The sequence below is a fragment of the Silene latifolia genome, chromosome X (assembly GCF_048544455.1).
Source record: "Silene latifolia isolate original U9 population chromosome X, ASM4854445v1, whole genome shotgun sequence".
NCBI classification, from domain to species: Eukaryota; Viridiplantae; Streptophyta; class Magnoliopsida; order Caryophyllales; family Caryophyllaceae; genus Silene; species Silene latifolia.
The window spans coordinates 329384169-329453634 of NC_133537.1; the positions used below are offsets into that span (position 1 = coordinate 329384169).

At 38.8% G+C, this 69466-nt stretch overlaps 2 protein-coding genes and 1 non-coding gene across 3 annotated transcripts; 2 read left to right on the forward strand and 1 right to left on the reverse strand.

Annotated features, from left to right (window-relative positions):
• The first annotated feature begins 6163 nt into the window (after nt 1-6163).
• On the forward strand, nt 6164-15668 carry LOC141618507 (putative protein phosphatase 2C member 13, mitochondrial). The gene is made up of 10 exons (XM_074435618.1): nt 6164-6374; nt 6605-6672; nt 8196-8517; nt 9078-9205; nt 9891-9989; nt 10196-10354; nt 11374-11460; nt 13389-13480; nt 13801-13875; nt 15061-15668. Exons 3-10 carry the CDS (start codon nt 8249-8251, stop codon nt 15397-15399), a joined length of 1248 nt encoding a protein of 415 aa, XP_074291719.1. The 5' UTR covers nt 6164-6374; nt 6605-6672; nt 8196-8248; the 3' UTR covers nt 15400-15668.
• Nucleotides 15669-17761: 2093 nt separating this feature from the next.
• On the forward strand, nt 17762-17833 carry TRNAQ-UUG (transfer RNA glutamine (anticodon UUG)). The gene has a single exon. It is a non-coding gene; the product is annotated as a tRNA-Gln (tRNA).
• Nucleotides 17834-43372: 25539 nt separating this feature from the next.
• LOC141620823 (uncharacterized) lies at nt 43373-45892 on the reverse strand. Its single transcript, XM_074437591.1, has one exon. The coding sequence runs from the start codon at nt 45890-45892 to the stop codon at nt 43373-43375; it is 2520 nt and encodes an 839-aa protein (XP_074293692.1).
• Nucleotides 45893-69466: the final 23574 nt, after the last annotated feature.

A 69466-nucleotide genomic window follows, 5' to 3' on the forward strand; every position in this document is an offset into this window, starting at 1 on the left:
TGAGGTAGTAAGTGTTTCTTATTGCATTCATTTTACATCCGTAATGTCTACTAATCATATTTCACCAGAGATGTGTCCTCCCATATACAAATACAAATCGTATATACATGCACTCTTGACGTCAATAATGAGTAATATGGGTTGGATATCTGTCAAGATATAAGTAGTAAGTAACATGTGTACTAGTTTGGGGGTGAACTTCGGGGACGAAGTTCCTTTTAGAGGGGAAGAGTAATGTCGCAAAATAAAAAGGCCGATATTGCAAGTATTTTGTTGTTTGTTTATAAGGTTTTCTATTACTTTGGTTACATTTCTTGCATGAAGTTATAATTGTTTGCACTTGTTCGTTGGGTAATTTGTGTGCTGAAGTAAAAGTTGATAGTGTGCTTTAAAAGACGGTCACAAAGAGATAGTTATGATGTCATGTGTTGGAATAGAATCGCGTTGTTGAGTAACATGGTGGTATAGTCATGCTGCGTGTTGATATGAGACATGTTTCGTGTTGATGGTTGTTGCTAGTGAAAGGGTAATCTCGTAATGTGATGGGTGATCGTTGGTTGTGCCGGTTCGTGTTGTGAGGTTGGTATTTCAAGTAGTAGCTTGTAGAGGTCGATCTATTTAGAGCGTTAGACAGTTGATGATGATGACATGGGGGATGGTATTTCCGGGGAGTAGTGACCTATGTCGAAAGAGTAGTGATGTCGTTTTGTTCCAGTGTCTTATGCTTTGAGATGGGTGAGTTGAACTTCGGGAACGAAGTTCTTTTTAAGGGGGGAAGACTGTAATACCCGCCCTTTTAGAGACCCGTTGACCAGCGTTGACTGACCTTGGGAGCGGTAATAGTCCTTAGAAGTGCGTACCAAAGTTATCATGTGTTTTGAGTTAGGGGTGGTACTCGATAGAGTAGAGGCTACTCGATCGAGTAGCTTAGATACTCGATCGAGTAGGGGTCACTCGATCGAGTAGGTGGGCTACTCGATCGAGTAACGGGTTTTCAGCGAGGGTTTATAATCGTGTTTTGTCAAATCCGCAAATCATTTCCGCCTCATTTCTTCAGATCCTTAAGTCGCCTCCTTCCCTTCCCTTCACCATATAACCTCCATGGAAGCCTTTGAAGGTTCTTGTGCCTTAGTAGAGCATAACTTGGGTCGGGTAGCGGTCTTTTTCCAGGTTTCCTCTCGTAGGTATGTCGTCATCATCATCTGTATCCTTGTCTTTGCAGTTAGGGTTTGCTTGGTAGTGATAGATGGTTGTGTTATATATATAGGTGTTGCTTGGTTGCTGGATTTTGCGTGTGTGGACATGGAATGGTTGCAGTTGTTTAAAGGTAGATTCGCCTACTCAGTTTCTGTGGATGGTCTAGTGTGTCAATTGTTGTGCCGTGGTTGTTGTATGGTAGTTGTGTTTGTGTGGCAGCGTATATGCGGTAGTCGGTTGGTGTATACAGTTTGTTGGTTGTTGTTGTATTGCAGCTGTCTGGGATTGTTTGTCTCTGGTTCTCAAGGTGCGTCCTCGGCTGAGTGGAGTCACTTGCGGAAGTGGCTTCACGCCCTAGTTTCGCCCTCCGTGGAACCCGCCACGGGAGGGAATGTGCACATTAATGGGACAGGGTTATTGCTCGGTATGATGAGCGGAGATTTGGTGGGTACGGCTGCGGTCCCCCACTGGCAGGGTTGGTCCAGTGGACAGTCGGTGACGGAGATTAATTGGAGTGGGTGTGATTGTGTGTGACTGGTTGTGTTTGTAATGTGTTGATAATTGTTGTTGGTTCATGTTGAGTCTTGCCTCGGTTACTGACCTTGTGTGGTTGTCTTGTTTGTTTATGTGTCTGCCGTGATCCCTTATGGTGAGCAGTCAGTCTTAGCAGGTGTTGATGTCGTTGATAGCTGGAGTCCTGGCAGGGATGAGAGTCCTCACGAGTTTTGATAGAGATAGTGTGTAGCTGACGAGTTGTATCTTTATTTTTTTGAGTTGGTTGTAATGCTTGTAATATAACTATAATTGTTCTTTTATCGACTTTTGATGATTACTTACCTCGGGCAACCGAGATGGTAACACCCTTATATGCTAAGGAAGGCCTAGTTAAGGCTCCTCAGAATATGGGGGTGTTACATTAGATCCCATGAAAAAAAGTTTAGGAGAGTTGTAGAGAGAATGAAGAGGATTTGGAGGCTTGGACAGAACGTGGGGGGGGGGGGGGGATGAAATTAAGGTTGACGGATTCTAATCATGAGCATAGTTTATAACGCATCTGACACAGTGCCCTCGGTTGAGTGCCAAACCACTCGGCTGAGTGCCACTCACTCGGTCGAGTGCCACCTACTCAGTCCACCGCACCCTCCACTTCCTCTAGCATACTCACGCTTGGTCTAATATAGGTCGTACTTGGTCATTACTTCGCTCACGAATAGTCCCTTGTCAAGCTTAAGGTCATCTCACTCATCCCAAGATTCCTTTAGAAGTCTCAAAAGATCTGGATATTACATAAAGTCATCTCCATTCTTCAGTCATGGATCATATTTCAATTGCAAACTATGTTTTTTTTTTTTTGAGAAAAGATCATTATCATTAATAAAAAGTCATACGACATCTACAACATATGCCAAGCTCAATCGGATACAAATCGATTACAGCCATAGGAAATAAATTCTTGTTCAAAGAATGAAACACTGCAACAGAGTCTCTATCATCGATTCGCCGCAAAAGGCTTTCATCCATAAGAGGGTCTCCGAATCTTTCTTGACGAGTATCCATTTCTTCTGACGTGATTGATTGTAGCCATGAATCGGGCAAAATATGTAAAACCATATAACAATCTATAACAATGCTGATCTTCTGCTGACTTATTAGAAAACTGCAAACGAACAAGAAAACGAAAGCTCTCAAACTGAAAGAAGGACAGCACCGATAGACGGGGACAGAGCCCTCAGAAAGAGAGACGAAACAAAAACGAAAGCGGAAATTAAACAAAAACATAAAGGAAACAAAGCGGAACACAGGAGAAAAAAACGAAAGCCACCGCCTCCCTACCAACCCACAACACCGCCAGATCCAAGCACCACCCTGCCACACCACCTCAACAAACTCGTCCGATAAGACTCGAACATCCCACATACACCACGCAAACCGAGAGGAACGGACAGACCCGTACGAACTAGAACCAAGTGTGGGTAAAAAAGGGGAGGAGGGTTAATCGGAAGAGAGGAGACGGGTCGCCGGAGAAAGGTCTTGAGAGACCCCATCCCCGGCGACATGGTAGGGGGTTGATGGGTGGTGGACTGGTGGTGGGAGGAAGGAGGAGAACGGCGGCAGCAAAGGGGGAGATTTAGGGTTTTGTTTTTTTAGAGAGAAGGGGGAGAGAAAACTAGAGAGAGAAGGCTTTTGTAATTGCAAACTATGTTTTTGATTCTCTAATTGTAAGTTATAAATTATTGATTAAGTTATTGATTTTCTAAAATTATTATTTAGCATATTGTTAAAATTAAAATGATTATTATGAATGTCAATTAAGTGGATATTAAGGGCTATAACATCAAACTCGTCCTAATTATAGTAGATATAAATATATGTGTAAATGAGGTATAAGCGGTGGGCAAGTATAAATTTCAAACATTGTACTCACTAGTCATTATGGGACGAAGTTAACCTTTGTATTGTATCACTACATACACGCTAATTATTAAAATAACTAATTTTCTTATATTAACTTCTTGCCGATATTCAATCACAATCTTAAACTATAAAGTATAAACCCGACATCAATGCTTATTGAAAATTTTCGACGACTAAACACACCTACTTATGTTAAAAATTCACATACTCTCCCTCATCCACACCAAAGGTAACACTTATTTTATCACATTTGTCAATGCACGTTTTGCAACGTGAATATCTTTAGTTACACATTATTAAAAATGGTTTTGATATATACAACCCATTGAGTTATATTTAAGCATTTAAGATCTTCCATATTTGGTATTAAGTGAGGAATTTAAGACTAAATTATACACAACCCAATGCAATTAATGCATATATTAAAAACTTATTTCCATATTTAGTTCTTTAAATACAACTCATTGGGTTGTATATATCAAAACCCAATTAAAAATTATAAAAAATTGATATTCTTAGAGCATCCACTGTAACACCCCTTCATACCAAGGTACCTTACCAATGACTACCTTAGCATGAAAGACTGTTACCATCTCGGTTGCCCGAGATTAGTATATCAAAAGCAACAATCCAAAACACATTTATTAAAGTATAAAAGAGTAATGTTTACATCGTCTCAAAGAAATCCCAAAGCAAAGTACTGTTATAAAATCAACAAATATAAAAGACAACTAAAACTCTTGACAGCGGAAGCTAAGCTTGTGTGGTGACTCCCCATGACTGCCCCAAGCTAAACAACTGCATCACCTGTCACAATCTGCTCACCATCCCCGAATGGATCACCACAGATTTTATAAAACAACAACGGGGTCAGTTACTGAATAATTAAAGTAAGACAAGTACAATAAGGTAATCAACTGATCAACATCCACCTCCGTCTCCCAATCACACACAATCACTGACTACACACCGAGGTGTGTAGCCCTGCCAGATTACCCATCGCAACAGGTAATCCTCGCCGCCAGTGGGGGACCGCAGCCAATCCCCACCTAAACCCCGCTCATCAACGAGCGATAACTCTGTCCATTAATGTGCACATTCCCTTCTGTGGCGGGTCCACAGAGGGCGAAACTAGGGCGTGAAGCCACTCCCGCAAGTGACTCCACTCAGCCGAGGACGCACCTCGCGAACCGTTATCATCAACAACCATCACAACTCCAACACCCAACTCCAACTCCGAGATCAACAGATAATCACAATAACAATTACCACAATCGCAACACAACTTAAATCAATTAAACAGGAACTGAGTAGGGAAACCCTACTTTTTCGCAATCCAAGCATACACAAGCAATCAATAGCAATTCCCATGACACCGTCACCTACACACAATAACCACATAATTCCAATTACCACATGCCAAACCCCTTTCCCCCAAATCACAAATTAGGGCAAAACCCTAAAAGACAAATTAATGAAACTTATGAAATCAGAGGCTTACCGACACAATCGACGCAAGGAAAGATGAACTAGACTCATGAACGATCCACGCAATTGTGAGAGAGATTTGGAGAGGATTAGAGTTACGTTCTCTGGTTTAGGTTTTGTAAAATGACTAGAAACTGTAAAACACATCTTAATATAACTTTAATCCTTTCTAAATCAAACCGCGGAAAATAACACCCGTCAAACCGGATACTCGGTCGAGTATAGAGTATACTCGACCGATTACCCTCTACGCGGTCGAGTATTCCACATACTCGGCCGAGTATTCCTGGGCAGTAGCCATTCCAGGATACACGACACCCCTTACTCGACCGAGTACCAGCTTAGAAAAACCGTAGTATTACATCCACAATAGATGAATCTCTAAAGAGATTTGTCACATGACACATCAGCAAATTAACAACTCTCTCAAATAAGAAACCCATACATAACAATAGACAAACCTTTTCAAGGTTCATGTTATATGACCCACTTCAAATTATCCATTTTTTTTCCTCTCATATGTTGAGTATATTTTAGGGACCACCACTTGCCATGTTATCCCGCAAACTTGTATACAAATATGTAACTATTCTAATTTATGAACCCCAAACCTCGTTCCCAACAATAGAGAGGTTTGTCAACAAACCTCCATAAAATACATAAAACTTTGTTGACAAATCTCTATTGTGGATGCCCTTAGTATTTACGACAATAAATCAAACAAGATCTCAGATGACTATATTTTGATTTCTGTCTTATACTCTTATAGATTAAGAATAATATTAAAGATTATCTACGATCATGACAAAAATTAAGTGTTACCATTGATGTGGATGAGAGAGGGTATAACCTTACGTATATAGGTAGTTCATACGTAAATTTAACAGGTAAAATTTTAGATATTTCCTTGTTTGAACAACAACCGAATTCGTCTCATATGGGTCAGGTACGAGTTTCTCTTAACGGGTTACCCACTCCTTAATCCGGACCCAATGACATTGCTAATATTAATTATCATAAATTAATTTAGCTTATTAATGCGTGTCATACGTAAGAAAAAATCAGAATTCATTTTATAAGTTCTAAATAGATAATCGAGATGAAACGGTCTCTTAATAAGTTATCACGAATCTTGTCCAACTAGAATTTGGATTGATGCATATTCACTTACCCAAATCTGCATAACAAAATCGTCAGACACTCTGATCATCACATTTTCGTTCCCCTCTTTCTCTTTCTAGGGCTCCAGATCCTATCTTTCAATCTACTTTCAGGTAGGAATTTCATCAAGATACTATCAATATTCATATATACTTATAAAAAGATTACCTTTTTATCAATTTCTTATTTTCTTATTGATTCCAAATTTCTGAATTCTGATCATCTTTGCTATTTTCAATAAAGATTCAATTTTTATTTCTGGGATTGTTTGTTAAATTATTGGGTTGTTTTTATTTTTCCAATTATTATTTCGTATGTGTAAATTTCATGGTTTTTTTTTCAGTTGGTGGATCTGGGATTATTATCTATTGGATTAATTGAAGATGTGTTTCTGCTCACAATTGTGATAATGTAAGTTGAATCTTGTTTTTTCCTTCTTTATGTTAGTTTGATTGGATTTTTAGGTTTAATTTAAGATGTTTGATTCATGTGTTTAGTATTTGATTGATTTGTATGAAACCCAGAATTAGATTTTGATTGTTATGTTTTTAAAATACATTCAGTGGTGGGTAAGTGAGGATTATTGTTGATTTTTTTTTTTGTGGTGTCTAATGAGGCCAGTACAATGTATGGGGGAGGGGCATCCGAACCCGTCGTGACATATTGTCACAATACCTCCGTCTTAACCATTAGGCTAAGACCTGTTCGGTAGGATTGCTGTTGATTATGTGTGTGTTATTGTGGTAATTTTAATCTGGTTCTAGCTATAAAGCCAATTCAGGAATAATATTTTTATAAATTGAATGACTGAATGTTGTAAAGTTTAAGGGAGGAATGCTTGTTGTGTAAGTTTAGAAGTGTTGTGGTGAATTTAGGATCATGTGTATCTTCTTGAGTTCTATCTTGTGTTGAAAGTTGGAACTTAAATTTTTATGCTTCATCATCAAATTTGTTATATAGTTGAAAGATATGTTACTTTGGCCTATACTCCGACCTTCTGATACGACTTTCAGATACTTGATTTTAGTCTAAAACACGAACTTTTTCCACAAGATAGCTGTTGTGCGGATGCAACACGATGGAAGGGCAAACAGATTTTACTGTTCGTGAGAATAATGTAGATTACTCTAGTTCCAGAGTGCATGAGCTAGATTCTAGAATAAAGATTTTAGTGGATACCAAGTTACAAGAGGAATGGAGGTATATATGAGTCAATAAGTCTTGCTGAAGACGGATCAATTCCCTCTTTTCAAAAAGACGGGCCAAATGTCGCCATTTTAACTACAAATGTAACCAGTACCATTCTCTAAGCTATAACAGGTTGTTTATCACATGCTCACATTTGTCGTTAAAATGGCGACATTTGGCCCATCTTTTTTAAGAGACGGAATTGGTCCGTCTTCAATGAGAATTTGCGTATATGAGGAGTGTGCTTGATGCCCAAGGCTCTTTACTTGGAGCACAAGACTACTTGATGCCAAGCCACATAACTTGAAGCCTAAGGCTAGTTGATACCCAAAGATTATTATTATTAAGTCACCCTATCCAACAAATTTGATGACCTATCGTTTCGGAAAAGACACTTAGAGGCTTGCAGCCAACTTGGACTGTTTGAGTAACATTGAATGAATAGATTGAATGTGGTGGAACAGTAGCGTAAACAGAAATTATTGGTATCGCTATTTGTATTTTGACAAAGCGTCCCCTGACCCCTGTGTAGTTGAAAAAATTGAATTGTGGGTCCTTTTGTGCAATCTTGTTGAAATTTGTTTTATGAGATTTTCCCCATCATTGAAAAAGTAGCTGCTTATTTACCTAGAAGCTAATGTGCTATACTGCTATTGTGCCAAAAAAATCCATGTAAACTTTTTTACTTGGTATCTACCATTCTACCGAATGCTAATCTTCGATCTGGTGTTGATGCTATGATGCAGATTTGTTTCGGTTACCTGGTGAAGCAAGGCTGCAGCTCTATTTAGAGCTTTAGATGTTATGTGGCACTTTCCTAAGGATAATCATAACTCAAGTTGAGAGTTTCGGAATTCTTGCCAGAGGAAATTCATGGGTTGGAAGTGCTAATCGAGTTTTACCTGAATATCGGGGCTCTTCTTATCCCTGGAATTGTGAAGTTAGAAGGTTCAGGGCTACTGTGAAAATGATGGTTGATACAGGTACTACTGAGAATCGGGGTGGCATAATCAATACCTTGCCAGAGAAAGAAGACGATGGTGGCTATATTAGCGGAGGATGCAAAAGGTGAAGATGTCTCTTCATGCACTTGATTATCTAGAGTACAACAATGATTGCAGACTTTAATTCTGCATCACTTAATTGATTGAAGCATTTAGCATGGCAATTTATGTCTTTAATATGTTTGGCATGCTTGTTAATGCCATTACTTATTGCTGCCACATTCCCATATTTATGTATTCACTTTTGACAAATGACAATTGTTATGCATTGGTTTTGGTTTGGTTATATTTGAGAGTTAAAAATGTTTCCATTCATGAAATTGCTAAATAAATATTCTCATTCTTTCAGCATGCTATGCATGTATCTGTGGTATAAGCACATCTAACAGCTAAGTAGGTTCGTTATCTTTGTCTACGTGAGTGGTGATATGCAGTAATGTCTATTGAGGTGGTGCTAGAGGTTTTAACAGTATTAAATATAGTATTTGTACAACGAAATAATCTTGAGTTACTAATTTTGTGTTGCTCACTTTTTGTATTGCACACTTTTTGTGTTTCGTTTGTTGTATATTGTTTTTTCATATTGAATATTGAATGCACAATGTTTTGTTTCTGTTATGACAGTGAAGATGGAAAGTTAAGCTGTGGGTATTCAAGTTTCCGGGGAAAGAGAGCTAGCATGGAAGATTTTTATGATGTTAAAATGTCCTATGTCGATGGGAAGACTGTCTGCCTTTTTGGAATATTTGATGGTTAGACTTTCTTTTCACGGCTTACATAGTTACACTTGTCCACATATATATATTTTTTTAAATCGGGGCAGTCTGTATCCTGAGATGTATCTTAGTTTTGGATTGTGTCCCTGCGAGGGGCGATTGAGGCCAAGCTAGTTGTTGCAGTGTGAATGGCTTTTACTTTTTTTGTTGTTGATGCCTTGATGGTTAATCATTGAAGCAGATGTGTTGACATGTTGCTCATTTAACAGTCTGCTGTTTATATCTATTGATTTCTTTTCTCAGAACTAGTAGATAAAGTAGAACTCTTGTAGATGTGTGCTCCATTAACAGGAGGGTCAGCAGAGTAATATATTGGTTGACAATGACATGGATCAGATGCAGATATAGAGCCTATATTTCTGACTTCTGCACTGGGAAACAGAATAGAGAACAAGCTCTAAGTTTGATATCCTCCAATATGATATGAGGGTGATATCGTCTAGAATAAAGATTGATCAAGGAATTTGTTCTAATTTGGTAGGCTGAGTCCATGGTTTAACTCTAGATCTATGCTAAGTTATTGCAACCCCCAAGTTACTGCAGATGCTGAAAGAGCCGTGAGGAATTTGTTTTAATCGTTTGTTAACTCTGGCATGTTTCTGTGTAGAGTTTTCAGTTTTCACCTGGGAGGATTATTCATAGCTATATTTCTGTCTGGCAGGTCATGGTGGTTCTCGTGCAGCTGAGTATTTGAAGCAGCACCTTTTTGAAAATCTCATGAAGCACCCCCAATTTTTGACGGATACAAAGTTCGCTATAAGTACGTTCATCCTAATATTATGTTCGTATATCATATAAATTCTTTTTAGCATCAGAGTGAAGGCGTGAAGATGTTTTTGCATTCTAAATAAGCAGTTTCAAATTTCTTTTTGGGCCTATGGTGCCTGGTTAGCTGTAGATTTCCCACACCTTATGCGTTTCGCCATAAACTATTCGTTGTTTCTTATCTGATATTTGGTTTTCCAGGCGAAACATACAAAAAAACAGACACAGATTTCCTGGATGCTGAAAAGGATACTTTCAGGGATGATGGATCCACAGCTTCAACAGCTATACTTGTTCAGAACCAACTTTATGTCGCCAATGTTGGAGATTCACGAGCAGTAATATCCAAGGCTGGAAAAGGTTAATGCCATAACCTATAAGTGCTTTTTCCCCTGAAATTTGGGTACTTTCTGAGAGAGTAGGTCTGATGTATGCGTGTGTGATATTTTGCTTAGTAACATGATTGGTGTTTTTTTGTTTATAATAGATAACTCAACTGTTTTGCTGTGGTGCATAAACAAATGTCATTTTTATTGTGTTTTGAACATCATCTATTCTTGGTTTAGTTAGTTCGAATCCTATAGTTGAGCTTCCTTTTTCAAAATATCTGTAATCAAGGCTGAAGTCATTTAGAAATTATGATGGTGTATCTAGGTGCTGGAGATGACAATCAGGTATTTTGGACTGTACCATTTGAATCTTTTTAACAATTGACAGCTGCTCAAAGTGGAGTTAGTTGATAATTGACAAAAAGGGAAATTGACTAGGACTCGTACGTCATGAGAAGTTATAAAATTTGACCACAGCACTCTGATTTGTGTGAAGGAAAAATAGTGCCATGGAAGGGGGGTGGGTAGGGAAAGGAAGAGAGGAGGAACGTGGCAATGCTATTTTCCTTGGAAATCTTTCCTCTGTTGGAAAGATTTTAATTTGTCTTGTTGAACTGAAATAGAGGGATCCATTTGCCCTCTCCATTTCCCTCCAGCTCGATTTTGCTAGCCAAACAAGAGAATTTGTTCCCTTTGCATTCTGTTTCTTCCAATTCCCTCAAATCCCTTCATCCAAACAAAGGGTTAGTCTTCCATTTGCATTTTTGGGCTATAATGAATCAAGGAGCGAATGAGCAATCATGCCCATGATAATATTTTTGTTACCCATTCAAGTCAAGTTTGTGTGCTTGGAAATTTGTCCTTTACGATTGTGTATCATGCATCTACAACTTGATCGGATCAATATTTTCTCTCAAGCATTGTTTGTCCTCGTTTTGGTACTTGAACATTCTTATATTTATTAACGGGCTAGGTTGAAATGTTGTTTAAGCATTTCAATTTTATTTTTCCGAGGTTCTGAAAGATATATGGTTTTTGTTTTCTGAACAGCAATAGCCCTCTCTGAAGATCAGAAGCCAAACCGATCAGATGAACGAAAAAGAATTGAAAGTGCAGGAGGCGTTGTGATGTGGGCAGGTAAAAACATTTTTTTTCTCAAAAACATCTGATTGCATGTTGGTTCTATACACTTTCTTCTTTAAGTTTTGGGTTGTTTCTTTTATTTATACAAAATATCTTTAGACAAATACTTGAGTGTAAGGTGTAAGCTATGTTACTTTGACTTGGGCACGACTGTAGGAGTGTTGGACACGGGTATATATCAAAGTTTCGGGTTCGGCATGACTAAAATTTTGAGACACGGAAACCCTATCCTAAAATGAAGATACGGGTGCGGGGACATGTCGTTAAAGCAAAAGTACACTTCTTGGTTTGAAAAATATTCCAATCTTGTGGAGTATAATGGAAAGCAGGTTGACAAATAAGACTTGGAATCTTTAAATATAATACTACATGCCTTGCAAACCTCTCTTCCCTTACTTTTGTGGTGAGCCTCACTAGTTCAGCTCTGCTTGGAGTAGTGTCCAACTAATAAGTGTCGCGTTTGAAATCCTTTTCCATATCCATGCCAGTGTCGTGTCGACACGGGTAAGGCTCAAAAAGTGAAGAGTCGAAGTAACACAGGGTGTAAGCACATGGGCATCTCCATAGTTCTGTAGATACCATTTGTTTGTAAACCTTAGCTCGCTATACCATGTCTATCACTTCTTTATTTATTTTAATTATCCTCAGGTATTTCTGAGGCCTTTTTTGGGTTTGGCCTGTCTGAAGTATTCAATTGAGAGCGTAGTCTCTTTGGGAAATGGGATGGGAAGTGATAAACCAACCAACTTCATGCATATTCAAACTCGAAGTTGAAGTTATGGTATCCTTTGGCACTTTATTACGCCTTTGAGACTTGACAACTATGCGAATGTACGCATATCTGGTGTTAACAGGGCGGTGAAGGACTACAGTATTTTTAATTCAGTTGTTGGCAATGTTCAATTCGTATCATTTTTTTTTAAAGAACCTCCTTAAATTGTTGTCACCCAGGCTGCCAAATGTTGTTTTTTAATAGGGTGTTTGAATCTACGTTGGGGAAAAAAACCAATACCTTAAAGCATAGGGTCATTGACGCGCTTCTCACAAATTTATCCAGAGATTTTTTTTTTCTGTTGCCTGTGTTATTACTAGATAGAAGATGTGTATCTACTGTATGTTATCCTTGGGAAGATTTTATTGTATAGGGGGAAGGGTTTCTCTGTTTAATGTGACTACGGGGACAGAAGTATAGAGTTCTTTCAATCTAAGATGTGTGTCGCTGCTGAATAGTAGGTTCAACTGATCATTCCCTATGGAAAAACCAAGCAAGATCATGATATTCTAGGTTTACCCTGTGTTTCATGAAATATGCCTTCTGAGTTCTGACGACTTCTTTATGCATTGCCAGTTTTCTGTTTCATTAGGAGCTTTCTCTTTTTTAGTGCTAACCAAAATCTATGTGCTGGTGGAGATCATATATTGAGAGTATTAGAGGAGCGACATGATTTGTTCTGTGTTCCACTACCCCTGGTGTTTCCGGTTGTAATTATTTATGGATGACCCTGCGCTGAAGCAATTTTTTTTAAACCTGTTGACATGTTTCAATGAGTCGTCCTTATTCTGACTGTTGGTTAGGTGAGACTTCCAACTCTTTGTCAACTTAGTTGAGTATTCTTGTAGTTGTAAATAGCAGCAAGACTCAAACTAGATGTTTCTAGTTATTGTTCAGAAGAAAAGATGAAATATTTTGTTTTTAAAATGTTCGAGGGCCTTGACACGTGAAATTTGGGAATTATACCTCCTCGTTCTTGATTATTAATGCTTAGATAGTTCCATCATTCTTGATAATTTTTGGATCTCTGAGATTGATTGAACTTACTACGAGTAAATGTAAGTAGGTCATGTTTGGTCCAATTTGTATTGATTCACCCTCTAATGATCGTCATAGTTTCGTTATGAAGATGCAATTTTGCCCTTTTCAGGTACTTGGAGGGTTGGAGGTGTATTGGCTATGTCCAGAGCTTTTGGTAATCGTATGTTGAAGCAATTTGTTGTAGCAGAACCTGAAATTCAGGTGTTGTAACCCAACCTACTCTCTTTCTTTTATTATAATAGATCTTATCCACAAGCCGATCATGACTAAGTCGATTGACTCATTAACTTTGCGATGTGAGCTGTGTGGTGAGCGGTGATGAAGTGAGTTCATGATTAAAATTATTTCAATGAATATAAAAACTAGTTTTTGACATCAACGTTCTTTTTATCAGTGACTCACTACGTCTCTAAATTTTAGGAAGCCATTTTTGCCATTTCTTTAAATTGTAAACATAATATACAAACTAGTACAGCTTCTTCACTTTTGTACTTAATTTAACGTTACCTTATTCATTTCAGCAACAAGAAGTCAATGAGGAACTTGAAGTAATTGTTCTTGCAAGCGATGGGCTCTGGGACGTCGTTCCGAATGAGGTACAATACTATACTCGGTGTATTTGCTACTTTTGTGTCTGAAGTAGGATCTCCAATTCAACTCATATAGGCTTGCTTGGATTGAGGGTAAAAAGGGGGGAATGAATAGGTGTGTTTCCATGTTTGGTATGAGAGTAATTATTCACCTCCCGAATCTATTACCCTCGTGAAGGGGTAATACATTACCCACCCTCCCCCCTGGGTAATTATTAAGGGAGTAAAACATCTCCTCAGGAATTATTACTCCTATACAACAAACCTATCTTCAAGGAACTCATTACCCAAGTAATTAACTTCTCCATTAATTATCACCCAATTAAAATTTACCCCTTAACTATTCCATGCATTCCAGGCAAGAGAAAGAGAGAGTAGAGAGAGTCCGGGGGTTGTGAAGGAGTGGTTATTCGCACCTTAGTTCATAGTTCATTATCCGAAAAACGTAAAGCTCGGTTTGGTTGTTATATTTGGTCTTTTGACTTTATCCAGTTTTATTATCCTTCATGGTATGAATTTCTACGTTAGATGGGTCTGCCGTAGTTCCATTTTTGCAACTAAAGGCTGGATTAACTTCTGAACTAGTTCGGGGTTGGTGGTGCTGCTATATCTGAGATATGGATTGACTGCTTTGAAGAAAAGCTATTAGGTCCATCCAACAGACCACGTCATTGTAGTGAATTGCACATCAGATTCAAGGAGAAAATTTGAATTATATAAGTGAGGCATACTACCCCATACATAAAGAAGCGGAATCTAGGAGAGCGGAAAATGAATCTACCTTTGGTTAGAGACTACTTAGAGTCACTGGACCCATGTGGTTAGCTTCGTTGGTGATCCCACGGTGGAACCTCTGAGGGTCCACACCGGGTCACTGCAAAGCTAATGTTTTTTGTGCAATTTTCCCATCATTTGTGCTAAAAAATTAAAATATACAATATTTACAAATATTATTGTAAATCCAAAACTTTGTAAGTTGCATTTTGATAAACTTCAAAAAATTTAAAAAGCGGCCGTCTTTAGAAATTTTTATGGAACTGCCACTGGATAGGTCACGTAACACTTAGTGGCTAGCCTTCCAGGTGAAAACATGCACTTTCTAGTTTCTTGGTACGTTGTTTTTGAGGTAGACTCTGTTGAACGTACAAGTTTGGTCATTTTCGCTGATAAGCTTTACTACGCAATTACTAGGACGCTGTCTCAATCGCCCGAGCAGAGGAAGAACCTGAGGTTGCCGCTAGAAAATTAACCGAGACGGCGTTCAATCGGGGTAGTGCTGATAATATCACCTGTATAGTGGTGAAGTTCAATCATAACATGGCAAAATTAGCCATCCCTCAGTCAGAACATGACAAAGACACTGAACTCCAGCAAGACGAGAGTGAAGAGGCCAAACATCAGCATGAAGTTACTCTCGAACAAGGCCAGGTCGAATTTGATGTTTTACATGACCAAGAGATGGGAACAGAACTACAAAGTGAACCAAAGGGTTCACCTTCTCATCCTGCAGGTGAGAAATCATCGGATTAAATTTTGTCATTGACAAATTATTATCTCAATTATGTCGTATAAGAATCGGAGGTGCACATTTCGCAATTTGCCTCCAGTTACTAGTTGTTTTCTTGCCATGTTTTCTCCCCTTTACTTCGTGCATATTGCGTTTTTATTTATTTTTCATATTATGGACGTTGCTTATGTAACTGAGTATCTAGCCCATGTCCATAGAGTTGTATGCCTTGGAATTTTTTTCTTTTTACCTTCGAAATTAATAAAGAAATCTGTTATTTTTTTTTCATCAAGTTTGGTGTCAGTAGACTACTGATAAATTTGACCTGGTATGGACAAATATATATCACATGTAATTTGTATACTCTGATTATTGTCAATATTCTCCGTCATTCACTCATTGGATGTTAAATACCGTTATACTCCGTGTATCTCTACTAGGGTGTATTATGTTACAGAGTAAAATATACACGACACGTCTACATGATTTGATGGAATGATGGATGTAGCCCTGATTCAGGTTTGATCTTGTTAGTATACTCTTGGCAGTCCAGATGGGTACTAGAGTAACTGAGTAAGTACCCTATACCGGAAGACAAGATTGGCCTCGGGGTATATCTGACGACTTTTCATTATTCGGTCGAGTAATGTTGCGTAAGGTTTTAGTAAAATTATTCCGTAACATTTTAATGGAGTGTTCGGGCGAAAACCTGCTGACCCTTGGGGGTGGTAGATATTAAATCGACCTAATGGCTAATCTTACCACTGCGTCCAAACCCAGTTTTTGGCCGACGTGGTGGGTGGTGTTTGTGTGGCAGATGTGGTGCTTCATGCTTGTTGCTTGTACCATTAAAACATGTTTTTTTTTTGTTTGGTGCGGTTGGTGGTGGTGGCCTTGGTTGGGTTGGACTTGGGTGGCTGCTGAGTTGGCGGTGGGTGGGGCACTTTAAAAATAATGAAACCCTAATTAAAAAATAAATCCCCAAATTGAATAAAATTAACTAAGTAATTAAATTGGTGTAATTATTGTGTAAATAAAGTCATTTTACCTTGCTAAAAGAACAATTTTCATCCATGGTCGATTTAACTTTTTTTTAGGTAAAATATTAGAGAAACAGAAATACTATCTACCTTCTCTTTCCAAACTTCTTTTCTACCTTTTCCTCTCACAACCGATTAAAATATCGTTTATTTTACTTGATCTACATGTCTTATGACTCCACCCAATATATATTAATTTAGTCGGTTGTGAGAGGGTGAAGAGAGAAGGTTGAAGAGAATGTTGAAAAGAGGTCGGAAAGTTGGAAAAGTCCAAGTGTATGGTTTAGAAATCCTTGTGTATACAAAAGCAAGCATCTACATAGAAAAATTAAGCAATTAAATAGCAATTAGTCTTGCTGAAGACGGGTCGGAGCAAGTGACGGATAATGTCACTCACAAAACGGATTGGGGGACAAGGTGGGGGCACCCCATGTGCTTCTCTCTCTCTCCTCTATTTGGGTCATTTGTGAGGGAAAATGATCTCCGTCACTCCAAAGTGACGGATACGTGCCGTCACAAATGAGATTTTGTGATTAAATAGTATACTCGTAAAAGTATAAAACTAGCACAAGTGACAGAGCAGTAAGTAGATTATACATTCGATGTATTACCATCAATTGCTTAGTTTTTGAGCGTTAAAATAAAGTTTTCGAGTTTTGTTTTAAAGTATCTGAGTTTTAATATAAAGTTTCCGAGTTCATTCAATTAGACATTAAGCTCAAAAAATTACAATATAACTCAAAAATATTACATATAAGCTCAGTTAAATTTGAGTTTTGACGGTAAAAAATTAAAATGTAACTTATAAACTTTAAAAAGCTCAGAAAAAATACACATAAGCTCAAAAAATAATAAGGTCTGAGTGCATTTCCTCCTTGACTTTTTGTTTTTGTTTTTGAAATAGCATTTCCTCCTTGACGTTATGATTCCACAAATTAATATTATTTCCGACATTTTCCCTGTTAAGGTTGACCACTTCAACACGGTGAAATGTATACAGCAAGACGGAGTAACTTGACAGTTAGACCATTTCAACAAGCACAAATTCTCATTATAGACGGACACTATTCGTCTATATGTATAGACGGATACCATTTTCCCTCACAAAATATCCATTTACCATAAAGTGGGAAGCACATGGGGTGCCCCACCTTGTCCCCCTACCCATTTTATTAGAGGTCTTTATCCGTCTGTTCGCCCCACCCGTCTATACCAAGACCTATTATTCAACAAGACATCAATGATGTATTTTATCATCTACTACATATATATAAAAAAAAAAAAAAAAATAATTAAGCCAATCATTCAAACTAACAAAATCAAATGGATGAGGATCATCAACAACGGTTCTATGGTGTAGTGGTTAGCACTCTGGACTTTGAATCCAGCGACCTGGGTTCGACTCCCGGTAGGACCTCTTTAAATCATAGTCATTGTTTTCTTACCTTTTGAAAAAAAAAAGGATGAGGATCATCGGAATTACATTTTTGAAAAACATTTCACTGATGAAATATTCCTGAGATTACCTGTAAAGTCCCTGTTAAGATGCAAATATGTCCGCAAATTATGGAATTCAATTATTTCAAGTCCTCAGTTTTGGAACTTCTACATAAAGAATTCCCCTTTCTGTAACGAAGAACGCGTCTTGATCAACACCAAAAACAGCTTCATGGTTCTAGATTATGAAAACTATGAAGATATTTACAGTTACGTAGAGTGGCATTTCGAGTTTCCTGCTGATTTTGCTGGCGATACAAATACGTTGACAGTCGTTCCTAATAATGACTTCTTTTCAGTTCATTCTGATCACCCTGATGTACTTGTGGTGGCATCGTGCAACGGGTTGGTCTGTTTGGTCACCGGGGATGGGACAGTCAGCATGTCGAAATTCCATGTCCCCCATCTCTTGCTATAGGGCAGGCGACATGGGGATTTGGTTGTGTCTCATCAACTCAAGAGTACAAGTTACTTAGAATATCCGACTTACCCTTGAAGAAGATACAAGTGTTTTCCTTGATCGGTTTTACTTGGAAGACGATTAACTTAGATTCCGAAGATTTAGCTTACGACATAAAATTATTCATGGGTCCTGGTGTATGGTTTAATAATATGATTTGTTGGTCTAATACTGGCTATATGATCATGATGCTCTTGAAGCTTCAGGGTGGGACATCATCGGATTTGATTTAGAAAACGAGGAATTCAAGTCTGTCTACGACTGTGGCGAGACAAATTTCCCTTACGGGTTTTCAAATTGTCCGCTATTGATGTCTTCTAAGGATGAATGCTTGCATTTCTGTCTTCAGAGCGATGAAGGCAATTTTTAGCATATGGCCGTATAAGAAAGACGAGGAAAAGGGATGTAAATTCACAGAGCTGTGTGATTTTCGACATGTCTCGTTTTCCATGTATGATAGATTCATGATTGCACAACAGATGCTAGGGGTAACAAAGACAGGAAGATATCTTTTTCACCTTGATCACGGAACCATAGTGCTGCTGCATCCTGATCAGAAGCCTACTGATCAGGAAGACATGTCTCGTTTTCCATCTCTTTCACTGCTGACAGAAAACAATTCATGGCGATCCAACCTTAGCCTTAGTCTAGAGGACTACTTGATTCCAGACAACAATCATTTAAAGTGCGAGCCCTGTTTTAAATAAAATAGGGTACTCACTTCAGCAGTTCAACATTTTTAAGCTACAATGTACTCAATTGTCAAAATTTTAAATAAACTTTACTTCAATCGTCATCTGCTCAGAAGTCGCATATAATCGTGTACAAAAGAATAGAATCCGATCTACACAGGACAAGAGAATAAAGCTAACAAGGCAGAACTACACTACATCACTCATAGGAAAAAAGCCACTCGATCATCTCCTACATATGAGCAAGTCCTAATGTATTGCACAAATATGTAACTCTGTCCTTGTAGCTATCAGCCACAGGGAGTGAGCTTTGAGTTACCAGCACCACGAGGGTTCTCGTCTTTCCAGTCGTCAAATGCTCTGGCTCTGTCCACTGCCGCATCATCGTCTTCATCCTCAGAGCCAGGGCCTAGTTTTGGACCGTCATTATGCCACGAAGAAGTTGCTTCCTCAATGTACTGCTTGGTACTCTCCTGCCACTCGTTCATCATTTTCATCTCCATCTCCCCAGCTTCCTCTATGCTCATGGTTGGCATCCTAAAAAGGAAAGAAAACATAAGAAACTTTCTCAAATAGTCATCCTAAAGGGAATCAATAGTCATGGCTGCATGCGCTATCTTCTTCCTCAAATGTTACAAAAGGGAAGCACGGCAACAGAGTAGGAGAAGTACTTCCTCTGCTTCAATAGGTTGTATACATTTTTTGAATTATGGGAGGAAAACTTTGAAAAACCGTATACTCCGTACAACCTATTGGAAGTTTTGGAACAGAGTAGAAGATACAAACGACACTCGGAATTGATTAGCAAAATGCTTATTGTAAGCCCTATACCATTCAACCACCCTCGATGGGATTAACATTGGACACATGAAAACAACAGTAGAGATCCTACATGCTAGAGCTTCATAACATATTCAACCACTTACTATTCATGTCTAAAACATAATTGCCTATAGTAATAGTTCACTACACTACCCAAGATTCCAAGTCCACATATTGTCTTGCTCACCTCTCCTTGGTTGGTGAGTTAATGCCTAAGAGGTGGAGCATGTCGCCTACTCAGTATTGTTGGTTGTCTAGAGTGTCTTGTGATGTGGTTTCGTTGCTGTTATATCAGTATGGCTGTCGGATTGTGATAGTTGGTTGGTGATGTGCTATTGTGTCTGTCGTTGTCGTAATACATTGATTGATGATTGGTTTGTATCTGTCTGTGATCTTCGGGGCGCGTCCCTGGCTGAGTGGAGTCACTTGCGGGAGTGGCTTCACGCCCTTGGTTCGCCCTCTGTGGAACCCGCCACAGGAGGGGATGCGCACATTAAGGAAACTTGGGTTTATCGCTCTGTGTGATGAGCGGGGATTTGATGGGTACGATTGCGGTTCCCCACTAGCAGGGCTGGTCCAGTGGACAGTCGGTGACGGTGATTGGTTGGAGTAGTTGTGGCTTGTGTGCGTGCTTGGTTGTGTCTGTAGTGTGTAGGCTGTTGTTGTTGTGTCTTTCCTCAGTTAGTGACCTTATGTGGTTTGTCTTTTTTTTTTTTGTTTCCGTTGTGTCTGTCATGATCCCTTATGGTGAGCAGTCAGTCCTAGCAGGTGATGTTTTGGATGGTAGCTGGAGTCTTGGCGGGATGAGTCCTTCACGAGTTACGACAAGAGTAGTTCACATAGTGGTGTTGAGTTGTATCTTTTATATCAGTAGTTTGATTTAGGCTTGTAATAAACTATAATTGTTCTTTTATCGGCTTTTGATGATTACTATCCTCGGGTAACCGAGATGGTAGCGCCCTTATATGCTACGGAAGGTCTTGTTAAAGCTCCTTGGTATATGGGGGTGTTACACCGCGGCACCCTTCAACCGGCTAATTTACATTTCGAAAGTCGGAACGGCTAATTTACATTTCTATCCTCATCAAGTCAAAATGTTTGAGTTAAAACCCGTACACACTTACGGCTTTTTATTTTTGTTCGAAGGTAGCGGGCTACACCCACGTCAGTCACGAGTCTCACGCTTTTGTCGCATTTCAAAATGCAAATCGAGTCTACCCTATCCTTTCCCCTTTGAAAATCGGGATTTCAAAAACTTTTTTCAAAGATCGATGATCATTTCCATTTCCAAAATGCTTATCCGGGTCGATGGCCCGTTTTCAAGTCCATTTTCAAAATGTTTATCCAGGTCGATGACCCATTTTCATTTCCATTTTCAAAATTTCCATTTTCATTTCTATTTTCAAATGTCTATCCGGGTCAATGACCCATTTTCAAATCCAATTTCAAAATGCGTATCCGGGTCGATGGCCCATTTTCAAATCCCTTTTCAAGGATCGATGATCCAAATAGCAATACATCCCCAATATGAAAATATTTTTCAAAATCCAGGCCTAAGGCCCATTTCAACAATGGTTGTTTCAAATCCAAGCTTCGGGTCAATGACTCAGTTTATCAAAATGATTCAACTTTCAAAGATCGATGATCTAAATGTGTGCTTAGACGATAATATGTTTATTGTTGTATTTGTTTTCCATGTTTCGAATGTAACAGAAACAGGAAATGCTTCAACTGGGGGCTCTAAAGGCTTCGCCTTTAGACTTATTCCAACTGGGGGCTCTGAAGCCGTTGGCTTCAGAGACCATTATCAAAATCAACGGATGACATCCACAATCCACATCAAATCAAATTCAAATCGATCCAATTCAATACAAAGTGGAGGAACTCCACAGCCGAAAGCAAAGTTTTGAAGGACCTCATTTGGAAAACCCCATTCCATTCTGGGCATAGATTAGCAGAATGCATGCCAGCAGTGTTGAACTACGATAAGGGTTTGATTCCGTCACAACGGATACGTAGGCGCCTAAGGATAAGGCTCAACTCACCACCTTTTCAATGGGTCGATGACCACCGATGATTAATCCCCAGCGAAGCTTCAGGTATGATCTCTTCTTATGGCTGGCGAACTTATATACGCAAGTCTAATGGACTATAAACGACCCGCAGAATCCTCAGGTCGAGAGGGACCTGGGGTATACTTTGACTTTCGCCCTGTCCAAGCCTCAGTCAAAGTGGGGGCTCTGTAGATACCCGTATCCGTCGATATTGGAATTTACAGAAAACCCGACAAACACCCGATGATGATAGGACGACATGTATTCACTAGATGGCATTGTCATTAGTTGGAGTTCGTTTTACGATGTAGAATGGGCGTCGTCGATGAAGCGTTTTATTAATGATATTTAATTTAAACGTTTTAATTCGTATTAAATTTAAATGATGTTTAAATTAAGAGTTTTAATCATTTTATTTATTTAATTTGAATTTATTTTCTCAAGTTTGTTTTATTGAAAATAAAATAAATATTTGGTTTGAAAAATCATTTTATGAGTGTATTTGATTTGAAAAATCATTTATTTTAATGTGTTTATTTGATTTGAAAAACTCGATTTTGAAAGTTGAAAACTCGTTTTAATCACACGATTTGTGAGCTCGTTTTATGCTTGATTTGGGCTCGATTTTCGACGCATTTTCGACCCAACTTCCTCTCCCATAACCCGTGTTCGATTCTTAGCCAAAGCCTACCCCAAAACCCTTGTTTAACCCACCCAAATCTCGTCTCAAACACACACAAAACAGCCCAACTCCCTCCCTTACTCATGTTTGCATAGCCCATAGAAGCCCTTCTAAACCGACTCAAACTTGGTCCAAACCCGCAACCCATCACCACCAACTCGTGCTCCACATTACCCACAACAACTCAGAACCTATCCCACCACGAAACCCTTCCATAAGGCCTCCAAACCGAAGCCCCAAGACAGCCCCTTCCAATCCCGTATGCCCTGCTTGGGAAGCCCAAAACCCGTATCAAATCACCACTAAAACCATACCCTACTATCCATACCATGTTCCCATGCCTTACACACCAAGAAATACCCCTTATAAACCCTACACAAGCTCACGAAAGCTGCTGGACAGCAGCAGCAAAACAGAGCCGCCCGTCTGCCTTTGCCCTACTTCTACCCTTCGAAACTCCCTATAAATACCTCCTCTCCACCATACATTTATACGCCTAAGTTCTCCACATATATTAATACCATTAACAAGCCTAAACCTCTATAAACGAACCCTACTTGCCTCTCAAAACCCTCGACAAATCCGACATACAAAACTGAGAATCAGTTTGTGTGTCCTCCTTTGAACCCTTTGTTCAACGTTCAAACCTCCATTAAAACTCGAGTTTCTTGCTCCTAATTAACCATATAATATCAATCTACATCTTAGACAAATATTCACGAGCCAAATTGACCTTGAGAGCACACGAATCCCCTCGAAAAATAGAGTGTCATACAGTCTGTTTTCGCGACTTTTCCTGTCTGTCCAGTTCTGTTTGTGCTCATTTTTTGTGATAAATACCTCAGAACAAGCTTGTTTTGTTTTAATATATCTGTTCTAATCTCTTTATAGTTTTCAAAACATCTTTCAAATATAATTTTCATCGAGAAACGAGTGAGAAATTGTAGTTTGAAAGTTGTTGTCCAGGTTCACCAAAAAACGTGTTGTTGATTTGTTGCTTCGTCGACGACGGCCCCTCGAGATAAAATCTACGATCGATTACGACCGAAGACGGTGTCAACGATACATGTAGGTTGAGGGTGCATAAAAATCTTTCCGTTCTCCCTTTTAATTCCATCTTTTAGTTATGTTTATTACATCGTATTATTATCGTATAAATTGTTAATTATGAAATAATTAGTATAGATACGAGTATGAGTTAAAGTGCTAATTTGAATACCCGCGTTGACTTGAGTTGGGGAAAGAAAGCCGCTAGATTGGTCGGTCGTTTCCCCTTCTCATTTACATATCCTCGTATTCAGATTCGGACAGAACTAAACCAACTAATTTGTTTTAATAAATGATGTTTATTGTATCTTGTTGTTGTTGTTGAATGAAGGAGAACGGGATTAGTAGTATGGATGTGCCGATAGATGGCCTTTGTATGTTGGATTTGTCTTCTGTTAGGATAAGAATTATTCTATGTTTATCGCATGACGAATTTAACATGTTTGATTGATTTAATTGATTTTATCTTGTTTAAATTAGTTTGATTTAAGCATGATGATTGAATTTATGAACTACACTTGTCTTAATTTGTTAAAGTTTATGTCTTTGATTATTAAAGCATGTTAATTTGATTATCTTATCATGTTTTATATATCTTATGCTAAAGAGTAAAAATATCTTTTTCCTTCCTCTCTTTGTTTGTTTCTTGCTAGATTAGCTAAATGAACTTCATATGCTAAAATAACTTGACAAGTTAAATGCATTAAATCGACATAGAATGAAATTCACATGTTAGGGTTTAAAACAATGACTGCATACTCGCATGAGATACATATCCAAAATAGCCATCGTTTTATTTAGTAGAGATTGTTATAGTTACGGGCGGGGTTGGGCGTTAATTAATGAAATTAAAATAAACTTTCCAACACGTAATCTCACAAGAACTTAAAATCTCTACAATTTGGTTTCTAAATACCATTTAAAAATTTTGTGGCGACTCTTTCAAAATCAAAAGTGTTTAATATGAAATAATAAACACAAAGTGGATGTAAATTCCCTTGTCCACATACCCCTAGTCTAGTGTTTGAATTCGACTTAAGAGAAACTAGGATACCTTAGAGAAGTGAACATTTCTAGGGTAGTCGGGTTTCTACCTTAGGATTTCGACCTCCGAGACCGAAAGGGATGGGGGTTGGGAGGACTAGTGTCCTAATGCGAACCCGAGAGGAGGTATTAGGCGAATTAGAGGCATCTTCTCCATTGTATCACCCCCAATGGCTAGTCTAATGGAATCATGATAGTAAACCCGAATTGTTAGTTGGAAGATCGGGTCCTAGGCCTTTCTCATCCTTGAATTACAACTTTTTAAGTTCTCTTGTTCTTTTCCCTTTATTAGTTCAAATGCATTTTATTCTTATTTAGTTTAGTTGATTAGCTCAATAACCCATCTCAATTATCGCCGACTTAGCTAAACCGTTGAATTAAACCATTAGTACTCTACTTTCTCCTCGTGGATTCGACCCCCAAGTGCTATAACATGTCGTGCACTTGCGGTTCTTTGAAACTTAATCAACTAGAAACCATGACCAGTAATTAAGAGATGAATGTAATCACTTCAAGATGATCCAGTCCTGCTAGGTAAGGCTACAAAGTAACCAGGGAAACTGTCAGCTACAAAACAGTAATCACTTCAAGATTAGCTCTCGTCTTCACTAAAACTAATCTTAATATACCGTCTCACCATGTCAATCCTAACTTGATCAGATATAAAAATGACAAACTAGGTGTGCCACATTGGTCATCACTCATTGTGTATTAATTAGCTAGGTTAGAACCCGTGTCACACTGCCACAACACGACATTTTATAGTGTGGTCTTATATAAAGGGTATCAAAATTAACAAATTTACATAAATTATCTATGGTTTTATTTTAATGTTATAATTTACTAAATTTCATAATGTATAATAATAGTATTAAGAGGTAAAAACAGGATGCTTACTACCATTAGTTGATACTTGAATTATCTTTGTGTTAACCTCTGTTATTTTTAGTAAAATTAAATGTATAAGTTTGGCATTGATTGAGAATTACAACAATTATTTAGTCGTAACATATATATGTAATTATAACAATGCTTTTAGAGTATATTTTTTACAGGTTATAATCTTAGAGGACAAAAAACGTAAAGAAGCAATATTTAATTATAACAATTATTTAGTCCTAACATATATATGTAATTATGGCAATGATTTTAGAGTATATTGAGAGGTTATAATATTAAGAGGCAAAAAACAGAGAGAAATAATATTTAATTATAGTAACTATTTAGTCCTAACATATCTGATATTTTCCCCTTTATTGTTTATTGTGAAATTTGCTAATGTCAGATCTTACTCGAGTCTATTTAGATATGTGTGATGTACTGATGTTACAGCAGATGGAAACTTCTTATCTTGGCCATTTGAATTCTTAATTAATTGTCATCTGATATTTTCCCTCTATTATTTATTGTGAAATTTGCTAATGTCAGATCTTACTCGGCTCTATTTAGTGATGTGTGAATGTGTGATGTACTAATGTTTAGAGTTCATGGAAGGGAGTTTGTTGGTAGATAATATGTTGGTATCCAGATTTCAGATAATCATTTACCTGAATTAGAATTGTTGTTGGTTTTTAGTTGCATATGATTGTTAATTGTCTAATAATGTCTTAAACTCTTAATATCAGAACATGGCTAGTTCTTCTTCTTCAAAAAAAAGAAGACTTGTCTCTGATTTAGAAGAGGCTAAAACTGAGACAACACAAACATCTGAATCGCTCACAAATAACGATGGAATGGAAGAGGGTATGATTCTCAATAAGAAACAAGCAGTGAAGCCCCCTTATTGCCTCCTCTTCCCAAAGTCCTAGGACGTGAGTATATCACTGTCAAAAGTAGGCAAGTTGATTATTGGGTGCATTTCCATGAGTATACAAAGCAAGGTAGCGTAGAGCTGAATATCTATATTATGAAAATAAAAACTTTGCATCAGATGGCAATAAGAATGGTTCTAAAAACATAAAAAACCATTGGCTTGTATGTCCTGCAAATCCTGGTGCTCCTGTAAATGGAGCTAAAGGAAGGCAAACTGAGTTAGTCTTTGATAGAGGTTCAAATGAGGGAGAAGGAAAATTGAAGGGATGGACCTTGAATCTTGAAGAGGTTAAGGAAGCAGTAGTTTATATGATAATAATTGATGAGTTGCCCTTTCGTTTTGTGGAAAAACCTGGTTTTCAATGACTTATGTCTGTTACTTGAGCTAGGTTTAAAATCCCTTCTCGTTTCACCATTATACGTGATTGTTATAAGCTCTACAGTAATGAAAAAGAAAAATTGAAAGAGTTGCTTAGAGTTTCAAGTCAAAGGGTATCATTTACTACCGATACATGGACAAGCATTCAAAAAGTGAACTATATGTGTTTGACTGCCCATTACATTGATAATGATTGGACGTTTCAAAAGAAGATTCTCTGTTTTTGTCCTATTTATAGTCACAAGGGTAAGGATATAGCAAACCTTCTTGATAACTGCTTCAAATCTTGGAGTTTAGATGATAAGGTTTTTACTTTAACTGTTGATAATGATAGTTCTAACGACACCGCTTGTGTCGAATTAAAGAGACTTCTTTTGAAGAAGCCTAACACTATTGGTAAAGGGATTTATTTTCAAATGAGATGTGTTGCTCACATTATTAACCTTATTGTGCGTATAGGATGGCTTGAAAAAGAACAAAAAATCTATTAACAAGGTTAGATATGCCGTGAAGTTTGTTAAGAGTTCTCCTGCAAGGTTGAAATTCTTTAAAGATGTTGCAAATAAGTATACAAAATGTGAGTTGTCATTATCTATGAATGTCCCCACTAGATAGAACTCTCCATACACCATGTTAGAGACTGCTTTAAACTATAAGGATGTGTTTCATGTAGTAATTGTTCCGATAAATCCTATAGGTCATGAACTTGGTACAAATTTAGATGATGTGGATGAATTTGGAAATCCTATGGATTATGAAGTAGAACATTCTGGTGCTCCTAGTGACTTTGATTGGACTGTTGTTCAAGCATTGGTAACATTTCTAAAAGTGTTAAAATATTTGACCGATCAAGTTTCGAGTTCATTGTATGTGACTAGTAACACTAGTTTCTTTATCATTGCTGTGCACTTCGTCAACTAAAAACTTGGATTAACAGTAATGATGAAGATTTTAAAGATATGTCTGTTGGAGTTAGTGTCCTCCACAATAGTGCGTTTACATAATAAATCTCATTAAGGGAATATCATCAGATATTTAATTATTTGATCCTCGTCAGTTGATTAACGTAAATCGATAACCGTTGGCTAACTAGAGTTTGACGTTATTGTCGTGAGACGGCGGTGATCAATTGACCCCTTTCGGTCACACCTATGGGAACGAACCCTAACTGATAACAAATTAATTGTATGAGATACAATTTATTTAGTCCCTTGATTTATAGACAAAAAGGTTAGTCGATTATTTTTAAAGATATTTCGAGTTGCGAACTCGAGGAGCGGCAGTTACTATTTAATTATGCGATAATTAAATAATAAATTTTATGAGACAGGTTTTAGTCAATTAATTGTTAATTCACTAAAATTGTACTAATCGATTAATGTGATTAATATTAGTACGTAAATAATACGTGTAGCGGTATACGTATATTCACGGAGTGTTTTGAACGAAATTAAATAATATTTACACGTATTTGTGCGGCAAATATAAGAACCAAAATGGACCCGTAAATGGGACATTAGACCGTGTAAATGGAGTATAGTGGATGATTGTAATCATAATCATTTTACTTTACTTGATTTATTTCCATAAGTTGTCATAACATCTTTATGCATGTCATAAAGATTGGACAAAAATCGAGCAAAGTCACTCACTCACTCCACCCTCTTCCACCCGTCCTACTCCCTCCTTTTATGCTAACTTTTGCTCAATTTTTCCTACACACTTGAGTTCATTTTGCATGTGAGGTAATTGAATTGGTTCATCTCTCTAAAATAAATATCATCACTTACTAAGATGTTAGTATACAAAATAAATATTTACTAAGCTTGTTAGTAATATTATAAATATTATCAAGGGTTAATTTTACAAGTATCTAGTTAATACTTATAAGATTATTTTGGGTGTTGTTCTTGGGTGCAACTTGAAAGAGACTTTTTTTTTAAAGGTTTTTCTAGGAGGATCATCCATCCTTATTAAGCTCAAGAATAAACTAGATAGGTGATCTAGTTTTTGCCCATTTTACCATAAAATTCAATGTAAGGAAATTGTTTTTCCTTAATCTTTGTTTTTATACTTTTATATTTGTATGCATGTTACATAGATCACTAAAACAACATATTACGAGATAATTTGTTTTTAATTAGAGAGTCTAACTGGGATCTATGATCTTTCAATGTCTACTGCCATAAAAAAGAATTTTGATAAGTATTGGGGAGATGTTGATAAGATGAATGTGTTGCTTTATATGAGATCTATTTTAGATCCAAATGTTAAGTTAGTTAGATTAAAGATCGTTTTCAATACTATTTATGATTCACCTAAAGATGAAGAGTTGACCCAAAAAGTGTACAATAAAGCGACTGCTTTATTTGATGAGTACATGCTCTTGTATACTACTCAAACTGATGAGAGCACACCTGATGTGGGTAGTAGTGTTGGGCATGATGACTCATTAGATTTCAAGAAAACCATCGAACGTCAAGTTCGTATGACAAGGTCAGATGGTGGGTATGCAAAGTCCGAGTTTGATCGGTATTTAAATGAGGTACTAGGAAATCATGAGCAAATACGTAATGTGTTAACATGGTGAAAATTAAATGGTCATAGGTATCCGATTTTGTCACGATTAGCTCGTGATGTATTAGCAGTACCCATTTCTGCAGTAGCTTCTGAGTTAGCTTTTAGTGCTGGTCGTCGTCATCTTAGTCCATTTAGAAGCTCTATGACGCCTAAGGTAATATATCTTCTATACTTTTTTTGGTTTCTATTGCTAATTTCTTAACTCTTACGATATATTAGGTATTTAATTCTCAACAATACTATTTTTATTGGATTTGTAGATTGTAGAATCGCTTTTATGCACACAAGATTGGATTCGCCTACGAAATGAGTCAGATGACGGTGGGCTTGATATTCAGGACAAGTTAGAAGATTTTGAACGACTCGAAAATGGTTATGAATTTGAATTATACGCTTGTTTTTTATATCATATTTTGTTCACTTCTTTGTTCTTACTTGTACTAATTTTTCTACTTCTAATTTTTTTTGTTGGATAGATTTGGTGAATAATATAGTCACAGTTGATGAAGATGATGCTAGTCTTTGAAGTATGACGATTTAAGTGAAGACTACCAAGAATTACAAGATCTAATTAATAAAGGGTCTTTCTAAAATGTGCCCAATGGGCACGTAATAAATGACACTTTTTAGTTTATTAAAAACATTTTAGAATCAGACTATTTTGTGTATTAATTTACAAGATTTGTAGATTAAACAAGGTTTAACACGTTTTTAAAAAAAAAAAAAAAAAATAAAGCAACCACGACCCATTAAACAATGTTTAACACGTTTTTTTTTTTTAAAAAAAAAAAAATCTAAATGGAGGATCTAGAACTTTCTCCAAATCAACACAACATAATACCAACGACTACCCGGCCATTTACAATTTAACACGTGCTCTTTAAAAAAAAAAAGAACTAAATGCACAGGATCTAGAACTTTCTTCCAAAAGATGTGGCATCAACAGCCATTAGCAACCCTAGCAGACGTTACAAGCTTCTCTCTCCTCAATCTCTGTCTATTTTACAATGACCTCCTTCATCCGTATCCGTTGTATATTGAATAGAACATGTAGTTTAATGGAGAAAATATCAAATTGTGGGAAAGATATTTACCGTGTTGCTGGAAATAAAGCTACTGATTTTGGGGACAAGTTTGATGTTTTCTGTAACAATAATTTAAGGAGAATAGTATTGTTGCTTCTGTTTTAATGACCTTGCACTTTGCTAAACGGGCCAATGAGGATAGTAAGAGTATGGTCAAAAGTCAGACCTTTTTCGGTTTGAGTGGAGATTTGTACTTGAATGATGACTTTTTGGACTTTTTCAAGTAGGTTGAGATTATATTTTCAGGCGACTTTGTATCGATCGTAGAAAAAAGTTAATATTTTGGTTTTGATTACTAATTATTTATTATGTTGATACTGATTATGAAAAATGGTCTTTATATTGGTAATATTTATCAATTAACCCTTGAATTTTTTTTATTGATAATTTTTCCGATATGTTTTTTTTCTTAATTGATTTATGGGAGTCATTTTTTTTCTTTCATTTCCCAGTGCACTTATTTTATTTAATCAATTTTGTAATCTAATTATCGTTTTTTTTCACTCCTAAAAAAAAATTCCCAAACTTTTTTTCCTACCAAGTTAAATTTTATATCAAATTCAAATTTTTCTATAAATATCTTACAAATAAAGTTGTAAATCAAATTTTGAATGAACCAATTTGACAATATGTTAATTTTAGATTTATCAAATATAGATGATAAATAACTTATTTATTTAATTTTATATGTTATGTCTTTAAATGTGATACGATCATTTAAGATTGGTATTCAAGATTATAGTGTTTTAATTAAAAAATTAAAAGAAATTCACGACTCTAATAAACGAAATTATATATTAAAACAAATTTCTTAAATTAGAAATGTTTTAAAAGACCTGCAAAACGTAATTGTGATTTCTAAAAGAATAAAAAAATTTAGACGATAAACTTTTCTTTGCTTGCATATAAGTTTTTTAAAATTTTAAAATTTCTTATTAAAGTAAATAAAACAATAAAAAACATTAATTAAATTAATCAAAGTGTTTGCAAAATTTTATATTTAAATGCATTTTCATATTATTTATAGTTGATTAAATTTCTTTTAGATTTTAAGTTTGCCTTAACATGAAAATATCTTAATTTAAGTCGGAAAAGATACTCGCCACGGGAGTTTGTTAGTTCGTGGCTAAAAATATTTTTGCCACGGAACAATTCGTGGCTAATTAAAATTTCGTCACGGGTGTGACATAGCTTGTGGCTAAAATGATTATTTGCCACGGGTGTAGCCTATTTCGTGGCGCATGTGACTTTTTACCATGGGAAAAGTTATCCCGTGGCATAAATGTTTTTTCCAAAATAATGAATAAATTTTTCCCGTGGCTAAGCAGAATTTAGCCACGAATTATAAATTCCCGTGGCATAATTCATGGCGCAAGTGACAATTTTTTGTAGTGCCATTTACAATTTAACACGTGCTCTTTAAAAAAAAAAAAAAAAACTAAATGCACAGGATCTAGAACTTTCTTCCAAAAGATGTGGCATCAACAACCATTAGCAACCCTAGCAGACGTTACAATCTTCTCTCTCCTCAATCTCTCTCCTTAATCTCTGTCTATTTCACAATGACCTCCTCCATCCGTATCCGTTATATATTGAATAGAACATGTAGTTTAATGGAGAAAATATCAAATCGTGGGAAAGATATTTACCGTGTTGCTGGAAAAAAAGCTACTGATTTTGGGGACAAGTTTGATGTTTTCTGTAACAATAATTTAAGGAGAATTAGTATTGTTGCTTCTGTTTTAATGACCTTGCACTTTGCTAAACGGGCCGATGAGAATAGTAAGAGTATGGTCAAAAGTCAGGCCTTTTTCGGTTTGATACTCTACCGGGGTTTGAAGAAAAGAGGTGAGTGTTGATAAAGCCAGTAAATTCGTTTTGACGTACGGTTGGAAAGATCTGCAGGAGGTTCTGAAGTTGACTCCTCCCCCGGAGAACCGACCCATCTTCATCTACCGCCGCAACTATTCTCCAGTCGTCGCCACCCGGACGGTTGCTCTGGTTACCAAGAGATATCTCGAAAAGCGCTGGGAGGAGTTAAGTCAGTCAGCTACTACCAATACCAATACCAAGAAGGAGGATTAAAACAAGGTAGTGATTCATTTTTTAATTGATTTATTTTTAAGTCTTCTTATTTTATTACGTTGTTTGTGTGGAATGTATTTAAAATATCGCCTTTTTGAATGTCTGTGTAGATTTGGAGCAACGAATCTAGGTCGATGATGCTGCTAACTTTGTGTGCATTGGAGGAATCATGGAGGATCAATGTGGGTTTGTAAAGCTTGTAGTTTTTGTTAATTGACCTGGTTTTTGTTTGCCGACATTGATGACAATTTGTAGAAAGGGTTGTAAGTACTCCGTCTTCGCTGAGCCATAAATTGATACTTAAGTCTTCTAATCTCTGCTCTTTTTATTCTTCTTCTTTTTCTATATCTCCTGATGTCTGTTGTTATTTTGATAATAGGGTAGACGATATATCTTTGTTAGTTAGTGATTTGTGTTTTGAGTATGCTGATATTTTGGCATATCTTTGTTGGTTTGTTGTCTCTTCGAGACAAAAGCACTCATAGGAATGTCACCTAATACCCATCTCCTTCTAGTCTCGTTTGGTTTAGAGAGCTTCCCACTACTCGTCCCTTACTCGTCCTTTGACAACCGTTATCTTAGATTTTTTCTGTATGTTAGGGAAAGTCCCTCTCCTTACTTGTTCTAATTATAATGCGAGTAGCTTCGCCCCTCACCTTGTCTTTGGGAAATAATAATAACTGGGTGTAACACCCCGTAAATTTGAAAACCTTTATTATATTTTAAGAGTAATATTTTAATCTATTTTAATTTAATATTAATTTATTTGAAATAAAATTTATTTGATAAAATATAACCTTATTTTATTTTGAAGAAATGTAATCATTTTTGATAGTTTAGAAATGTTTAAAAGTGATTTAAACTATATTTAAACATTTTCCATTGATAAAATAGATTTCGGATAAAAGTCGTAAAATTGGAATTTTCCCATTTCTTACGGTCGTTGGGTAAACGAGTTTGGATATTGGGCATATGAGTACTTAATCTTTTAGTAAAATCGTGTTTAAGAACTTTAATTTTCTCGAAAATCGCGTTCGATTTAATATTTCTAATTTCCGTCGAAACGAACCAAAACGTAAACAAATGACCCATCTCCCCATGCCTTTGGCTGGCCACCTACCCTCCATTTGTCCCCTCTTCCAATTTTCATTTCCTCCATAACTCAATCTGTAACACCCCGTAATTTCGGACCGTTAATATATTTCGAAAGTAATTTATTAATCAAGTTGAATTTAATATTAATGTATCTGAAGTAAAAATAATTTAAAGAAATATAATTTTATTATATTTTGAAGTAAAGTATTTATTTAAATAGTTTCGAAACGTTTAAAAATAGTTTAAACCGTGTAAAAATCTTTTAATTCGAAATAAGGGCATATCGGGGAAAATGACAATTCTTTTGAACATTGGGTAAACGAATTTGGAAATGGGTCATATGAGTATTCAATTTTCTTGTAATCTCGTGTTTAAAAACTTTGGTCTTGTCGGAATTTGCATTTGACCTACGGTTTTAATTATTATCGAAACGAGCCAAAACCGACTCGTAAAATCCCGACTCAAACCCGACTCCCTCCTTTCCTTTCTCCCTTTCCCGCGGACCACACCCCCCCCCTTTTTTTTTTTTTTTTTTTTTTTTTTTTTTTTTTCTGATTTCCTTTGTTCATCTACATCTTCAACCTTCTAAACATTCAAAACACCATTTTCATATACATTTCAAGCTAAAATTGTCACATCTCCCTCATTTCTACTCGGATTTTCACGAAATTTACATTTCCGGAATCCCCTCGTCGAGATCTACAACCTAGTATGTTTTAATTTCTGTTTTCTTGAAGTTGTTTTAAGACGAATTTTCGGTATTTTCGGTATTTATGTACTTATTATGGTGTTTTTATTGTTTAATTAGGTGAAGAATTGGAGGACGAGTTTGGGGACTCGTATATTGTCGAGGATAGCGGCTAGTGCTTGTTAGGGTTTGGGTTTAAGGTGCTAATTGCTCTTTTTCTAGCTTAAGGTAACATATTTCGAGTTACTCGACGAAAGATCGTCACATGCTTTGTTGTTTTTGGATGTTTTGTGATTTTTGGTTTGAGTAGAAATTTTCACATGTTAAAATTTGATGCATGCATGCTTAATTTATACCTTTTGTTAGTTTAAGTTAACAAAGTTGAATTGGGAACGATTAATTAGTGTTCAGACGATGTTATAATGAACAAAAATGGAAAAAAGAGAGGTGTAGGGGGGGCGGCAGCAGGCCCGGCAGGGCCCACGGCTGGCTCGGGTCGGCCCGTTGCTTGTTTCGCGGTTTTCCATGCATTGTTCGTCATTTTAGGTTCATTAATGAGATAATTAGAATAAGTAATGTATGGGTAAACTTTTGAATTAAATCAAATTAGTAGTAAAAATTATGTTAAAGGTAAAAATTATATTTATTTTGGTAGTTGCACATGTTAGTATAGGTTAGAAAATGAAATTGTAAAGATTAGGCTCAGAATGAATTATATAGCGATAATTGTAATGTTTTGTTGATTGTGCCGTAAAATCGAGCCTTAGTCCCTTGATCGATGCGATGTCGATTAATTGAGTGATTGGTCACCGCAATTTAACCCGCACTGCCGCAGGTTGGGGTTGCGGGTAAAAATTCGGTTGAATGAATTAGATAATCGGCCTTTTTCTTGCTTTAGGCCATTTATTATATCTCTATTTCACATGTGTAGTTAGTTTAGTTTAAGTAATTTCTTATATTGTAAAAACGGCCCTAGATTCCCCGAAGCCTTTAATATGGTTAATATTGTTAGAATTGGAAATTGGTATTGAGGATTCTGTTGGTTTATCTGCTGAATAGACATTTATATAGCCTTTCACATGATAGAATGTTAGCATTTAGGTTGGTAAGTTGGACTTTTTGTCCTCTTATGGTTAAGTGAGTGTCTTACTTGTCTTGTGTGGTGTGGGCTAAAGCATTCAAGCTGGGACTAGCTGGGACTAGGTCCTAGGTGCGTATTTCGGCCTTCATCATAGATAGGTCTTTATAGTCTTTGACGAGTATATGTTCACTGCTTGATAGCCTTTGTGTTCCTGACTAGTGGATTTATATCCAAGTTGGGGCATGACCTCGTTACTTATTTTGATAGTAAGTGGCCAGCTTAAGTACTAGCCAACCCTTTGGTGGACTCCTTAGGGTACTCACTTTGTTTTTAGAAAAATTGTGGGTCTTGGGTGCGGTGGTGTGTATCCGCATGTCTAGGTCTGCGCAGATTTTAGGCTAGGGTTGTGTTGTGTCTTGGCCATGTTTTATTAATATTAACCGCTGAGCCAAGATACCGGTTCGATTACCTTCCCTACCTCGTGGTATAGACTCGAGTTACAAAGTGACTATTGACCGTACTAAGAACTTATGCCTGTCTTTGATATATTGCCCTTTCTTGTATGGTGACTTTATGAATTGTAATAGGTGAGATGTAAGCCGGTTACAATTGATAAAGTTTGGATTACAATTTGTTATATGTTTCACATGATAGCTTAATTGGGTCAATTTAGTATTCATATGTTATAATACTTGGAAATTAGATTAATTATCATCTTGTTTACATGTTTTACTACATGTTACATTAATTTTGACGATTCGTGGTGGGAGGACTCAAGTTACTCCCCACCTGAATTGTGGCTTTCGTGTTTGTATAAAATGCGATTGTGGGTTGTTGATGCTTTGTTGGGGTCACAGACGAGCTAGTGAGCATAAGGAACCTTGGACCTAGTTTGGCTATTCCTATAGTAAACCTTTTAACTTTTGGTTTTGTATATAATTTGAAGGGACATATGTCTCCCTTTTCTATTTTGGGTTGTATCATTATGTATTTTCTTACCTTTAGCGGTGTTAAGTAAATTAGATTGTTAGCAATTGCAGGTTTTGGCACCCGCCTATTGGGAATGTTGGAGATGTTGTGATTGGTTTAGAAAATTTTTTGAAATTACAGGTTTTTTATATAGTTGGACCAATTACAAACATATCCTACCAGTTTTTCCGTAGAATTTACGCGTTTAATTATCGGGTTATTTAAGGGTGTCACAGTTGGTATCAGAGCTTGTTGCTCCCGACGCACGTTTGTGCACCCCACTTAAAAGCACTTGACCTTTAAATAATAAACTTGAGAGATGGGTAGGATGGGTAGATTTAGGATTTTATGTGGTAGTCTGTTTGTGATTGCTAATTGTTAGGTACTAATTAATTTTTGTCTTTCAAATTCCTCTTCTCTCGCCTTGGTAACTACTCTTCAATTCTTCCCCCCGATTCATCCTTAGTTCGTTTCCTTCTTATAATAAAAGTCCATGTGGACACCTTCCTTTTATTCCGCAGGATAGTCCCCTTGTTCAAGAGAACCCGGTTTTGAGAGAATGTAACATTGGAGGGCGTGAATGAGTTGAGAAATTGATTGTTTAAGGTTTGAGTTGTATAGGAGAATATAACTTGGAATCCTTTGGTTAGTCTTGTTAGTTGTGCTTGATATGGGAGCCTAGTGAGTTGAGAAACACCTTGGGATTTATGACTATTGAGAGCTTGTTTGTTATAGATGATTGAGCATGGGTACTACTACCTTAGTACATAAGATGGAATGAACTTGAGCTACTTCATTTGAGAGTCTCAATGTTTCTTGTGGAAAATTTAAGGAATGATAGTTAGCCCTAATCCTTGTAGGCCTTGAAAGGAATACAATAGGACATTGACGTTGCTTAATGGATTGGTATCGTACTTTGGAATTAGTTAGTTTGTTAAACCTTTTGAGTTGACCAAATCTAGTATAGAGTAGCCCTTGTTGACCTTTTTAATCATATCTGAATTTGGGAATTTTGGTGGAATGTTGTTCGATGTAGTTCGTAAGTTCAAAGATGTGATGCTAATTTATGGTATCGGAGACTAGAAGTATTAAGTGGTGAGATAAAGGGTAGACAAGCTATGGTACTTGGAGATGACATAGTAAGTGAAGTTCAATGACGAGAATTGTAAAGGAGATACTTTGTGACATGGGTGGTAACAAATGAATTGGTGTGGTAAATTGATTTTGGCTCTTAGAACCAATTGAGTTGAGGAATACCTACCTTTGTGGAGTCCTTGTTAGTCTTATAATTTGGTAGACTTTTGGGGCTTAGTTGAGCACCTTAGTGATGTAACCTTATCATAGCGATCATAAGCTTTGATGAGTGTTTGGTAAGCGGTAACCCTTTCATTGTGCCGCTTCTATTCTCCTTTCCTTCTCTTTAACGTTCGTTGAACCTTGTTTTTATGCCAAATTTTACGTATCTTCTTCTTGCCCGAGATATCTTCTTAACTTGAATACCTCTTATTTATGTCAATCGTTATCTTTACGGTCCGACTCCTTATTTCCTAACATGTCATTTGTTCCTTGCTTATCCTTCCTTAACGCCTTTTTATAATACTAATTCTTTTGAGAAATGTTGGCCTTGGTTGGACATCATGACCTTTGAAGGGATTGTTGTGTCTGACCCTTTCCTGGTTTTGAGAGGATTTGATATTGGAAAGACTTAGGTAGTGTGATGAGACATACTTGATGGTTCTTATACCTATAGATCCTTGATAAAGTGAGTACGTTGGATTGGTGGATGTTGTGTGTCAAATGTGAGTTGCATTGGTTACTAAGGTTATGGAACATGGCATTGTTGATTATGTTTGGGTACTAGTGCCTAGTACTTGACTTAAAATGGATGAAACTGAATGGTGGATTTGAGGATATAGGATTGACTAAGTAGACGAGTTTTTGATTGGCTTCCATAATAACTTTGGATATGAGGGTTTGATAATGTATATGTTACCGTGAGAGAAATGTTAAATGTGGGATTATTAGTTGATTTTAGAGAGTGAGAGTAAGCTACATTATTGGGAAGTCTTAGCACTTGTTTTGGTAACTAGAAAGGGTAATGGTATGGTTGACACCAATTGTTAGGTTAAAGAACATAGTTTCAATTTATGGTTTTAGGAACTCTGAGGCGATAAGGTGTTGTTACAATTAAGACCTTGTTTCTTGGGAATTTGGTGGTAAGTACATTTTAGGATGTCAAATTTGAAAAAAAAAAAAAAAAACTCCTTGGGATGTTGATGACCATAATGAATTGGTGGTGTGATTTAGTATTAGTTGACTCTTGAGAGTTCTTGAGTTGAGAGAGACTTAGTGTTGAGAAGAATTTGTTAACCCTATAGATTTATAGACCTTGAGGTCGCATTGAGTACTTGTGATGATGGGATGATGTTGTAGCTGAGTGTAGTTCCGCTTTTGGGAATCCTTAATGAGTAAAAGGATAGAGAAACTTGAGATCCTATTGATTTTTCAGATTTTGGGGTTGGTATGTTACTACCTTGTTTTGAAATAAGAACCTTGTGGAATATTTGAGGAACTTTCTCTTGGAGTTTATAGCTTGGTATTGGGATTCTTGATTGAAGGTTTACTTTTTGAGGAAAACATAGTTGACACTAGTTGGATACGAATATAGCTTTGTTGGAAGCCTTGACCTTAGGCTTGTGGAAGTTGTTTCTGGATGTTTGAGGATTTGGAACGATGAGATCCCACTTATAGTGGAATACCTTGTTTCCGAGAATAGATTAGGATGAGGTAACATAAGCAATTGAGGAAACCCTTGGGAGTGATGTGGTTATGAGTTTTGTTGTTAGGAAGTTTTTGGAACCGTTTTGGGCGTTGTTGTAGTTTGTGATAAAAGTGTCTGGCATTTCCTTGTTGTCTGATTTCCCTTCTTCCTTGATCATGAGCGTTACCGCTCATACCTCTTTTCCTTACTTCATCATACTCCTCTCATAAGTTTGATGTTGGTAACCTATGAAACTCCATCTTTGACACCCATTTAGGTTCGACTTCAATTCTTATCTCATGAAATTCATACAGCTCTTTTGATTATTGTTCTTATTATAGAACTTTAAACTAAAATTTTGAAAATGCTTTTATGATTTTTAATGGTTTTAACATTAATGAGTGTTAAATCTCGTTGTTGGAGACGTCCCAATAATGAGTTTTCTCATTTATTGGTGTAGAAATATTTTTATGTCTTGATATGAATGTGGATGTTCTTGTCTGATCAACGAGAGTATCACCGTTTCATTGGAAAGATACCTATATTTTCTTATAACTATATTATTAAGATGTTGTTTACTATAATTTCTCCTTCTAAGTTTCGAGGGCGAAACTTTTTAAAAGGAGGGGTGATTGTAACACCCCGTAATTTCGGACCGTTAATATATTTCGAAAGTAATTTATTAATCAAGTTGAATTTAATATTAATGTATCTGAAGTAAAAATAATTTAAAGAAATATAATTTTATTATATTTTGAAGTAAAGTATTTATTTAAATAGTTTCGAAACGTTTAAAAATAGTTTAAACCGTGTAAAAATCTTTTAATTCGAAATAAGGGCATATCGGGGAAAATGACAATTCTTTTGAACATTGGGTAAACGAATTTGGAAATGGGTCGTATGAGTATTCAATTTTCTTGTAATCTCGTGTTTAAAAACTTTGGTCTTGTCGGAATTTGCATTTGACCTACGGTTTTAATTATTATCGAAACGAGCCAAAACCGACTCGTAAAATCCCGACTCAAACCCGACTCCCTCCTTTCCTTTCTCCCTTTCCCGCGGACCACACCCCCTTCCTTTTTTTTTTTTTTTTTTTTTTTTTTTTTTTTTTTTTTCTGATTTCCTTTGTTCATCTACATCTTCAACCTTCTAAACATTCAAAACACCATTTTCATATACATTTCAAGCTAAAATTGTCACATCTCCCTCATTTCTACTCGGATTTTCACGAAATTTACATTTCCGGAATCCCCTCGTCGAGATCTACAACCTAGTATGTTTTAATTTCTGTTTTCTTGAAGTTGTTTTAAGACGAATTTTCGGTATTTTCGGTATTTATGTACTTATTATGGTGTTTTTATTGTTTAATTAGGTGAAGAATTGGAGGACGAGTTTGGGGACTCGTATATTGTCGAGGATAGCGGCTAGTGCTTGTTAGGGTTTGGGTTTAAGGTGCTAATTGCTCTTTTTCTAGCTTAAGGTAACATATTTCGAGTTACTCGACGAAAGATCGTCACATGCTTTGTTGTTTTTGGATGTTTTGTGATTTTTGGTTTGAGTAGAAATTTTCACATGTTAAAATTTGATGCATGCATGCTTAATTTATACCTTTTGTTAGTTTAAGTTAACAAAGTTGAATTGGGAACGATTAATTAGTGTTCAGACGATGTTATAATGAACAAAAATGGAAAAAAGAGAGGTGTAGGGGGGCGGCAGCAGGCCCGGCAGGCCCACGGCTGGCTCGGGTCGGCCCGTTGCTTGTTTCGCGGTTTTCCATGCATTGTTCGTCATTTTAGGTTCATTAATGAGATAATTAGAATAAGTAATGTATGGGTAAACTTTTGAATTAAATCAAATTAGTAGTAAAAATTATGTTAAAGGTAAAAATTATATTTATTTTGGTAGTTGCACATGTTAGTATAGGTTAGAAAATGAAATTGTAAAGATTAGGCTCAGAATGAATTATATAGCGATAATTGTAATGTTTTGTTGATTGTGCCGAAAACTGAGCCTTAGTCCCTTTGACTGATGCGATGTCAGTTAATTGAGTGATTGGTCAGCCGCAATTTAACCCGTACCTGTCGCAGGGTTGGGGTTGCGGGTAAAAATTCGGTTGAATGAATTAGATAATCGGCCTTTTTCTTGCTTTAGGCCATTTATTATATCTCTATTTCACATGTGTAGTTAGTTTAGTTTAAGTAATTTCTTATATTGTAAAAACGGCCCTAGATTCCCCGAAGCCTTTAATATGGTTAATATTGTTAGAATTGGAAATTGGTATTGAGGATTCTGTTGGTTTATCTGCTGAATAGACATTTATATAGCCTTTCACATGATAGAATGTTAGCATTTAGGTTGGTAAGTTGGACTTTTTGTCCTCTTATGGTTAAGTGAGTGTCTTACTTGTCTTGTGTGGTGTGGGCTAAAGCATTCAAGCTGGGACTAGCTGGGACTAGGTCCTAGGTGAGTATTTCGGCCTTCATCATAGATAGGTCTTTATAGTCTTTGACGAGTATATGTTCACTGCTTGATAGCCTTTGTGTTCCTGACTAGTGGATTTATATCCAAGTTGGGGCATGACCTCGTTACTTATTTTGATAGTAAGTGGCCAGCTTAAGTACTAGCCAACCCTTTGGTGGACTCCTTAGGGTACTCACTTTGTTTTTAGAAAAATTGTGGGTCTTGGGTGCGGTGGTGTGTATCCGCATGTCTAGGTCTCTTGGCAGATTTTAGGCTAGGGTTGTGTTGTGTCTTGGCCATGTTTTATTAATATTAACCGCTGAGCCAAGATACCGGTTCGATTACCTTTCCTACCTTGTGGTATAGACTCGAGTTACAAAGTGACTATTGACCGTACTAAGAACTTATGCCTGTCTTTGATATATTGCCCTTTCTTGTATGGTGACTTTATGAATTGTAATAGGTGAGATGTAAGCCGGTTACAATTGATAAAGTTTGGATTACAATTTGTTATATGTTTCACATGATAGCTTAATTGGGTCAATTTAGTATTCATATGTTATAATACTTGGAAATTAGATTAATTATCATCTTGTTTACATGTTTTACTACATGTTACATTAATTTTGACGATTCGTGGCTGGGAGGACTCGAAGTTACTCCCCACTGAATTGTGGCTTTCGTGTTTGTATAAAATGCGATTGACAGGTTGTTGATGCTTTGTTGGGGTCACAGACGAGCTAGTGAGCATAAGGAACCTTGGACCTAGTTTGGCTATTCCTATAGTAAACCTTTTAACTTTTGGTTTTGTATATAATTTGAAGGGACATATGTCTCCCTTTTCTATTTTGGGTTGTATCATTATGTATTTTCTTACCTTTAGCGGTGTTAAGTAAATTAGATTGTTAGCAATTGCAGGTTTTGGCACCCGCCTATTGGGAATGTTGGAGATGTTGTGTTTGGTTTAGAAATTTTTTTGAAATTACAGGTTTTTTATATAGTTGGACCAATTACAAACATATCCTACCAGTTTTTCCGTAGAATTTACGCGTTTAATTATCGGGTTATTTAAGGGTGTCACACAATCTATCTCCTCCTTCTCTCAAACACCAAAAACCCACTAAAAATCCTCCTTACAATCCCTAAATCCACCATAAATCCTTCATTTCTCCACCAAATCTCATAAAAATTATATATTTGGAATCCTCTCTTCAATCCTCATCTACTAGTAAGCTTTATTTTCATTTCCCCCAATTTTTGTTTAAGACACTTTTTTTTAGGGTTTCGAATTTAAGCTTAATAATTGTGTTTTTGTTGTTCTTATAGGTGAAGAATTTGAAGATGAGTTAGGTGACTCATATGTTGTTGAAGATGAAGAGTAATTTTGGGTTTTAAAAGCTTTCTCAAGTTATTACTTGTCTCTTTGCTAGCTTAAGGTAACTATTCCGAGTTACTCGACGAATTAATGTCACATAAGTAGTTGTTAGTAGCTTTAGTTGTTTGTTAGTTGTTGTTTGTTGTTATTGTGGTTTATCATGTTTATGGTTGATGTTAATGTTTGGTATTCATGTTGATTTTCACAGTAAGAAAAAAAAATTGCGGACAACATTTATACATTAAAATTCAAATATCGTCAATACATAGTAAATTACAAAGGAAAAATCTAAGAAAAATGTAAAGCCATCCGACGAGGATTCAAATCTTGAAAACGCCTAATAACATCATCATCACTCACTTGTGAAAAAAAATCTCTCTCAATATAAGTCACTAAACAATTATCTAATAGTTCATCGCTCATACTATTTCGCAAATAATTCTTCACATACTTCATGGAGGAGAAAACTCTTTCCACACTTGCCGTTGCCACCGGAAGTATCAATACAAGCTTCAATAACAAATAAACACGTGAATATGAAATATGTTTCTTTGTCTCAACAAGCATAATTGAAAGCTCACCAAGGCTCTTGATAAGATGAAATCTTGAATCCCTTAGCATATCACTTTCAAAAATATCAAGTTCAAACTCAAGTAGTGTTATCTCGGTATCATTAAACTCATTAGGATAGAACTTTGCAAGTCTAACCAATTTGTCTTTATCGAAAGAAGCAAAAACATCGGCGGGGCTAAAACAAGCCATACACATTAGCATCTCCATGCTTCTCACATCAAATCGGCTATCTAGTTCATGGACTTGTTTATCCAAAACACTTATAAACATGTCAATTCGAAATCGTTGTAGGTTAAGCTCGTTGACAAGACGACGTCTTGATCTTCCCGGAGGAGCATAAAAATCATCCATATTTGGGACTTCAATATTATGTTTTGCACAAAAGTTAGAAACCGTTTGAAGAAATTGATCCCATCCATCATTCCTAAACTTTGTCAAATGCTCCTTAATTAAATCAAGAATAGTCATGGCATTAACAATGTCTTGATCTTTTCTTTGTAATGCTTCACACAAAGAATTAGTGTATCCATACACCACTTTCATCAAATGTAACATGAAAACAAACTCAAAAGATTCAAGGTGATCTATCCCAATTTCGGCTTTAGCACGATCATCAACGGATTTAGCCCCTTTACTAATTATCTCAAAAACTCTAATAAGTGTGCCATATAAAGACATGACTCTCACAATTGATTTAAAATGAGACCCCCACCGAGTCTCTCCCGGTCTACTTAAACCAAGTTCTTGATTCAATCCCTTACCACTTTCAATTTCACCCGATGCTAAGGCCTCCAAAACCTTATCCGCTTGAATATCCCTAACCATCTCCAAACGTTTACAAGAATATCCAATATTATTAAGCACAATTCCAAGATTTTGGAAAAATTTGGCACAATCTTTGTTTTCTTTAGCCACCGCTACTAATGTCAATTGAAGTTGGTGCGCAAAACAATGAACATAATATGCACATGGATTGTCCCTCATTATCAAACTTTGCAAACCATTAAGCTCACCTCTCATGTTACTAGCTCCATCATAGCCTTGACCACGGATGTTTGACATACTTAATGAGTGGCCATCAAGTAGTTTCTTTATTTTCTCAAAAAGTGTCAAACTAGTTGTATTTTTCACATGCACAATCCCAAGAAATCTTTCACAAAGTTTACCATCTTTATTAACATAACGCAAACAAATAGCTAATTCTTCCTTATGAGACACGTCACTAGACTCATCGGCTAATAGACCAAAGTAATCACCATTTAGATCCTCAATGATAAGCTTAGTAGTCTCATGGGCACAACATTTAATTAATTCTTTTTGAATGGTTGGGCAAGTAACTTGGTGATTTCCCGGAGACTTAGCAAGAACAACTTTAGCAACACTTTCACTATTTTGAACAAGCCAATCCAAAAGTTCAAGAAAATTACCCTTATTACTTGACTTTGCTTTTTCATTATGTCCCCTAAATGCTAGTCCTTGCCTCAAAAGAAATCTTAAACAAGAAAGAGAGCGTAACAAACGGCATTTATAGAGACTCTTAGCTTCATCACTTACTTTTTCAATTATCTCTATTATTGATACTTTTTTATTAATAAAAGACTCATACTTTTGTTTAGCTACTTTGTGAGAACTACTAGTACCTTTCCCAACATGTTTTTTAAATCTATCCAACGCATTTTTCCAATTCTTAAACCCTCCAATCTCAAACACATTTGCTTTCGGGATACTTGAAGGCTCTTTGAACAAGTAACAACAAAAGCAAAATGCCGCATTATTTTCCTCACTATATTCTAGCCAATCATACTTATCATACCAAAGAACTTTGAAGCGACGCATTTTATTACCTTGGAAAGTTTGAGGAAATTCACCATTTGGTCTAGGTCTACAAGGACCTTTTCCGAAATATATCCTTCTCAAGGCATCTCGATCATTAACCCGGTAAGATGATATTGGCTTACGGTTTCCCGGATCATGTGGAGGATCAAGAGGAAGAACATTGTACTCTTCACTTTGATTACCCTCTTGAGTTGGTGAATTACCCTCATGCTCACTTTGATTGCCCTCTTGAATTGATGGATTATCGGATTCCCCTTCACTAATTTGCTCATCATTACTTTGCTCATCATTAATTTGCTCTTCTTGATTAGGGAGATTTTGAGCTTCTAATGACAACGGAGAAGAGGACGATGTGGTTTTTTGTGACTTCCGACTCCACATGTATTGTAAGCTATTCATTTTCGTTGATTCAATCTACAAACAAATAACAAATTCAAAGGCTGGTTGTAATTAAATCGTGCACTACTACTGCACTGTGCACATTCACTAACAAAGGCAAATTCATTTTAATTGTTCAATCATCAATCGTGCACTACTACTCATTTTTCCAAGCTATTCATTTTAGTAGATAAGGCAAATTCATTAACAAAGGTCAAAAGACAAGATTTTTAATTGTTCAATCATCAATCGTGCACTACTAGTCTACTACTGCACTGTGCACATTCACTGATTCACTGGTAAATTAAAGTAGCATCAAAATTTGTGATGAATAATAGTGTAAATGTCTACTTAACTACTTTCATGTTACAAACATTCAAAGGCTGGTTGTAAATTTTCAAAGTAATTTGGGATTTAGGTTTTGGGAACAAATTAATCAAACTAATAAGTAATAAGAACAAATTAATTGAATTTGGGGAACAAATTAATCAAAACTAATAACTAATAAGAACAAATTAATCGAATTAATCAACAATCAACAACAAATTAATCGAATTGAGAAGTAAGAACTGAGAACGAACACATACCTGTACCGCGACTGCCGACTGGTGGATGGTCAGAACTCGGACGCCAGGCAGACGGTGACCGGTGACGGCCGGAGGAAATACAGGCCGACGGCAGGACGGCAGGTGTGAGGTGTGGACAGTGGTTTGGGTTTATCGTCAGGCAACTTGTTCCTTCTATTTTGTGGTTGTGTTGATGTTTCTGTTTGTGGTTTGTGTTTAACGTCTTTTTTTTTTTTTTGTCACGTGAAGGCACGTGCCCTCACTTCCCCCCCCAAATCCGCCTCTGTGTTTAAGGCTTGAGATGGATTAAGTATTGTTGAATGATGCTTGATAAGTGTTGTAGCATTGTTAGAATGGGTTTTGGGAAAAAAAAAACGTGACAGTGCATCTTGTTCATAGGCCCGAAGCTTGACCGTGATGTGCCCACGGCAGGCCTGGGGTTGGTCCATGACTTTGGGGTTGGGTTTTGGGGTTTAATGCTTAATGTTTTGAGTTCTTTGGAGTATGTATTTAAGCATGGTAGTACTTTGAGCATGAGATTAGTTTTATTATGCTAAAATTATGTTGAATTAGCCATTTTGTAAATTAAAATAAAGTCTTTAGTTTGATAGCGTTCACATGTTAGGAATTGGAATTTAGCATGAGAATGATATTATGATAATTGGTTGAGTTAGACCAAAATGGGCAATTTCATTATGATAGAATATTGTTGAGATAATCATTTTATAAGTTGGATGTTTATAATTATGTCAATAGTAGTCACATGACAAGAATTGGGATTTAGCATGAGAATGATATTATGATGAATTGTATGAATTGGGCCAAAATGGGCCAAGACTCTGAGCTGGGCCAGTTTGACCAAATGAGTTTGGTCAAACTAGGTTTAAACCGGTCAGCCTCGATTTGACCAATGACCCGTCGCGGGACTTGGGTCGAGGGTTTGTCTTTGAGGTGATATTGGTTGTCATTGGATGTTTTATGTTGATTCCTTGATATTTGTAATTATCATTTCACATGTTGGTTGTTGGATGCTTTGGATACCTTATGCTTGAGTCTTGTTGCCTCTTTGCCATTTTAGCTTATTTTCATGGATTATGGTACTAGTGGTTAGCTGGAATTTGGATTATTATTGATATTGGAGATATTGTTGGATTGTCAGCTAAATATGCTCTTGCGAAGCCTTTCATATGCTAGGGTGTGTATGATCATTTGTGTGTGCAAGTTTGGACTCTTTGCCCCTTTTTTTTGGTTAATTGGGTGTCTTACTTGTCTTGTGTGGTGTGGGCTAAAGTATTCAAGCTGAGACTAGGTCCTAGGTGAGTATTTCGGCCTTCAACATAGATAGGCCATTATAGTCTTTGACGAGTGTATGTTTGCGGCTTAATAGCCTTTGTGTCTTAGCTTGGTGGGTTTATATCCAAGTTAGGGCATGACCTCCTGACGTACTCGTAGAAGTATGTGGTCAGCTGAAGTACTAGCCAACCCTTTGGTGGACTCCTTAGGAGTACTCATGTGTGTGATCATGGGTCTTGGATGCGGTATTTTCCGCATGTCGCTAGGTCTGCGCAGGTTTAGGACTAGGGTGTTTACCTTACCTCGTGGTATAGACTCGAGTTACAGAGTGACTATTGACTGTACTAGGAACTTATGCCTGTCTCTAGATATATTGTCCTTTCTTGTTTGATGATTCTATGAATCATAGAAGGTGAGATGCAAGCCGGCTATGGTTGATAGAGTTTGGATTCCTGGATGTTATGTGATTCACATGATAGTGTAGTATGAGTCGGTCTAGTATTCACATGCTAGGATTATGTGTTGTTATATTGTTGTTCACATGATAAGCATGATTGTCTAGCATCTATATGCTAAGGCTATGTGTTATTCATATTCATATTCTTATGTTTACATGTTATATTAATCATGACATTTCGTGGCTGGGAGAACTCGGAGTTACTCCCCACTGACTGTGGCTTTCGTATTTGTATAAAATGCGATTGACCGGTAGGTGATGCATATATGGGGTACATGGACGAGCTAGCGAGCAAAGTAACCTTGGGACCTAGATTGGCTTTATTTTATTGTGACCCTGATAGTAGGGATTTGCCGTCACTTCCCAATCAAAAACAATTTATAAAACCAAATAAAAGTAGTATTTATTCGGGTGTCGAACACGAAGATGGCGGGGGTTAGATACTTGGTTTGTTTAAGTCTTTAGTTTAGTCAAACAAAATAAGATGTTGATTTATCTAAAACTAAGATGCAAACAAGTTAAATTAAACTAAATGAGATTGTATTCAATTGATGGAAGGCTAAGGTCTTTGGGTTCACAAAGGGCAATTAGGGGGAGAAACAAGGTCTAACAAGAAAAGGGTAATAATGGTGGTCAAGGGTTTAAGACTAATTTCTTAGTCACCTTAAGCTCCTCAATAAGTTATCACTTGATCGAGATGAACTAGCTACAAATAAAGCATTAAGACTACCCAATAGCATGAGCACCAAGACGGATCGAATGCATCAAAGAGATGTTCTAACTTTCATTAAAACTCATCGATAAGCACTTCTAAAACTATCTAATAGCACAATGCACCAAGGTAAGCCAAACATGTTAATGAAATGTCCAATTTTCATTGAGGCATTTCCACAAACACTTCAAATGCATTAAGAGTAGAAACCACATAATCACCCAATTCAAAAGGTTAACAACCCAAATACATCCCCTTAATTACCCAAATTCCCCCTATGACCTTAGATAAGACTACTCACTCATGTTCATGGGCGAGAAATTACCAACAATTTCCAACAATAAACAAGTAAACATTGTAAACATGATAAAGACTAATACTTTTGATGAATAACAATTAAACAACATAAGAAATGTAAACAAATGAAAATAATGTAAACAAAAGATGAGAATTGTACCAACAAAGAGGAAAGTAACAATCTTGGATAATAATGGAAGAATGAATTTCTTCTAATCTTCAAATACAACCCAAAATACTAATTGTATACTAAATGAGGGGTGAAGAACTTGCATAAACAAAGGAAGAATTAAACTAATAATTAAAGAAAGATTGCAAATTTTATTGAATGAAAATGAGAGAGTAAATATTAGGGTTCTACAATATTGAGAGAAGGATGGACTAATCTAATTTTCTAGTCTAATTTTCTAATGTAAGGTAAACTAATGTAGTCTAATGTAATGTATGTGTGTGGTTTTATACTAGTCTACTAATAATTCAACTAATACAACTAATAATAATATTAATAATCTAATAATAATAATAATAATAATAATAATAATAATAATAATAATAATCTTAATAATACCTAAAGCTATCGACACAATACAAGTCTTCAAACAAAAACAAAGACATCGACACAAACAAAAAGGGGAAAACGCAATATCGCAGCAAGGGTGTGCCTGCCGGTCAACCGGCGGTCCGGCTGCCGGTGGCTATGACCGGTAGCGAGAACTTCACAAAAGGAGAGGAATTGATGTTGGTTCCTGCCGGTGTAGGTAGTCGACTGCCGGGGCACCGGCAGAAAGTACATGTGCTTCAAATCAGCTCGGTTTCGAGCTCGAGTAGATGAACGAATTGATGGTGACTGATTGTTGTTGATGATTGCTCCTGCGGTTGTCGCGGGTTGCTGCTTGTCATGGTGAAGGACGAGGTGTGTGGTGTTGAATTGATGAGTGGTGTCGTGGTGATGTCGGGCTGCAATGGTGATGAATGCAGGGGACGTAAACGGTGGTTGTCTTGATGGCTGCGTTGGTTGTTGTCGGTGTATATGAGGGTTGTTAATGGAGATGGTGATGATTGCAGGTCGTGGTGATAGGAGGAGCAGAGGAGTCGCGGTGTCGATGTCGATGTTGGGTTTAATCCCAGATGGTGCACAACGGAGCAGAGCTTGACGGAGACGGATTATGGAGATGAGCTGCACGAGTTGGTTTGTCGTGGTCAGAGAAGGAGTGATGGTTGTGGAGCAAGGTAGGTGATGGCGAAGGAGGTACGTGAATGGGGTTGATGATGGGGATGACTGAATGAAGGTGAAAGTTGATGATGGTGAAAGGGAAACAGGGGAAAGCTTGACTTTTGTAAAGTCAAAGGTTGGCTTGGGGTAATAGGTGACTTGTTCACTTTTTATTATAAAATAAAATCCGTCTCAACCCGCTTTGCTCTTCAATTTCCGTCTCATTATTCCGTCTCATTTTACTCTCGCTTGAATCTCCACTTTATTCTAATGTCTCGCCTACAAATTATAAACAACAAAATAATATTAATACTAATATATTATTAAAAACCCGAGTAATTATTAAAAATAACTAATAATTATAAATTAGTAAATTAATAGCAATGCAAATATTACAATAAAAATACGATTAAATATTAAATATGACTAAGACACCTAATTATTATAAATTAGTAAATAAATGAGCCTTTTAAATCATTTAAGCACGCAAAAGTGAGTCGGAATAAGGTATAAATGTGAGGTAAAAAGAGACTAAAATGCTACTTATCAGACCCTTAAACACTTTTTATGTCATATACTTTTTTTAGGGATATATGTCTCCCTTTTTCATATTTGGGTTGTATAACTTTGTTTCGCGACTTTAGCGATGTTTTATTTATGAGATTTATTTAGACCTTGCATGTTTGACACCTTCCCATTTGGATATTTTTATAACAGGTTCAGGTTTTAAAAAATACAGGTTTTTACCCAAATGAACCTATTACAAACATATCCATGCAGTTTTTATCTAGAATTATGTGTTTACTTTTCCGCAATAAATGAGGGTGTCACACTGGGTCTCTAGAAAACAGAATGAAAAGCCCGGGTGAGGTGAAAGCAAAAACAAGAGGAGACAAGTGTGGTTGAGTATGCTTATATTTTATGTAGCATTTATATAGTGGGTTCGGTTCAATCCTTTTTTTCTCTTCTTTGGTGAGTCAATGTCGTTTGGTATAGCACGGTTCAGGTGCTAGCTGATGTTTACGAGGCTGTCTTAGAAGCTATCCGCATGGTTTATCCAGGATCTATTTAGGTGTGATCGAGGTGTGTTGTTTGAAATTAGCTGACTGTTGATTTAAATTGATGGGACGCATGGGGGAAATCTAAATCTGTTTTGGATCTGCATTGCCGTGTAACCGGGGGTGGTTAAAGGCGCTGTTTGGGCTGTGAGCATTTGCTATTCCTTTTCATGCTACGTAGTAGTATATAAGATACACTTGATGCTTAAATTGTTTTTGCTGTTAAATAAATGTAGGCTTCTAGTTGGCACGCCAGTCTTTGGCTTGTGTCTGCTTATAGTGTTACTAATGGCCGCTCAGGCCACATTCGCAATCTTTGTTTTTAGAAAGAGGTCTTATACTTAAACTTGCCTTTATAAATAGTTAGAAATAATTTATGTTTTAAGCAGATCAGGGGCTCAAAACCCTGCTGCACTTACAAATACATCAATAGTTCAATACCATTGGTAAATTGGAGGTGATATGGTGGAGTTTGGATTTGGGAGTAGAATCTGGAAATGAGGGGTGGGACATTTAAGAATATTTGTGAGAAAATTTCCACAAAATAGTCTCTTTGGAGAAAATGGTACCTAGATCAAAAATTCAAAAGTCTAGAACTAGAATTATCAAATTTGAATAATATATTCTGAATCTCAGTCGGAAATTTCTTATCCAAATCTTGGTAGTAACATGTTTTATTTTGCCGCCCTTCCATTTTTTAAACATTTGGTATACTCCGTATAATATTGTTGATGTTTTATGCGGAGTATAATATTACCGATGTGGCGATGTTAGAACACCTAAAGATGTGGACAATTAGTAGCTTGCATAATGCCAGTTTATAAACTATACATCTGAGTTAGTATCTCTTATTGTTTATTTTCCGAGTTTTATTTTAAAGTTTTTGAGTCCTTGTTTAGTATAAAGTTTTTTTAGCACATTTACTAAAATATTACACTAAAAAAATATAATATTGCTCAAAAACTATATTTATAAATGGTAATATGCTTAGAAAAAATGAGTATATGCCCAAAAACTACAAGATCTGAGGTACTATCTCAGATGCGTAATCCTTTTTTCTCGCATACTGCACATTGGATGTTCAACTCGTGATTTAGTGATCCCATATTACCCGTAAATGTTGGTGAGAAACCTCGAAAAGCTGACGTGAGCAATTTTAATGCCCAAACCACATGAACACGGTGTAGGAAACTGTCATTTATTATGTAAAGTTATGTTATGTTTATTTAGGGTGTTTGACAAATCGAACTTGGATGACTTGTGGATCACGTAATATATCTTTTTCCTTAATTAGAAAGTATTTCTACCCTATTACGCCTTTGGGTTACAAGAAATATTCCGTAGGATAATACACCAAATTTACCTCTTGTTCTAAGGCAAGAAACAAGAGAAAAACTTATGAAGTTTTATTTATTTGTCATGCAAAAATCTGAATAATAAAGTTTGTTTTATTATTTTTCTTCTACCCTTTCTCATGCATATCTTGTATATATATAATATACCAATGCAATGTATTCAGAAAGATAAAGGTAGTTATCATCCAAACGGAACATAAAGAAAAGTATGAAACAATGCAACACGGTTTGTAGCAATTAATTGCAAAACCCGATAAACAACACTCACCCGGATCGGGGTTAGATTCCCCGATCGGGGTCGTAGCTTTCCCAATTTATGTAAATTAAATTTGTTGAATTTTGGCTAAGTGTTTGAACAAATACTTCCCCAATCATCAACCTTGATCGGGGTTAGCCAACTCTTCATTTTCGAGCTTTATAATACATGGCCAAGTACTTATCGAGGTCCATATAACATCGAATAATTTGCATTGTAACTTTATTCTTTAAAACCGCACATTCAAACTCGTTTATATGAGCGTGTACTACACACTCCCTAATCCATCTTATAACGGTCAAACTTGCTACGATTTTTGCCCAAATCCCGATTGCAATCAAATGATATCGTGATTAACTTAAATCACAAACATTCCTCCCTCATTTAATTGCAATCCTTGATTCAAAACAACAAACCAAACCAAACTTATACATAAAATGAAAATGTCACGAAGATTGAATTTTCATCTTAGTGAATTATACATTCTACATTCGAGTATCGGGGTGTCTCATTGGATTGAACCCTTCAAAGTCATTTGAATACATGAAGATAAAATACATATAAATTTATTACAACTTCATAAGCTTATTAACCGACACTATATTACACGGCCTAGTGTCCCTATCCATTCATGAGTGCTTAAAAACCAAGCCCGAGCTTCTTGAAGCGGCCAACTTTACACTCACATAGGTAGACTCTTTTCCTCATGCTCCTACAAAAGCAATTTTTCAAAAGATCCATGAAGAAGATAAACTTCATCCTAACATATCATGTAGGTCTAAGCACATATCTTCGGGATTATCTAAATTTGTGCTTCAACTTAAAATAATAGGCTTTCCACATTGACTTCTACCTCTAATGTCATATTAGAGGGGAATTGGGTGTCCTACCACCATAAGTTAAAATGGCTTTAAACCCATCCGGATCATTGACTTGTACACCAAGTCCCCAGCCAATCCCTTGGTTAAATGATCAGCTAGATTTTGTTGAGATCTCACGAAACTAACCGATATCACCCCTTGAGTGATCAACTCTCGTACCGCGCTATGTCTAACGTCTACGTGTCGCGACTTATCATTATATACTTGGCTATATGCCTTAGCTAAAGTAGGTTCATTATCACAAAGAATAGCAATTGGTGATATAGGTTTAGGCCACAACGGAATCTCATAAATTAAATTCCGTAACCACTCCGCCTCTTTTCCGGCTGAAGCCAAGGCTATGAATTCCGACTCCATTGTCGAACTTGTAATGCAAGTGTGCTTTTTAGAAGCCCATGAAATGGCGCCTCCACCAAGCAAGAATACCCATCCACTTGTAGAAGAATGATCTTCTACATTGGAGATTCAACTTGCATCCGAATATCCTTCTATTACCGATGGATGTCCCATATACGTCAAACCATAGTTCATGGTTTTCTTTAAGTATTGCAATACACGTTTAACCGCCACCCAATGATGAGTACTTGAGTTACTTGTGTATCTACTTAATCTTCCTACTGCATAAGCAATATCCGGTCTTGTACTCGTCATTGCATACATGAAACATCCAATTACTTGCGAGTACTCAAGTTGTGAAATTGCATCACCCGTATTGGGCATAAGTTTCACTCTTGGATCCATAGGGATACTAACCGGAGAACAATTATTATACTTAAATCTTTTAAGTACTTTCTCTATGTAATGAGATTGAGATAATGAAATTCCTTTGTTCTTCCTTATAATCTTTATACTAAGAATAACATCCGCCTCCCCCATGTCTTTCATTTCGAACCTTGATGATAAAAGGCCTTTGTGAGGTCTACTTGATTTTGGTCGGTACCAAATATCAACATATCATCAACATATAGACAAATTATAACACCATTTTCGGCATCATCAAATTTGCTATATACACACTTGTCGGATTGGTTAAGCATATAACCATTTGACAAAACCACTTCATCAAATTTATTATGCCATTGCTTAGGAGCTTGTTTGAAACTGTAATCGTCTTGAACAAGTGAATCAGATTCGATTCATTACAACTAAACATGCTGGGACATCAATCATAGCAGATGAGTAATCTAATGTAAAATTGCAATAAATAGGAGTAAAATGCAACAAATTTGAAACTGTAATCGTCTTGAACAAGTTGTCAACGACTTCTTTAACCTTGTTCTCTCTTGGCAACCTGCTTTGAGCACTTGCACTTCACATTCGCCACATCTTGTTCTGATACCTTTACTTGAGCACATAGCAAATGCGGAAGTAAAACTCTGTACAAAATTTTGAACTGTAACATAGAGATGAAAACAGCAAATAATGCTAGAATTAGGCTGATTTCCGGAAAAAAAAAATTCAAAATACTAAATGTTCTTAAAGATAAATCTTATACCTAAGATAACTGCGTCCGCTCCTGCAAGCATACATCTAGATAAATCATAATAATCATATTAATATTAATACTAATAATAATAAGGGTAATTTGATAAATTATACCTTGAATAAGTCATTTTTTCATATCTTATACCTAAGATAATTTCTTCAAAATCTTATACCTAAAATAACATTTTCTTCAAAACTTGATACCAAATCTTAAAAAAATTCCTAAATTAACATGGATGTGTGTTAATAGGAGAGACAAAGGATAACAATGTTTAATTACTAAGGATAAGATTGTCAACTCAAATTGTCCATTATTGATGTCTTCTAAGGATGAATGCTTGCATTTCTGTCTTCAGAGCGATGAAGGCAATTTTAGCATATGGTCGTATAAGAAAGACGAGGAAAAGGGATGTAAATTCACAGAGTTGTACCTTACAGTATGGACTGCATTAACCCCATAACATACATATTTGGCGTTTGAGATCCGAGGTAGACTCTCCGATTTACACCAAAAAATATTATATCTTACAACAATAACACGAGATGGCAAAGGTGATGGGTTATGTGGTTGGGGAATTCCAAAATGCTTTCATTCCAGGAAGACAAATTTCTGATAACATTTTGTTGGCATATGAAGCTCTTCATAAAATTAACTCACACAAGAAGGGGAAGTATGGGCGGTTTGCATTTAAGGCGGATATGAGTAAGACCTATGATCGAGTGCGCTGGGACTTTGGCGAGCTGTTCTTTATAAACTCGGATTACCGGAACGCTTAGTCACTTTAATTATGAAATGTGTCATGACGGTCTCATATCAGGTTCTGTTTAATGGTGTACCGCTAAGGTTATTCCAACCGAAGTGTGGTCTAAGGCAAGGAGACCCGCTCTCACCTTATCTATTTGTCTTATGTATGGAGGCCCTTTCATGTAATTTGCTACAAGCACAAGGTAATGGCTCTTTGAAAGGAATTATTTTATGCCGTGGGGAGGACGCGTTGTCTCATTTGTTCTTTGCGGATGATGCGGTTTTCTTCTTGCACGATCGAAAAAATTCAATGAAGACTTTAAGAGTTATTTTGAAGAAGTATTGTAAAGTTTCGGGCCAGGTTATGAATGAAGATAAATCTGGGATTCTTTTTAGTCCTAGCACTACTCTTGCGAAGGCACGTTGTGGATTGCGCACTTTAAAAACAAAGGGTAATAAAGGTCTGGGAAAATACCATGGACTACCAACGGATGTACAAGGCTCCAAGAGGGAACTTTTCAAGGGAATTATTGATATTATCTTGAAGCGAATTTCCTCATGGAATGAGATTTTTTGATCACCAGCGGGAAGGCTCACTTTAATCTCATCCGTCTTATCAAACATCTCTAACTACTTTCTATCGGTATTCAAAATACCGGTAAGTGTGACTAATAAGGTGAATTCCTTATTATCACATTTTTGGTGGGCGGGTGGTAAATTAGGGCGAACTATCCATTGGTGTAGTCAAAAATTCCTTAGCTTACCAAAAAGAGAAGGCGGACTTGGTATTCGGAATATTGAGTGTCTTAATCAGGCTATGTTAGGGAATCATGCTTGGAAGATTTTATTTGGCGATGGTTACTTTTTCACGCGAGTTTTTCGTAAAAAAACTTATGGCTAATGAAATGGTGGTGGAAAATTTGATGATCCATGATGGGGCATATTCTGCACCCGCTGACCGAGTCAACATATTGAGCAAGGTCAAAGCCAAAAGACAGCAAGTCAACGTATTAGACAGCCTAACCGACGCAGCCTGTCGGCATGTCACTTGGGTCTCGGTCTCGGCAACTAGCCGGCCGAGAGACATATCCGCGTACTCACATACAGTCCCCTCGGCATGGAGTCAACCAGGCCTGCCGGCCTGCCATGGGTCCCTCGGCCGAGGGTAGAACAGTCTTTCCGCCTGCTAGCCACTTGGCCACTACGTGACAAAAGGTGAAAGTCTATAAATACTCCTCAATTCTCATTGAGAAAACGATCCGAAAACTATCCCAAAACTCACTAATAATCTGGTATAAACTCCCTTATCTCTCTACAATATACTTTGCCAAGTAACACACAACTTAATCTCTTTAAGTTTACTGACTTGAGCGTCGGAGTGAGTACGCTCGGTACCAAGCCGAGCCCTCAGTTTGTTCATCTTTACAGGAGAGAGCGAAAGGAAGAGACAAGCAACGACATCATTCAACAAGCTTACGTGGTCACAACTCTGCTTCGGAATTACACTCGGAACAATTGGCGCCGTCTGTGGGAATCCAGACTAAAAGCTGGTCACCTACCTTACAAAAAAAAAACAAACAACCAAAAACCATTCAAAGAGCTAAGAAGATGTCAAAACAACAAGAAGTAATTGTGAGTGACGAAACCGCATTCTACCAGGATGACGCGTTCCCTAATTCTGAGATCGGGCAGTCCCCCACCGGCCGAGTCATTCAGCCGGTGAAGTACGGGATGCCAGGAGAACCAGAAACACCGCTGCCTACCGGCCAAGTCACTGTCATGGGACATGTGGTCGATGCGGCCAAATTGAAACTATTCTTGGACCTGATGGGTGGTACGCCGGTTACTCCTGTCACGGCGACAGGGACGGCAGTGCCTCCACAGGTGACCAGGGCCCACAAAGTGACTCCGAACAACTTGACCGGAGTAATACAAGGAGCTGGGCATGCAAGGACGCCGGCGGAGCCCGTGGTGCCAGTGGCAGACCAAAGTCCATCCCTCACTCGCGGGAGGACAGCGTCGCCGCGGCAATAACGAGGCCACCCCCGGAGGAATGAAAGAAGTCCGACTCACCAAAGTCGGATAACAAGAAACCCTTCCCGCCACATGGAGAGAAGCCGGACTAGGGTTGCGAGGAGCCGATCGCCACGTGTCATTCGGCACGTGGTCAGACAGCCCCTCAGTACCTATGTCCTCGAAGTCCCGGTGCCGACCAAACTGAAGCTGCCGCCCCTATCATACAAAGGGGATAGCGATCCAACCGACCATGCCGAGGCTTTCGAGTCGTACATGTCGGTATGGGAGCAACCCGATGAGGTGTGGTGCCGAGTCTTCCCAACGACCCTCCACGGCATGGCTCAGAGTTGGTACAAGGGGCTATCTAATGGCTCGGTATACTGCTATGCCGACCTGAGAGACAACTTCATAGCCCAGTACGCCTGCAACAAGAGAAGGGTCGTGGAAACCTCGGATCTCCTAACTATCCGACAGGGGGAGGACGAATCCCTCCGAAGCTATGTGAAGAGGTTCGACGCTAAGGTTCAGCAGATTCGTGAGCTGAACACCGAACTGGCGGCCTTCGCACTGATGAAAGGCCTGCCGAAAGGCGAGTTCAAAAATGAGCTCATCAAGTGCGAGTACCTCAACCTAGACTCCGCCAGAAAGATGGCCGACCGAGCCGTAAAGGTGGAGGACTATCACAAGACCTGGGTAGGCCACAGCGAAGCTGGGCACCCAGAGAGGAAGAGCCGCCGGGACAACGTAGATGAAGGACGCCGTGACATGAATAGGTCACGGCCTGAAAGATTTAATAGGAAACAGAACTCGGCGGGCGCCGGGGGGAGTTCGGGACCATACACCCAGAAGCGGTACAACGGTCTCACCCCCCTGGTCAAATCACCGGCCGAGGTCTTTGCCCTAAGCAAGAACGAAGGGCAGAAGTGGGCCAGGCCCCCCAAGGCGAGGGGGGACGGCGACACAGCGATTTTTGATCGCCACGCCAAACCGGCCATAAGACCGACAACTGTCGGCATCTGAGGAACGTCATCGAGGAGCTAATCCGAAAGGGGGCCCTCAGCAAGTATGTAGCTGGAGGCCCAGAAACAAGCTCCGACGGGGCGAATAGAAAATCAGTATTCCAGAGGATGGGAGTGATCCAGGTTGTCATCGGAGGAAACAAGAACGGTGGGTCAGCTAATGGGCACAAACGACACCTGAATGAGCTATACCAAGCCATCAACTTTGTGCCCAAAACAGCGACCCCCGCTTCCACCGTCCCCGATATAACCATCGGAAAGAAGGACTACGAAGGAGTCATCGCCCCGCACAGCGACCCGCTCATAGTCCACCTAGACATAGCCAACCACTTGGTGAAGAGGTGCCTAATTGACACAGGCGCCTACACGAACATCATGTTCAGGGAGTGCTTTCTCAATCTCGGTCTGAAGATTGAAGACCTGAGCCCCTGCACCAACCCGCTATACAGCTTCTCTAGGGCCGGCCTGGTACCCCTAGGGTCAATCAGACTGTCGGTGATGTTCGGTCAAGCGGATGCGGCCAAAAATGTTTTATCTGAGTTCGTGGTTATTGACGGTTCGTCCGCCTACAATGTTCTGATAGGCCGGGTCACTTTGAGCGAGGCCGATGCTGTGATGTCCATTCGGGCCCTGACATTGATGTATGTCTCTGACCGGGAGGAAGCACAAAAGCTCGTCTCAAAGGACGAGAGAGATGAAATTGTCAATGTCCAAGTATCTGCCAGAGGGTGCAACATGCAATCCCTCAAAGTGGCGAAGAAATCAGAGAAGGGAAAGAGCCCATCCTTGCAGCAGGAGGGCGAACGCATGGATACTAACGTCGGCATGGTCGAAGGAGCCGAGACCGAAGAAGTGGAAATTGACCCAGAGTGCACCGTAACTATCGGTGCTGACATGGAGTCAAAATTAAGAGCTGATCTCCTAGACCTGCTGAGGAAGAACAAATATGTCTTCGCATACTCAGCAGCCGAGATGCCAGGCGTGAGCCGGGAGGTGATCGTTCACAATCTGAACATACTCTCCACCGCTCGCCCTGTCAAGCAGAAGATGAGGAACTCCTCGGCCGAGAAGGATGAGGCCATCAAAGCCGAGGTAGATAAACTATTAGAGGCGGGCTTTATCATGCCTTGTACTTACCCTGAGTGGCTAGCAAATGTTGTAATGGTGAGGAAGTCATCAGGGGCGTGGAGGATGTGTGTTGATTTTACAAATCTTAATAAAGCGTGCCCTAAAGATTGCTATCCCTTGCCTCGAATAGATAGTTTAATTGACGCAACGGCAGGCTACACTATGCTGAGCCTGCTAGACGCCTTCTCAGGGTACCATCAGGTATTCATGGCCGAGGAAGACATGCCTAAGTGCGCATTCATCACCATACACGGCACATACATGTATAAAATGATGCCGTTCGGTTTGAAAAACGCTGGCGCAACTTACACTAGGCTGGTGGACAAAGTGTTTCAAGATCAAAAAGGGCGAAACATCGAGGCTTACGTCGACGATGCTATTGTAAAAAGCAAGTCTGATAGCGAACACTTGGCCGATTTGAGCGAAACATTTTGTTCACTAAGGAAATATAAGATGAAGCTTAACCCAATGAAATGCAACTTCAGTGTCCGGGCCGGCAAGTTCCTCGGCGTGCTTGTCAGCGCCAGGGGAATTGATGCCAATCCAGAGAAAGTCCAAGCAATACTAGACCTGCCGGAGCCAAGAAATCGAAAAGAGGTTATGACGCTGACCGGGAGGATGGCGGCTCTCGCCCGCTTCATCTCTCGGTCGGCCGACAAGAGCACCCCATTCTTTAAAGTGTTGAAGGGGAATAAAGACTTTTGCTGGGGGGAGGAACAGAGTGCGGCTTTCAAGCAACTGAAAGCCCACCTTCTAACTCTCCCGACCCCCGTCCCTGTGCCGATTTGGGGAGACGCTATACCTATATTTAGCAATTACCTCAGCCACGGTTAGTGCCGTAATCGTCAGAGAAGAAAACAAGCAGCAACACCCAATTTACTTTATCAGCCATACACTGCTGGCCGCCGAAAGAAATTACCCACTAATTGAAAAAGCGGCCTTCGCCGTCGTCGTTGCCGCAAGGAAGTTAAAACCCTACTTCGACGCACATCCCGTGACGGTCTTAACCGACAAGCCATTGGAAAAAGCATTGGAAAAATTCGAAAAATCCGGCAGACTTATCAAATGGGCAGTGGAGCTATCCGGCTTCGGCATTCAGTACAAGCCAAGGCCTTCGATAAAGGGGCAAGCACTTGCAGACTTCCTGGCCGAGTGCACATATCAAGAAGAATCACATCCCGGTGTGTGGGAAGTATATACCGACGGGTCCTCCACGGCGAACAGCTCAGGAGCCGGCATCCTTATCATCAGCCCTAACGGGGACGAGTTTGAGTACGCCTTGAAGTTTACCTTCTCGGCCTCAAATAACGAATTCGAATATGAGGCGGTGATAACTGGAGTCGAGTTAGCTAGAGCTGCCGGGGCGGAGCATGTTGTGGTGAAAACAGATTCACTCTTAGTGACTAATCAAATCAGAGGAGAGTATGAGGCTCGAGACGACGGGATGGTGAGGTACCTGGAAAGGGTAAAAGCCGACACCGCAAAATTGAAATCTTTCCAAATACAGTGCATCCCCAGGTCTGAGAACAACCGAGCCGACGCTCTCTCAAAACTTGCCAGTTCAAGCATCAAGAATGTCAGTCGTACCGTGCTGGTGGACATCGGGAATGCTAAAAGCATCACTGAGACCGTTGGCATGGTGGGCGACATCGAAGCCGAGACGACGTGGATGACTCCGATAATGAAATACAAACTAACAAAAGAGTTACCGGAGGACCGCAGATCTCTCTCGGAAGATAAGAAGGATCGCGCAAGGTACTTGGTATTTGAAGGAGAATTGTACTGAAGGTCGTAATAAGACCACTCTTGAAATGTGTCGGCCCAGCCGACGCGGAGCTCATACTGACAGAGATTCACGAAGGCATCTGTGGACATCATATGGGGGCGAAAACGCTAGCCCACAAAGCTCTCCGAGCCGGCTACTTCTGGCCTACCATGTTGAAAGACTCCAGGCAAAGACCAAGAAGTGCAAGAATTGTCAGATGCATGCTCCGGTAATACATGCACCTTCCCGAGACCTGCAACCGGTACTTAGTCCCCTACCATTTGCACAGTGGGGGATGGATTTATTAGGGCCATTTTCGACGGCCTCCGGAGGAAGGAAGTACCTAATCGTCGCCGTTGACTACTTCACCAAATGGGTCGAGGCTGTCGCGGTACCTGCCAAGACCACGGCGGCCGTAAGAAAGGTAATCTGGGAGAACATCATAACTCGTTTTGGGTTACCCCAAGTCATGGTATTTGACCACGGCCGAGAGTTTTGGAGTGACATGGTGATGAACTGGCTGGAAGAGCTCGGTATCAAATTCGCATACTCCTCCGTCTGCCACCCTCAGAGCAACGGGCAGGCGGAGGCAGCTAATAAAACAATATTGAACGGGTTGAAAAAGAAGGTTGAAGATCTAAAGGGAAGATGGGCTGATGAACTACCCGGCGTCCTGTGGTCCCTTCGAACCACGGAGAAAGAAGCAATGGGGTACAGTCCATTCCACCTAGTCTATGGGTCTGAGGCCGTCCCGCAATTGAAGCGGCGGTGCCGAGCATTCGAACGCAAACTTTTGACCCAGTCGAAAATGAGGAAGGCCTGAGAGCCTCCCTAGACCTGGTCGAAGAAAGTCGAGACACGGCACGGCTTAACTTGGCAGTATATCAAAACCGGATGAGAAGAGCATACAACCGTAGGGTCCACAAAAGGGACTTAAGAGTAGGAGATCTAGTCCTAAGAAAGTCGGCCGCAACAAACAAAGGAAACATCCATGGTAAAATGACGGCCAACTGGGAAGGACCCTACAAGGTGGTTGAAGAAATGAGGCGGGGACATACCTACGACAGACATGGAGGGTGTTCCTCTAATGAGCCATTGGAACACAGACAACCTTAGGAAGTATTTTGTATAGCGGCGGAGGTGTCCGAGACCGTTGTGGGCACCCCAACGCGTGATTATATCTTATGAAGAATGATCCAAGTTTTCCATCAAAATGCTCGTCCCCTCCATAGTCGTACCAACGTAGACGCCGCGGCCAACGCCGGGCAGTCACAAGTAGACGCCACGGCCAAAGCCGGGCAGTCACTACAATGGCAGTTGATACTCGCGAAAGCGACCAACATGCTTAGTAGACGCCAACCGGGCAGTCACTACCAATGCAGTTGATACTCGCGAAAGCGACCAACATGCTTAGGAACGTATAAGTACAGTTGAGAAACGCAAATCTGACCGCCTCGGCCAAACCGAGAGTGGCAGAGGAAGCGATCAATATGTCTACAGATACGAACGCTGTCGAGCCGTAACCTCGATTGCCTCGGCCAAAGCCGGGAGTAACGGGGACACAACGACCGATACGCTAACATGTTCACAACGGCAGTTGGGAAGCGCAAATTTGACCGCCTCGACTAAGACCGGGAGTGGAGGAGGAAGCGACCGACATGCCAACATGTTCAAGAACATGTTTACAACAGCAGTTGGGAAGCGCAAATCTGACCGCCTCGGCTAAGACCGAGAGTGGAGGAGGAAGCGACCGACATGCCAACATGTTTAAAAAAAAAAAAAAAAAAAAAAACGTTTAAGTACAGTTGAGATACGCATTCTAACTGCCTCGGCCAAGCCGAAGGTAAAAACAAAAAAAAAGCGCTCAATATGTTTAAAACGTAAGAAAACAACTCAATGGAGAATGAGATCAAAGCCTCGGCCAAGCCGGAGGCAAATAAACAAACTTTATTGAAAAAAAAATGTTTACAGGTGGAGCAAAACAAAGTCGACGGCCGTCCCCATAGGGATAGCCTAAACACAACCTACCAAAGTTTAACAAAAAAAAAAGAAGGTACAACAAAAGGTTACAAACATAAGACTTGAAGCGCCAAAAGGATGGCAGGGAGGAAAGGCTCAATAGTTGGCCCCCGAACAGCTGAAGCTGTCAGAAGGACCGGGTGAATCTGGTGACGACCGCCCATCTCCCTATGCTTGTTGCTGCTCGCCACCGGCAGCAGTAGCAGCATCACCAACGGTGGACGGCCTAGAGGAGAGCTTGGCAGCCTCACTTGCCTTTGCCCTCTCAGCCTCCTCTCTGGCCTCCTTCACCTTAGCATCCCGGGCCGCCTTCTCCACAGCCTCCTGAGCAGCCTTCGCCGCCTTCGCCTCATCCGCGGCCTTGGCCTCCGCAGCAGCGGCCTTCTCATCCAGAATCACTACTACAGATACAGGCTATAACAACGGTCAAAAACCGTTGTTATATAAAAAAGCGGACGTTGTTAAAGCGTCCGTTGTAAAAGGTTATAACAACGGTTGGTTTTCTTAAGGAAACCGTTGTTAAAACTATTAACAACGATTTTATGTATAAAAACCCGTTGTGGAAAGTGTGACTCAATTTTGGGGGGAAAGTTATAACAACGGGTTTTAATATACAAAACCGTTGTTATAACTAAAGACAACGGGTTTTTTGTAAATAACCGTTGTTGTTTGTTCTTAAAAAATAAAAAAAAAATTAAATTAAATATTACTAGATGCATGCATAATTACGGCCCGTTAGAATTCCGATGCATGCATTATTACTGACATCACTGTACATATGAACGGATAATATAGAATGAGAAGGGTTGGTAATAAGATTTGAAGCAGCATTATTGAGAGATATGATGATGATTATGGCACAACTTCCTAACATATATATTAATTAAAAAGCAACTCAACCCACACATTGCTTAGTATAAATACATTGCATTATCTCAACTAACATTTCCATTATCTCAATATATTCATCTCCAAACCCTAACTGCTAAAACAAACTCTACTTAATCTTTCAAAACAAGCTCCAAAAACTCCAACAAAATGAATGATTTCATCCTTAAGACTCTTACCATGATCGAGAACAACAACAACTTCATCCGCCGGTTCCTCCATATTGAGGAAAGTTTCAGGAGCTACCTTGCGGATGCTCGATCCGCACTGAAGCACGCCAAAGAAGATGGCTTGACGGAGAGACGATTAGCGATTGCGGCTATATGACGATATAGCAATGGCGAACGGAACCTCCAAATAGCCAAGGAGGAGAGGACGGATACGATAGAGCAGAATAAGATCTTCTATGAAAATATAAGAATTGCATTTTTATATATGTAATTTTTTTTTTTAATTTATGTATTTATAAATATATATATATATATATATATATATATATATATATTAATTATATTTATCTTGCTTCTTCATCTTGCTTCTTCATTGTTTTACTAACTAACTAGATTCAAATAACATAATGGTCGATAAAAACACATACATGCAAAAGAAATAAATAGAAAAAGAAAATAATGACGGTGAAACTAACAGTGACGGCGAGATTTACCCGATAAATACGAACGTAATAGACGATGAAATCAACAAAGTGATTTGGCGAGAAGATAAAGCGGCGATGAGAAAGTGAGAAAGAGAGAAAGAGAGAAAGAGAGTGTGTGTTTTGTGTTTGTTTGTCTGTTGTGTTTGTGTTTGTGTATTAAGGGTTGTGTTTTGTGGCTGCAGCAGACTTCTGTTTGTGTGGTTTATAGTATGGAAGGTATTGACAACGGTTATTAAACAACAACCGTTGTGAAATATGTTTTAACAACGGTTGTAAAAAACACCCGTTGTTAAATAAGTTTTAACAACGGGTTTCAAAAATAACCGTTGTGATTACTTTTCACTAACTTTGCGCCAATTTTGCGCCAAATTATTAACAACGGTTGTGCATGTGTGACCCGTTGTTAAAACTAATAACAACGGTTTTTATAACCATACCCGTTGTAATTGATTTTAGTAAAATTCGCGCCATACATTCTACAACGTCTATTGTGATTTTCGTGAATAATCGTTGTTAAAGGGCCGTTGTGGTTGCCTGTATTTGTAGTAGTGAAGCCGGTCAAACTCTTGCCACGGGAAGGAGCCTTCAGGAACGAGCTGGCCAATTGCATCCCTGGTAGCATCTTCAGCTTGGTCCCGGTACTGGGCACACATCTCAGGGATGATGACTGTTTTAAGCGTCTCAATGTCCTTCTCCCTCAGAGCAAGGATAGCCTTTGTGTTCTTATGCTCCTTCGCCTCAGCCGAATGAAGGGTCTTCCATCTCTCCTTCTGCCCAACCACGGCGTTATAGCCGCCCTCAAATTTGTCTTTCTCCTCTCGCAGCTTGGCGACGTCAGCCTCCGCAGCCTCAACCTTGGCCCTCTCGGCTAGGACCGCCTTCTCAGCGTCCTCCCTAAGCTTTCGCTCAGCGAGGAAGTCCTTCTTGGCGGCCTGGAAGTCCTCCTTCGATCTCTCGGCCTCCTTCTTAGCAGCGGCAAGCTCGAGCCTAAGTCGTTCAAGCGCAGGGGCAGCTCGAGCCATGACCGTTTCTTGCTCCATAATATGAGCGCCGGCTAGTTCAGTCCACTTCACCAGCTTCTTGGACAACCTTATGCCTTCCGCCGTAAGCTGAGCGGGGGAAACCTTCTGGGATGAGGAGTCAACGGTGACATTTTTACCGCCCGTCTGCACAGGCTGCTTCTCCAACTGCCGTTCAGTGAGAACGACAGCCGGCGACGGCTGATCTACAAAAAATCCAGACAAAGCATCCATGTCAACATTCATTGACATGTCAGAGAGCCTGTCATCAGGAATGCCCAATGAACCTGCTAAATCCGAGCTGTGGGTTAGATCCGTACCAGTCTTAGCCTTCTTTGCGAGGGCCGGCCGCCCTTTTCTTTCCCGCCACATGAATAAAGAGCGAGCCGGAAGGCGTTGCCTCTTTTCTCTTATTTGAAGGAGGAGGACCCTCCACAACGGTGACCTCCTCTTCAACATCGACGACCACCTGCTCCTTTTGGATTACGGGGATTGAAGATTGAGCTGGAGTTGACGCCGTTGCCGCCGTAGACGTTGTCTTTGGTCTCCGGCGCGGCACGTTACCAGCAATCTGCGCTTGAGCCGCCGCCACATCCATTGCCTTCAACTGATGCTCCATAAGTTCGTGAGAGGCCGGTCTGCGATCACGTGGCGCGGCCTTAGGATGCAGCTCAACAACTCTCCCGTTCTCGTCAAGTCCCAACCTCTTGAGGACGAGAGACGAGCGATTCGCCAAATCGGTCTCGCAAAAGAAACGAAGCGGGAGTTAAGAAAAAGAAATAAACCAAGGTTCAAATACGTGAAACATAAAAAGCAAAGATGGGCCTCATACCGACCCCACTCACCCCGGGCCGAGGGCGGTATGAGGCCGACGTGGCAAAGCGGCTCATCCTGAAGAACGATCTGCGTCGGGGGCATCCATCCCTTCGGCGTTCCATCCTTCTCAGCCTCAAACAGCCTCATTGCCCGCGTTTCGTCCTCATTAAGATAGACCTTCAAGGCGTCCATCTTAAGCTTATTCCGAGAGACATATCTGTCATGCTCCCCTTGATTCTCACACCGCAAATTGACGTGACTCTGAAAGGACCGGGGCAGCGGATAGTCCTCCGGAACCTCGACGTATACCCACCGCCCCTTCCAGTCCTTGCAAGATGTCAACTTGGAAACGGTAACATAACCCGCCTCGGTCTCGTATCTTTGTACCACCCCGTGCCACCTAGGGTAGTCTGCCGAAGATGGTGGAGCCGACGGAAGAGGTTCACCGTTGGGGCCTCCCCTTTAAAAAGACATAACCATACAAAGCCAATAATCGTCCTGATGGCCAACGGATGCAGTTGGGCCACGGCGACATTCATGGCTTTAATTATGGCAGCAACGTGTTCATTAAGAGGAAACCGGAGCCCATACTCCAGGTGTCTGATGTACACGCCGATACAACCCTCGGGAGGGCAACAGACAGCCTGATCACCCTCAGGAACAATTATTCTATACCCCCTGCCGAAGGAGTAATGATCTTCAAAAAGGTCAGAACCGGAACAACTAGCGAACTTGTTCGTCCAAGCACGATCAGGATTGATCGAACAGGCGTCACCGTGCCACGCGAAATGCGGCCTCTTTACGACAGAAGGGGTCGCCTCATCATCGTCATCATCAAAACCCTCCAAAAATTGCTCAACAATTTCAGGAGAAGGCGACTTGGGACCCCCAAACCCTATCGGGGTGACGACCAGTGGCTCCTGTTCATCAGGATGCGACGGTTCGCCCCCCGGCGCAGAGGTACTGGGTTGAGCATCAGCAGAAGACATGGTGACAACAATTAATCAACAAGTAAAAAGTTGGGGAAAAATTTGTTTGTTTACCTTGGAAAAAGTGCTACGCCGAGTAACGCTTTGGAGACTAGAGAGAAATTTCTTCGAAAAAAAACTAAGAGAGAGGAAATTTTTTGAGAAAATGAAGTTTGATGGCCAAAAAACGGGGCACACTGCTCTATTTATAGAGCAAAGCCCATGAAGCGGACCAATCAGGGCAAAGCCCATGAAACGTCCACCAATCAATGCCAAGCCACGTGTCAAGCATGCAGCCACGGAATGTCAATCGACATACAGTTACAAATCTTCTTTGACACGCTCCTTGGTATCTACTTGCCACCGGCCAGCTGATCAACCAATCTTGGCAAAGACCGGCCGGGGCAATCAGCACACGGCACCCTCAACCTTGGTCTCGGCCAGCGCCATTTTCTTTTCCACATTTGATGTCCATTACACATCCATGTGGAGGGGGGATACGGTACGGCCTGAACAGAACCAAGCCGAGGAAGAAGAAGCCGGGAAGAAGTTCAACTTGCGCAGAATACGCTCAACACTCATCGAAGGTCCATACCACGGCATAGACTACGCTGGGGGCAAATTGATGGGGCATATTCTGCACCCGCTGACCGAGTCAACATATTGAGCAAGGTCAAAGCCAAAAGGCAGCAAGTCAACGTATTAGACAGCCTAACCGACGCAGCCTGTCGGCCTGTCACTTGGGTCTCGGTCTCGGCAACTAGCCGGCCGAGAGACATATCCGCGTACTCACATCCAGTCCCCTCGGCATGGAGTCAACCAGGCCTGTCGGCCTGCCATGGGTCCCTCGGCCGAGGGTAGAACAGTCTTTCCGCCTGCTAGCCACTTGGCCACTACGTGACAAAAGGTGAAAGTCTATAAATACTCCTCAATTCTCATTGAGAAAACGATCCGAAAACTATCCCAAAACTCACTAATAATCTG

Coding starts and splice junctions, on each gene's coding strand:
- LOC141618507 (XM_074435618.1), top strand. CDS start 8,249: ATGTTATGTGGCACTTTCCTAAGGATAATCATAACTCAAGTTGAGAGT. Junction 9,206..9,890: donor CCTTTTTGGAATATTTGATG/GTTAGACTTTCT, acceptor TCTGTCTGGCAG/GTCATGGTGGTTCTCGTGCA. Junction 11,461..13,388: donor AGGCGTTGTGATGTGGGCAG/GTAAAAACATTT, acceptor TGCCCTTTTCAG/GTACTTGGAGGGTTGGAGGT.
- LOC141620823 (XM_074437591.1), bottom strand. CDS start 45,892: ATGAATAGCTTACAATACATGTGGAGTCGGAAGTCACAAAAAACCACA.